Source organism: Schistocerca americana, chromosome 1 (assembly GCF_021461395.2).
Source record: "Schistocerca americana isolate TAMUIC-IGC-003095 chromosome 1, iqSchAmer2.1, whole genome shotgun sequence".
Classification (NCBI taxonomy): domain Eukaryota; kingdom Metazoa; phylum Arthropoda; class Insecta; order Orthoptera; family Acrididae; genus Schistocerca; species Schistocerca americana.
In genome coordinates this window covers 378,197,925-378,270,013 of record NC_060119.1, presented here as the reverse complement: position 1 = coordinate 378,270,013, position 72,089 = coordinate 378,197,925, and the positions used below count along the sequence as shown (strand labels likewise).

The 72,089-nt window shown below is 43.1% G+C and overlaps 2 non-coding genes across 2 annotated transcripts; both read right to left on the bottom strand.

Annotated features, from left to right (window-relative positions):
- Window positions 1-30,735: 30,735 nt before the first annotated feature.
- Trnat-cgu lies at window positions 30,736-30,812 on the bottom strand. The gene has a single exon. It is a non-coding gene; the product is annotated as a tRNA-Thr (tRNA).
- Window positions 30,813-31,038: 226 nt separating this feature from the next.
- On the bottom strand, window positions 31,039-31,113 carry Trnat-cgu. Its single transcript has one exon. It is a non-coding gene; the product is annotated as a tRNA-Thr (tRNA).
- Between the last annotated feature and the right edge of the window lie 40,976 nt (window positions 31,114-72,089).

Sequence of the window (72,089 nt, the reverse complement as noted above, 5' to 3'; positions counted from 1 at the left end):
AGAACTACTTAAACCTAACTAACCTAAGGACATCACACAACACCCAGCCATCACGAGGCAGAGAAAATCCCTGACTCCGCCGGGAATCGAACCCGGGAACCCGGGCGTGGGAAGCGAGAACGCTACCGCACGACCACGAGATGCGGGCCTTTTCGGGTGTGATTTCTTTTTCTCTCTCTATGAGATGAGAGCAGTTCTGAAGCTTTTTGTTAGAATTCTTTGACTAGCGATACAAATAGACATCGCAGGATTTCACTAGCGTCGTGCGTTTGGGGAAAAGAGGTGAGGGGTTATGACTTTATTACTGCACGATGATAGTCCATCAAGAAAATTTAGTCGCAGAATTGTAGGTTTGTTTGTCTTCCCCACGAGTCAGTTAACAGAAGAAATTTGTTCTCCTGCACGTTGGGCTTCACCACATCAATCAAAAACTTCCTTCTATGCCTTTTATGAAAATATTATAAATGCAATATATTGAGCGTTATTTCCGTTTATTTGCAGTGTAAGCAATATAAAAATAGAAAATAAAAGAGTTTCCTCATAGGGACTCGACCCCACGATCCTCTGTGTACCGTTCTGTACTCATTCCGCTGCGCCCACCGCTGCCTGGAAATTCCAGCAACATTAATGGCTCTTGCCTCGCCCAACCCGCGCCTAAAAAGCTATTTTTGGCCATCCTGAGCTCCAACTTCTGTCACTTTCATTTCTCGCTAAGCCCTGCACTTACCATAAATTTGGGCGAAATCGGCGAAGACGAGTAGGCGCGATCGCATTTTAAGATGCCTTGGAAGAATATGCACGGGGCGTAGTCCACCCACAGAGGAGGTAACTTACAAAACACTCGTTCGACTGATACCTGAATACTGCTCGTCAAATGGGGATCCGTACCAGACAGGGCTGTTGGAGTAAATAGAGAAGATCCAAAGGATAGCACTGCATTTGTTACAGATTAATTAAGTAAAGGCGAAAGTGCTAATCCCGCTAGGTACGCAGAAGAACTTAAGTGAAATTTGGAAGATAAGAAAAGCGGTAGTGCCGGAAGTGAATCTGTGGATGCGGGTCGTGAATACTGCTAAGATAGCTTAGTCGGTAGGCAAAGGTCCCATCTCCGAAGCTGGGACTGGCATACAGTCTTCATCTACCAAGAAGTCTCAAACCAGAAGACACTCCGCTGCAGAGTCAAAATGCATTCTGGGAAATAACAGTTCTCTTTCTTCGAGACTGTATAAATATTGACCATCTGCAAACGTTACTTCAGAGGTATCCCGTTACATGTACCACGTCAGAGACACTGTGTAAGAAGACTGGGATCAATCTGACGACGGGCCTATTTCCGCGAAATGTGTTTAGTTAGTACGTAAAGAAGCAAGCACTCACAAGCTAGTAAAGTTCTGTTGTTGCCTCAGCAATAGTCACAGAAAGTAATGATTATTCAATCTTGGAATGAATCAGCTAAAAAACAAATTTTTGTTATTGCTGTTGTGATTATTGCATCTTCAACCAGCTGAAAACTGTTCCTGATTCTACACCCTTAACTGTTTTTCGGAGCCCTTCGATAGATACATAACCACAAATCTCGTAGAGAGGTGGCAACCGGGTTAACTCACCGGGCTGTAGTTACCAAGGAGTAATGTTGAAATCTACGTTCAGATTTCGTAATACAGGTTTTTCGAGTTTTCTACAAATCATTTACAGTGAATGATTAGATCTTTCTTTTGCAAGGGTCATAGTTGATTTTCTGGCACGTCCTTGTCCAAAAGAGATAGAGCCCATTCACTAATGACCTCGACGCCGACAGAACCTAAAGTTTCCATTTAGAATAATGTCTCAAAAGCGATCAAGAAAGTCGAGGATCGACGTCACTTCGGGGTCATTAGGGATGAAGCTCAGTTTAGGATTAGGCAAATCGCCCGTCAGCTTTCCATAGAAACTATACTGGTAGCCTGCTTTAGCGATTTTGTGAAACGACGGAAAACCGAAATGTAGATGTTAGCCTGGGGCCATACACCGTAGCTTGCTCCTTTTCGAAGAGAGTCCAGTGCTTTACCGCTGTCCCATGTCGTTAGATAGTTATATAGCACAGGCGTACGGTGAATACGCTTCAACGGTTTCTTGTCTTCACATTTACACGGTTGGAGAAACATGCTTGTCCTTTTTTGTTGTGCACATCACGCACGAAGTGCTGAGGGAACGATGCTACTACATGCGCCTGTTCACAGGCCAGACACGTACACTTTCTTGATTGTAGTTCCTGTTTGAAATGGAAGTACCAGGTTGCAGTACACACAGGAGACAGTCTCTCAGAAATTTTAAGCGCTGATTACATGTAGAAGCCACGTAGCTTCCAGTTCCCCTTCGTATGTCTTCAGTAGGCTTGAACTAGCAGGCATACGGGACAGACGTAGACTTACAATACTTACACATAGGTAATTCCCATGGTCCGCACCGTATACTCCACATGCTTTTCCCAATTCAGTATGGTTTCGACGAACCGCTCTGAGGTATTTGATAGACGCTGTCAACGATTCGGAGGATATTTGCGGCTGAAGTTTCATCAATATAACCACCAGCTCCTCCATTTTTACATCTACATTTACATCTACATTTATACTCCGCAAGCCACCCAACGGTGTGTGGCGGAGGGCACTTTACGTGCCACTGTCATTACCTCCCTTTCCTGTTCCACTCGCGTATGGTTCGCGGGAAGAACGACTGCCGGAAAACCTCGGTGTGCGCTCGAATCTCTCTAATTTTACATTCGTGATCTCCTCGGGAGGTATAAGTAGGGGGAAGCAATATATTCGATACCTCATCCCGAAACGGACCCTCTCGAAACCTGGACAGCAAGCTACACCGCGATGCAGTGCGCCTCTCTTGCAGTCTACCACTTGAGTTTGCTAAACATCTCCGTAACGCTATCACGGTTACCAAATAACCCTGCGACGAAACGCGCCGCTCCTCTTTGGATCTTCTCTGTCTCCTCTCTCAACCCGACCTGGTACGGATCCCACACTGATGAGCTATACTCAAGTATAGGTCGAATCAGTGTTTTGTAAGCCACCTCCTTTGTTGGTGGACTACATTTTCTAAGGACTCTCCCAATGAATCTCAACCTGGCACCCGCCTTACCAACAGTTAATTTTATATGATCATTCCACATCAAATCGTTCCGTACGCATACACCCAGATATTTTACAGAAGTAACTGCTACCAGTGTTTGTTCCGCTATCTTATAATCATACAATAAAGGATCCTTCTTTCTATGTATTCGGCGTCGTTAAAATCACACGACAGGGAACAAGTTGGTGCTTAGGTTCGTAGCGGTTTTGTATCGCGTGTTCGTATTCCGGTTACTATGGGTTCATTTACAGATTGTCATTTTTATTTGTAGTTTTTTATTTGTCACGTTGTCATTTGGAGATTGTGAGTGGAGCTGTGGACGCTACAAAATGGAGTGCCAAGTGGAGAAATCGGAACATTTCTGATGTATTCAGTGCAGGGGAAACAGCAACGGAGTTAGTCAGACGCATTTACGCCGTCTGTGAGGATAATGCCATTGCAGAGAGAACAGCAAGAAAATGGTGTTCTCGTTTAAAGGAGAATCGTTTTGACGTTAGTGACCCTCCATGTTTACACAGATATTCGAGGTTTGATGGATATCGTTTAAATCCATTCCATAATCATGCACGTCAGTGTAGTCGAGAACAGGCAAGTGTGATGAACTGTGATCATTCCACCATCGTACGGCATTCGCATACAGTGGGGAAGATCCAAGAACGTGGTGCATTGTACTGTTTTTAAGCCAAAATCACAAAAATCAGCGGGTGGCCAAATGCAGGGTGACCAGATGCAATTGTTTAAAAAAGGGAGAAAAACGAGGACAGAGGAAGAAAAAAAGAGGACAAATCAAACGGGTCAACTGCAAATGAGGATACCACCCGTCTGCTTTGGACAAGTCACGTGACTGCCGGGAATTACCGGTAAAACTAGTAGTTAATTGTTACTGATGGTCAGGTGGTGGTTAACTGAGCAATATAAACAAAATTAAAAACACTGATTGTGGTGACAGCGTGGCGTCGATTGTTTTGTTATGTCAACAACACGGAATTGTTTACAAAGCGAAAAACGTAAGCCGGCCGGAGTGGCCGACAGGTTCTAGGCGCTACAGTCTGGAACCGCGCGACCGCTATGGTCGCAGGTTCGAATCCTGCCTCGGGCATGGATGTGTCTGATGTCCTTAGGTTAGTTAGGTTTCAGTAGTTCTAAGTTCTAAGGGACTGATGACCTCAGCAGTTAAGTTCCATAGTGCTCAGAGCCATTTGAACCATTTGAAAAACGTAAGGCCATTAACCTCCCTTCATTCGACGCACCGCTACCAATATCTACAACTGCAGCAGCAGCTGACGACATGTAAATTGCACTTTAACCTTCCGAATACAAATAAATTGTATAACTATGAAACAATAAAATAAAACCATGACAATCTGTCGAGTTATTTCGTACCTTTATTGGCCACTGAGACGTACGTTCCAGCTCCACACATCTTACATTACGCTTCAAATTCATTTCTCCCTTTCTTGATAGCCGGATATTTGCAGGAAAGGACATCAGAAAGTGTACACTTTCGTTTAGGCATAGCCAAATATTTGACGTAACTCACTCGGTTAAAAATTACACTCACAAATCACACAAGACAATACAAAGCGAAGATACGAAACGAAAATTTTAAATAATCGATATTTGCATTGGCTTATAGATCGATCAATGATAACACTGACGATCCTGGTGCCACCTACTAACACCGCCTTCGTGCGTGTTTATCACGAAGGCTGTGCCAATAGTTAAAGTATTTAAGAAAAGTGCAATAGAACGGGACGAATTGTAAATTTAACTGTATTTCGCTCAACTTTGCGAAAAAGCCGGACACTGTAAAAATCCGCCAGGACCCCGGACAAAGAGCTAAAAAGGAGGACATGTCCGGATTAATCCGGACGCCTGGTCACCCTAGCGAAATGTGCACCTCTGCTTGATCGCCAGCAACTGGCGCGTGAGCAACACCGACCATTCCTACGAGTATACTGTATGGTCATTGGTGACGAGAAATGGCGTCTTTATGCTAACATAGGGATAGGAAAGGTATGGCTGAGTTCAAACAAAGCAAGAACTCCCCACACAAAGACCTGCGCGCATCCTCGAAGGAAACTGTTATGCGTCTGGTGGAATAGCGACGCTTTGGTGTACTACGAATTGCTTCCCCGAGGCGTAACCATCATCGCTGACATTCATTGTCAACAAGTGAGACGTCTTGCAGACGCAGTCCCAGGACAACGAGCAGGAAGACTGCGTAAAGTTATGCCACTCCATGATAACCCCCGCCTGCATTCTTCGAGACTGGCAAAAAATAATACACAGGAGTTGGGTGGGGAAGTCATTCCGCACCCACCTTATTCACCTGATCTTTCGCCCTCAGATTTTCAGCTGTTCCACTATCTATCCAACAACTATCGAGGAACTTCCTTTCCGGATGAGAATGTGCTCCGAACATGGCTCGACGAATTCTTCGCCTCAAAACCACGTGATTTCCATAGTCGCGGAATCAAAAAGTTACCCCAACGTTGGCAGCCTGTTGTAAAGGAGAATATATTGTTGATGATTACACTCTCTGTTTTGTGTATCTGTTGAGTTCATTAAACTTGAGGAAAAAAACATGCTGACTTATTCAACGACCTAATAACATGGATCTCGCTGCCCCAATTAACAACATTACTGCAGCCGTTACGTATTATCGTGCGTGATATTTATTCACTTTTTCAACTGCTGTGTGACTTACGTAGTCTCAAATATGATGTCTTCGCGTGTGGTGTTCTGCATCTTTTCATGCAGTCGTTATTGCATATTCGCAAGCTGTTGGCCTCCCTCTAGACACAGAAACCGTAATACATCACTCACAATACTTGCTTTACATCAGACAATAAACATAATACAAAAATACTGCTGCTGTATTACGTTTATCTGAAGTAAAAAAAAAAAAAAAAAGAAAAGAAACTTTTAAAGATTTTCCACAAGTGTTCCAGTTTGTACTGAGAGGAGGAGGTATGATACTTTTTGCGAATATACCCTCAATATAAACAAAACAATATGTTCTTGTTGTTGTGGTCTTCAGTCCTGAGACTGGTTTGATGCAGCTCTCCATGCTACTCTATCCTGTGCAAGCTTCTTCATCTCCCAGTACGTACTGCAGCCTACATCCTTCTGAATCTGCTTAGTGTATTCATCTCTTGGTCTCCCTCTACGATTTTTACCCTCCACGCTGCCCTCCAATACTAAATTGGTGAGCCCTTGATGTCTTAGAACATGTCCTACCAACCGATGCCTTCTTATAGTCAAATTGTGCCACAAACTCCTCTTCTCCCCAATCCTATTCAATACCTCCTCATTAGTTATGTGCTCTACCCATCTAATCTTCAGCATTCTTCTGTAGTGCCACATTTCGATAGCTTCTATTCTCTTCTTGTCCAAACTACACTCCTGGAAATGGAAAAAAGAACACATTGACACCGGTGTGTCAGACCCACCATACTTGCTCCGGACACTGCGAGAGGGCTGTACAAGCAATGATCACACGCACGGCACAGCGGACACACCAGGAACCGCGGTGTTGGCCGTCGAATTGCGCTAGCTGCGCAGCATTTGTGCACCGCCGCCGTCAGTGTCAGCCAGTTTGCCGTGGCATACGGAGCTCCATCGCAGTCTTTAACATTGGTAGCATGCCGCAACAGCGTGGACGTGAGCCGTATGTGCAGTTGACGGACTTTGAGCGAGGGCGTATAGTGGGCATGCGGGAGGCCGGGTGGACGTACCGCCGAATTGCTCAACACGTGGGGCGTGAGGTCTCCACAGTACATCGATGTTGTAGCCAGTGTTCGGCGGAAGGTGCACGTGCCCGTCGACCTGGGACCGGACCGCAGCGACACACGGATGCACGCCAAGACCGTAGGATCCTACGCAGTGCCGTAGGGGACCGCACCGCCACTTCCCAGCAAATTAGGGACACTGTTGCTCCTGGGGTATCGGCGAGGACCATTCGCAACCGTCTCCATGAAGCTGGGCTACGGTCCCGCACACCGTTAGGCCGTCTTCCGCTCACGCCCCAACATAGTGCAGCCCGCCTCCAGTGGTGTCGCGACAGGCGTGAATGGAGGGACGAATGGAGACGTGTCGTCTTCAGCGATGAGAGTCGCTTCTGCCTTGGTGCCAATGATGGTCGTATGCGTGTTTGGCGCCGTGCAGGTGAGCGCCACAATCAGGACTGCATACGACCGAGGCACACAGGGCCAACACCCGGCATCATGGTGTGGGGAGCGACCTTCTACACTGGCCGTACACCACTGGTGATCGTCGAGGGGACACTGAATAGTGCACGGTACATCCAAACCGTCATCGAACCCATCGTTCTACCATTCCTAGACCGGCAAGGGAACTTGCTGTTCCAACAGGACAATGCACGTCCGCATGTATCCCGTGCCGCCCAACGTGCTCTAGAAGGTGTAAGTCAACTACCCTGGCCAGCAAGATCTCCGGATCTGTCCCCCATTGAGCATGTTTGGGACTGGATGAAGCGTCGTCTCACGCGGTCTGCACGTCCAGCACGAACGCTGGTCCAACTGAGGCGCTAGGTGGAAATGGCATGGCAAGCCGTTCCACAGGATTACATCCAGCATCTCTACGATCGTCTCCATGGGAGAATAGCAGCCTGCATTGCTGCGAAAGGTGGATATACACTGTACTAGTGCCGACATTGTGCATGCTCTGTTGCCTGTGTCTATGTGCCTGTGGTTCTGTCAGTGTGATCATGTGATGTATCTGACCCCAGGAATGTGTCAATAAAGTTTCCCCTTCCTGGGACAATGAATTCACGGTGTTCTTATTTCAATTTCCAGGAGTGTATTTATCGTCCATGTTTCACTTCATACATGGCTACACACCATACAAATACTTTCAGAAACGACTTCCTGATACTTAAATCTACACTCGATGTTAAGAAATTTCTCTTCTTCAGAAACGCTTTCCTTGCCATTGCCACTCTACATTTTATATCCTCTCTACTTCGACCATTATCAGTTATTTTGCTCCCCAAATAGCAAAACTCCTTTACTACTTTAAGTGTCTCATTTCCTAATCTAATTCCCTCAGCATCAAGAAAGAAAACGCGTTCTACAGATCGGAGCGTGGAATGTCAGATCCCTTAATCGGGCAGGTAGGTTAGAAAATTTAAAAATGGAAAGGGATAGGTTAAAGTTAGATATAGTGGGAATTAGCGAAGTTCGGTGGCAGGACGAACAAGACTTTTGGTCAGGTGAATACAGGGTTATAAATACAAAATCAAATAGGGGTAATGCAGGAGTAGGTTTAATAATGAATTAAAAAATAGGAGTTCAGGTAAGCTACTACAAACAACATAGTGAACGCATTATTGTGGACAAGATAGACACGAAGCCCACGCCTACGACAGTAGTACAGTAGCACAAAACAATATATTGCGCATAAAAGGGCAGAAAGATCACTGGGACAGTCACATTCATTAAACATGTAGTATGAGTACGGAGCAATTTAAAGCGGAACGACCACATAAAACAAATCACAGGTAAGGCATGTGCCCGACTGAGATGCATTGGAAGAAACCTCAGGAAGTGTAGTCCACCCAGAGAGTACGCAGGTTACAGAACACTCTCTCGACCTATACTTAAATATTACTCGTCAGTCTGGGATCCATAATAGATATAATTGATAGGGAAAATAAAGAAGAGTCAGAGAGGAGCAGCGCGTTTCGTTATCGTTCATTTAGTAAGTGCGAATGCGTCACTGAGAATCTCAGCCAACCGCAGTGGCAAACATTGCAAGAGAGGCGTTCTGTGCCACGGGGTAGTTTACAATTCGACGAGCAGACGTCCCTAGAAGAATCAGCCAATATAGTGCTTCCTCCCACGTATATCTCGCGAAAAAATAATGCAGGTAAAATTAGAGAGATTGAAGCTCACAAGGGGGCTTACCAACAAACTTTTTTTCCCGCGAACCTCATGCAGATTGGAACAGAAATGTGGGAAGTAAAAGTTTTACACAAAGTACACTTTGACACACACCGTAAGGTGACTTGCAAAGTGGCTCAGTATGATATTGAGATCTGTGGGGGCCTACAGAACATCTCCAGGGTGGGGGGGCTTTAGTTATAATGTGGCTTTGCCCACTGGACATCAAGATAAGGGAACAAGCGGCTTGGTACTGGGCCAAAAAGGGGAATTTTGAGAAAATTGAAGACATTATGGGCGTGAGGGTGGATGACAAAAGGGAAATAAGGAGAAGAGGGGAGGAACTTTGGCAGGGGTCTTGAGATTGGTTGGTTGGTTGGTTGGTTTGGGGAAGGAGACCAGACATCGTGGTCATCGGTCTCATCGGAATAGGGAAGGATGGGGAAGGAAGTCGGCCGTGCCCTTTCAGAGGAACCATCCCGGCATTTGCCTGGAGTGGGGTCTTGAGAGCTAGAAGAAACTGGACGTAGAACTTTCCAATTCATACCAGATGTGAGGGAGCGCTTGGACATGAAATACTTTGAGCCAACACGAGGACTGATCCATTTTCTCACTGGCCATGGACCCTACCCTACATACTTATGTCGGTTTGGGAAGAGGGCTACGCCCGCGTGTGATTGTGGCGTGTCAGAGGGTACTCCCGTCCATGTGGTTTACGAGTGCCGCCTCTTTAATGATGTTGCGACTACACTTCGAGACAGACTTCCTAACCATGACACATATCAATTGCTTAGACGTGAAGACACTTTCCACCTGCTAAACACATTGGCTAACGAGGTATCACGGAAAGTTTTAACAGCATACCTGAGGGACATGAACTAAATAACAACTGAGACAACCAACACCGATTGCGTCCAGAGCCCTAGTCCCATACCGCCTGTGCGTGGACTGGCCGACTTTCCATCATAATTGGAATCCGCCACGTGCAGGACTAGGGGGAGTGGGGGTCAATGCTACCGGTAAGGACATCACCGGACATGACATAGGATAAGTTAGTTTGTAGGACTTAGTTTAGGAAAATTAAGTTAGGGAACTGCAGCGATTAAACATCTTGGCCTGCCCAGTGCCAGGGACATGCTCTTCGGGTTTAGCTCGATGAGCAAGGCTATTAAGGTAGGTTTATATCTTACTGGCACACATGTGACGCTGCAGGCGATAAGAACTAGTTATAAGAAATAGATATAACTCGTAGGTATTTGATATTAAATGCCCATTGTTTGTAATTCCAACTGTAGCTCACTTGAAAATTGTAATTAGCTGCAACATAATTATATCAGATGTATAATTATTATGACCCACTAATCAAATAAGGAAGTGGGTTAACATTGTATAATTATTATGGTTTGTAATAAAGAATTTTTTTAAAAAAAAAAAGTAAAGATACACTGACGGTAAAAAAAATCCAAGGAGGAGTTGTGCGATGTAAACGAAAGTTGGTAGACGTGTTTCTACACCTGTAAGATGGTGTCTGTTCAAATTTCGCGCCAGTTGGACGTAGTGAGTTGATGTTAGTCAAGATCGCCTTTAAAGCAACAAAGGCGCCATTATAAACACCTCACTGAGTTTGAACGAGGTCGTGTAAAAGGGCTACGAGAAACTGGATGTTCCTTCTGCAATACTGCAGAAAGACTTTGCAGGAATGTAGAGACTGTACATAATTGTTGGCAGAATGTACGGTCGCAAGAAGACCAGTCTCCGGACGGCCCCTTGGTACTACCGAGAGGGAAGACCATCGTGCTCGGCGTAGGCTCTGGCTCATCGTACTGCATCTCTAGCAGAAATTTGAGCAGCATTTGGCACCACAGTGACACAACGAACTGCTACAAATCGGTTACTTCAAGGACAGCTCCAAGCGAGATGCCCAGTAACATGGATTCCACTGACCCCAAACCACTACCACTTGCGTCTTCAGTGGCGTGAAGCGAAAGTTCAGTAAAGGACTGGCTGGAGGTCTGTTGTTTTTTCTGATGAAAGATGGGTGAGTCTCGGTGCCAGTAATTGCCATGTGTTGGTTACAAGAACGGCAGTTGAGGGCCTGCAACCAACCTCTCTGTGTGCTAGACACATTCGACCTACACCGAGAGTTAAGAGTCTGAGGCGCGATTTCGTATAACGGCACGACGTTCTCGTGGTTATCTTTCTACATCTACATCTATAGTCTGCAAACCACTGTGAGGTGCATGGCAGAGGGTACATCCCATTGTACCAGTTATGAGGGTTTCTTCCTGTTCCATTCACATAAGAGCGATTGTTGGAATGCCTCTGTGCACGCTGTAATTATTCTAATCTTATTCTCATGATTCCTAAGGGAGCAATATGTAGGGGTTTGTAGTATATTCCTAGAGCCGTCAGTTAAAGCTGGTTCTTGAAACTTTGTTAATAGACTTCCTCGGAATAGCTTACATCTGTATTCAAGAATCTACCAGTTAAGTTCCTTCAGTATCTCTATGGCACTCTCCCACAGGTCAAACAAACCTGTGACCATTTGTGGTACCATTCTCTGTATACATTCAACATATCCTGTTAGTCCTATCTGGTACGGATCCCACACACTTGAGCAATATTCTAGAACCGGTTGCACAGGTAATTTGTAAGCAATCTCCCTAGTAGACTGATAGCACTTCCGAATATTCCACCAACAAACCAGTCTACCACCTGCCTTACCCACAACTGAGCCTATGTAATCATTCCATTTCATACCCCAACAAAGTGTTGCATTCAGGTATTTGTATGGGTTGGTCAGTTCCAACTATGACTCATTGATATTACAGTTATAGGATACTATGTTTTATCATTTTGTAAAGTGCAGAATTTTACATTTCTGAGCATTTAAAGCAAGTTGCCAACCTCTGCACCACTTTGGAATCTGATAAAGAACTGAGTTGATATTTTTGCAGCTTCTTTCAGATTGCAGTTCATCACAGATAAGTGCATCATCTGCAAAAGCCTGATTTTACTATTAATATTGACTGTAAGGCCATTAATATACAACATGAACAGCAATGGTCATAACACACTTCCCTGGGGCACACCTGCAGTTACTTCTACATCTGACGATGACTCTCCATCCAAGATAACATGCTGCATCCTCCCTACCAAAAAGTCCTCAACAAGTTCACAAATTTCACTTGATACCCCATACGATCGTACTTTTGACATTAAGTGTAGGTGTGGTACTGAGTCAAATGTTTTTTGGAAATCAAGAAATACAGCATCTATCGGACTACCTTGATCCAAAGCTTTCAGTGTGTCTGTAAGAGAAATGCGAGTTGGGTTTTACATGATCAATGTTTTCAAAATCCATGCTGGCTGGTATTGAGGAGATCCCACGAACCCTGACTGCAAATTTGTACGTGAGTCTGGCGATTCGATCTGCTGTGCTGCCATTCATTAACAGCATTCCAGTTGATATTTTCCAACAGTATAACGATCGCCCACATACCGTTGTATACCAAAATGCTCTGCAGAGTGTCCAAATGTTGCCTTGGCCTGCTCGATCATGGGATTTGTCTCCAGTCGAGCACACATTAGATATCATCTCCAACGTCATCCACATACAGCATTAACCGTCCCTGTATTGACCGACCAAGTGCAACAGACATGGAATTCATCCCACAAACTGACATCCGGCACCTGTACAATACAATGCCTATACGTTTGCATGCTTGATTTCACCATTCTTGCGGGTACATCGGTTGTTAGTGTACCTGCATTTCACATTTGCAACGGCTTATCTTGAGCAGACATTAACCTATGATCTTGCAATGTTAATCACTTAAATATATTACCCAGTCGAACGTATTCCCGCAATTTCATTACAATACATTAATTATTTTTTGGTGTTGCGGTTTTTTCCTGTCATTGTATGTATGCGTATGTAGAATATGGAATGACGACTGCAGTAAAAAGATACAGAACATCCCACTTGAAGCCATCACATTCAAGACCACCCTGCTCCACAGCACTTGAAAATAGGAATAAAATAATGAAAACCACTTGTGGTACGTTACGAGAAAACGTAACTGATGCAGCAGTTTTGCATTGGAATCAATATTGGCTTATCTGGAGACTTTCTGTAACATTATTTATGACAGATACAATACAAATGTGTTACTGTGCTCGTCCTAGAACTTCTAATCACAATTTCATTTTCCTACTGAGTCCCACTTGAGTTTCTTGAACATATTATCCAACATTCAAACTGATTGATGAAACCCGTGACGCATCATGGAACTCCTGTTTGTCTCTTCCGTGCAACTGCCGTTAATCGAAAATAGTAAGGATCCCAGACTGACGAATAACTGTCTGTAGACGACATCGTTCTAGGAAAACTGGGCAGGAAAAACTTTATAGCACGTTTTTTGGCCCTCCCCAATTTGATTCAGTAGTTTTTCATATAGATAACAATATTTGTTCTTGAAACTTCCTGGCAGATTAAAACTGTGTGCCCGACCGAAACTCGAACTCGGGACCTTTGCCTTTCGCGGGCAAGTGCCCTACCATCTGAGCTACCGAAGCAGGACTCACGCCCGGTACTCACAGCTTTACTTCTGCCAGTATCTCGTCTCCTACCTTCCGAACTTTACAGAAGCTCTCCTGCCAAGTTTCATATCAGCGCACACTACGCTGCAGAGTGAAAATCTCATTCTGGAAACATCCCCCAGGCTGTGGCTAAGCCATGTCTCCGCAATATCCTTTCTTTCAGGAGTGCTAGTTCTGCAAAGTTCGCAGGAGAGCTTCTGTAAAGTTTGGAAGGTAGGAGACGAGATACTGGCAGAAGTAAAGCTGTGAGTACCGGGCGTGAGTCGTGCTTCGGTAGCTCAGATGGTAGAGGACTTGCCCGCGAAAGGCAAAGGTCCCGAGTTCGAGTCTCGGTCGGGCACACAGTTTTAATCTGCCAGGAAGTTTCATATCAGCGCACACTCCACTACAGAGTGAAAATCTCATTCTGGAATATTTGTTCTTGTTCTTACACAGGATGTGAAATTTTCAATGCTCAGCTTTAGATAAGCCAAGCTCTGCTCAGATCGCAGGTTTGTTTAGTGGGTATGGCGCAATCGGAAGTGGTATGCCATTGTCTTCGCCTGAACTGACTTAACTGGCCAGTTATTGCGAGACCTACATTTTAACGTTACAGTGTAACTTGGAATTTTTCGCAGTAACTAGTTAATGTCAGAAAGGGAATAATTAAACTGAATTTATTATTACAATAACTTATTCCACAAAGCACACCATTGGTGTATAACTTAGAATAGTCTGCAGTCTAGAACATATTGCATATCGTATTTTTCTAAATAATAATCAAATTTTCAAATCAGTTTGACTTTATGTGTACTGTCCGCCAATTGTGTGTATAATCCATAACTCTTACTTTCTGTTTCTCAGAAACTCTCCGAACTAGGTCCAAAAGTTCACTCTGGCTTTAGCAGGTAAGAAATCACAAAATAAAGACGAGCAACAACATTACTTTCACAGAGAATTATTTGTTAACTCGCCAATGAAACTAACAGTAACACCATTTCGTTGCAGATGGCAAGCTACACGATAATGAAAGAAAGCCCTACAGGTCATAACTTTTCAGAAAATAAGGTAATAATTACTACAGACATAAAACGTTTTATGCCTAATTTCGTAACAGTAATTATTACTTAAAACGTGTCTGCATTTTACATTGTATAATATGTTTGTTCCATAATATAAATTACTAGTTCTCAGTTAGACAGTTCTAAATCAATGTCACGACTTCACAAACTACGGCATGATAGAGATATAACCTGTAATACTGTAAGATTGTGTATCTTAATTATTGTGTATAATACTGTCCATTGCCTAAAGTTTTGTTCACAATGTTAAAAAACATGTTTGTTGCACAATATAAATGAGGAGCGCGCATTTTAACAGTTTCTTAGCCAGTGTCAAGACCTCAATAACCTTAGCATTATAACAATTTAATGTGTAATATTGTATAGTTTACTTTTTGTGCTTAATATTGTCCATTGCGTGCAGCGTAAATTCAACGTTAAGAAAAAAATTTGATGCACAACACTGAATGCAAGTGGATTCTTTCTTTGCTTATAATGTTCGGCTACATAACCACTAGTGTCGGTTTCAGACGCTAGTCAGTTGTTTCCCGAAGGTAGCACAACAAGCCGACAATTAGTTTGAAATGAACAAGAACCTGTTGAGCAAAAACAGTGAGCTTGTTATTCAACATTAAAAAGATAATGAGGTGTTCACATGACCAACCAGCAGCGATATTGGAAAGTCTAGGTATAGAAAATCGAATGTGAGAATCTGTGTTGACGTGCTGGACGGTCTTGTCTGTGCTGAGTGGCGACCGCGGGAGAACAAAGAGTGTGGCGTGCTGTACCGTTACTCGTCCCCACCGCATCCACAGCCAATGGACGCGGCCAACAGCGGCGCCAAGTTTTCCGCCAGTGGCTAATCCGCGAAACTTCGCGGCCTCAACGAGCGGAAAGCCAGGCTACGGAGTTTTTTGTTTTGCCTAGCCGAAGTGGAGCCCAGACACTGTGTCCGAAAGCTCGGTATTCTCCAGTGGAGACGCTGGGTTGACGATTTGCAGTAAGGAACTGTTTCAAGGCTGTAGGCGTCAAACGCACGATGTATTTCTCGCGGCTGACTCACATGTTTACAGCCACGATAAAACGACTGCGCTGGCGTCTGAGGAACAACTGATCATGCGATCTCAAAATTTTTGCCGGACTGCAGCGCGATTTTATCTGAAAGGCGATCATTTACGCTTGAGTAACTCATTACGAATTTGCGTGCCTGATGAGTTTCCACTCGGTAAACATGTGAGTGACGCAGTAATGATCGATTTCTACAGCCGGCAAGGATGGCCGAGCGGTTCTAGGTGCTAAAGTCTGGAACCGCACGACCGTTACGGTCGCAGGTTCGAATCCTGCCTCGGGCATGGATGTGTGTGCTGTCCTTAGGTTAGTTAAGTTTAAGTAGTTCTAAGTTCTAGCGGACTGTTGACCTCAGAAGTTAAGTCCCATAGTCTTCAAAGCCATTTGAACCATTTGATTTCTACAGAGAAAGAAAGAAAAGGAACCTGTTCAGCAGTTTTTATCTGTATTTTATCTAGTTTCAGTTCTCTTTCCATTCATGCAATCGCTCGGCTTCGTTGTTTTTTCTCGACGCCAGCCGCTGCAAATGACTGTAGGGTGTTCTGTCACTAGTACACATCGGAAGACGGCCAGAATACTCTGGGCCAAAATATCGTGGCAGTAAGTTACCGACATACAGCATTTCATATGAAATTTTACGGAACAGTCCACACTGTAGGAAGTTTTCAAAATCTACAAGTGTAAGGCATGTCTGAAAAACGTGTGATCAAAATTATACACTTGGTAGAAGATTTTATACTTATTACTTTGAGATAAGGTAGCAATGTTCGTAAATGGATGTTTAGTTTTGTTTGAATAAACTTGATGCCTTATTCATGAAAAATGAAAACTGTAGCAACTACGGCACAGCAGTACTGCGCTGGATAATGCAGAGAATATAACTGAGCTCTGGGTTCATGTTGAGCAATATTACAGGAAAGCGAGGAGAAATTTGGAATTGACAAAGTCCAGGGAGAAGAAAAAAACCTTTGGGGTTCAGCAAATCATCAACTTTATACCCTTCACATATGTTTCGCTCTGCGGCGGATAGTGGACGGTATTGAAGGCTAGTGATACACTGAAACCGTGTAACAGAACGGGTCTCGACTCTCACACCTCTACCTCTTGTGGGAAATGATTTCACCAGCCGCGCCATCCTGTCTATGGTTCCAATTAATGAAGCACACACCTCTGCCACCTCAGACGTAACTGCTGAGTCTGCATCTTATAACACAGGTTTCCACATCTAGGTATACTGAAGTCGTATGACCGCTTTCCGAATTCGCAACGAAATGTCTTAGGCCGTTCTAGTGAGAAATACGATCTCCATCCTTATCTACGTGATTACTCTGTAACTCACAATTAAGTGCCTGCAGAGGGTTCATGTGTGTGTGTGTGTGTGTGTGTGTGTGGACCTTATGGGCGCTCAACGGCGTGGTTATCAGCGCCCTTACACGCACTTAAACAAACGATTGTGGGTAGAAGCCCTAAAACTGTTGCATACTCATGCACTCAGTCCTATCTCACTCGAATGACTACACAGTCAATATTTCACATACGCTAAAACAACGGAAAAAGAGCAAGAAGTAAAACGACAAACTAACTAAAGAAAGGCACAGGGAAATGTCAGTGGCTGCAGAAGGATTCATTGAACCACCTTTAAGCTGTTTCTCTACCATTCCACTCTCACACGGCACGCGGGAAAAACGAAAACTTAAATCTTCCTGTGCGAGCTTTGATTTCTCTTATTTTATTGTGATGATTGTTCCTGTCTATGTAGATGGGCACCAACACAAGCTTTTTACACTCTGAGGAGAAATTTGGTGATTGAAATTTTATGAGAAGATCCAGCAGCAATGTGAAACGCCTTTATTTTAGTGATTGCCAACCCAATTCACGTGTCATATCTGTGGCGCTCTCTCTCATATTTCCCGACAGTACGAAGTGAGCTGCCGTTTTTCGATCTTTTTTTCGACGTCCTCCGTTGATCCCACCTGATGCGGATCCCACACCGCAAAGCAATACTCAAAGAGGACGTACAAGCGTAGTGTAGGCAGTCTCTTTAGTAAAAATGTTGCATTTTTTCAGTGTTCTGCCTCTTTTTTCCGCAGTTGCACATATACAAGTTGTATAGGTTAATTTCCGTTTTTGGCAACTTAATAAGACTAGCAACTTAATAAGATTTTATCACAGTTGCTAAAGACGGCAGTTAACCTGTACAACTTATAAATCATACTCTTCGGTTTGCTTTACCCACAACGTTATCTACGTGATCTTTCCAGCTTAAGTTATTCGTAGTTGTAATCCCAAAGTATTTAGTTGAATTTACAGCCTTCAAATTTGTGTGATTTGTCGTGTAACTGACATTTAGCGGATTCCTTTTGGCACTCCCGTTATTTAGAGCCAAAAAAATGTTCAAATGTTTGTGAATTCCTAAGGGACCAAACTGCTGAGGTCATCGGTCCCTAGACTTACACACTACTTAAACTAACTTATGCTAAGAACAACACACACACCCATGTCCGAGGGAGGACTCGAACCTCCGGCGAGAGGGGCCGTACAGTCCGTGATATGGCGCCCCAGACCGCGCGGTCACTCCGCGCGGCTATTTAGAGTCAATTGTCTCTTTTTGCACCATACACATATCTTGTCTATATCGTTTTGCCATTTGTTTTGATCATCTGATGACTTTAGAAGACGGTAAATGACAGCATCAATCTAAGAGTCTCCTAAATCGTTTATATCGACCAGGATCAGCAGAATGCCTATAACACCTCCTTGGGGAATGCTAGATATTACCGTTCTATGCCAGATATTATTGGTATATTCTGTGTCTTTCCATCAGTTACTACGAACTATGGCCTTTCTGACAGGAAATCACGAGCCCAATCGTGAAACTGAGACGATAGTCCACAGACACGTAATTTGATTAGAGGCTTCTAGTGAGGTACGATGACAAAAGTTTTCTGGAAATCAAGAAATATGAAATCGCTTTGACATCCCCTGTCACTAGCACTCATCACTTCGCTAGAATAAAGAGCTGGTTATGTTCCACAAGAACTATATTTTCGGAATCCTTGTTGGCTGTTTGCCAATAAAACGTATTGTTCGAAATAACTCATAATGTTCGAACACAATATATGTCTCAAAATCCTACTGTAAATCGACGTTGGCGATATGGGTCTGCAGTTCAGCGGGTTACTGCTATTCCCTTCCGTGGGTATTGGTATGTGTTGTGAAAATTTCCAGTGTTTCGGTACTGATCTCTCGACGAACGATCGGTTGTATATGATTGCTAAATAAGGAGCTATTGAATCAACATACTCTGAAAGTAACCCGACTGATGTTCAATGAGGACCGGAGGCCTTTCCTTTATTAAGCGATTTCAGATGCTTTGCTACATCGAGGATGTCTACTTCGAAGTTACTTCTAAATCACGATCAAGACATTTCCGCTTCCACTACACTACAATCATTGTTCAGTCAGGAACACTTGTTACGTTATTTTATTTCCGTTAATTAAACTATAGCAAAACTCTGACAGATAAGGATATCTCACATCTGCCTTTCCTTTCACAAAAATCAAATAAATTAGCCTCGCTAACTAAATTCAATCAACAATGAAGAAGAAAACAGAAGACATTCAAAACTACATGGCAGTGCCTTACTTTGGTATGAGATACTGTAGGGCAGATGTCTGTATTTCACAGCGTGCGTATGGTCGATGCAATGCTAACGACTGACAGCCGTATTAAATTATGTATTCAAAAATTCCGAATACGACTGTACACCGGCTACACGATTTACTAGTAACACGAAAATCTGTGCCGCATCGGGACTCGACCCCGGGTTTCCCACTTTATGCAAGTGGTTGCCTTAAGCGGTTTAGCTATCCGTGCCCGACTGACGGCCATATCCAAACTTTGGTTTGACCTTGTGCCTACGTCCCGTAGTGCTCGCATAGGAATCGTATGCTCGCCGCACAGGGACTCTTTTCGCTCGTCAGATTGCCTCACTTTGTTACGAAATACTGTAGGGCAGTGTCGCTATTTTACATCTACATCTACTTCATCTACATCTACTTATATACTCCGCTAGCCACCAAGCTGTTTGTGGCGGAGGGCACTATTCGCGTCAAAGTCATATTCCCCCACCCCCACTCTGTTCCACTCGCGGATCGCGCGAGGGAAAAACGACTGTCTGAACGCCTCAGTACGAGTTTTAATTTCCCTTATCTTTGAATGGTGATCACTGAGCGATTTTAAAGTTGATGGTAACAATATATGCTCTACATCCTCGGTGAGGATCGGATTTCAGAATTTAGTCAGCAGCCCCTTCTGTTTAGCGCGTCGTCTATCTGCAAGTGTGTCCCACTTCAAACTTTCTATGAGATTTGTAACGATCTCGCGCTGGCTAAATGTACCAGTCACGAATCTTGCCTGGCAAAAAAAGGAGAGAACCCAGAAGATATGGCCGGATGTTAATGTAATGCGTCAGGAAGTTGGATATTCTGTTCCGTAATAACCAGAGACGACGTACGATTTTACAATGTAATAGAACTTACATTGAAGTAAATTTCATTTAATTATTACTGAAAAATTAAGGTTCAAATTCAAGATATACGAGGGCAGTTCAATAAGTAATGCAACACATTTTTTTTTCTGAAACAGGGGTTGTTTTATTCAGCATTGAAATACACCAGGTTATTCCCCAATCTTTTAGCTACACAACACTATTTTTCAACGTAATCTCCATTCAATGCTACGGCCTTACGCCACCTTGAAATGAGGGCCTGTATGCCTGCACGGTACCATTCCACTGGTCGATGTCGGAGCCAACGTCGTACTGCATCAATAACTTCTTCATCATCCGCGTAGTGCCTCCCACGGATTGCGTCCTTCATTGGGCCAAACATATGGAAATCCGACGGTGCGAGGTCGGGGCTGTAGGGTGCATGAGGAAGAACAGTCCACTGAAGTTTTGTGAGCTCCTCTCGGGTGCGAAGACTTGTGTGAGGTCTTGCGTTGTCATGAAGAAGGAGAAGTTCGTTCAGATTTTTGTGCCTACGAACACGCTGAAGTCGTTTCTTCAATTTCTGAAGAGTAGCACAATACACTTCAGAGTTGATCGTTTGACCATGGGGAAGGACATCGAACAGAATAACCCCTTCAGCGTCCCAGAAGACTGTAACCATGACTTTACCGGCTGAGGGTATGGCTTTAAACTTTTTCCTGGTAGGGGAGTGGGTGTGGCGCCACTCCATTGATTGCCGTTGTGTTTCAGGTTCGAAGTGATGAACCCATGTTTCATCGCCTGTAACAATCTTTGACAAGAAATTGTTACCCTCAGCCACATGACGAGCAAGCAATTCCGCACAAATGGTTCTCCTTTGCTCTTTATGGTGTTCGGTTAGACAACGAGGGACCCAGCGGGAACAAACCTTTGAATATCCCAACTGGTGAACAATTGTGACAGCACTACCAACAGAGATGTCAAGTTGAGCACTGAGTTGTTTGAAGGTGATCCGTCGATCATCTCGAACGAGTGTGTTCGCACGCTCCGCCATTGCAGGAGTCACAGCTGTGCACGGCCGGCCCGCACGCGGGAGATCAGACAGTCTTGCTTGACCTTGCGGCGATGATGACACACGCTTTGCCCAACGACTCACTGTGCTTTTGTCCACTGCCAGATCACCGTAGACATTCTGCAAGCGCCTATGAATATCTGAGATGCCCTGGTTTTCCGCCAAAAGAAACTCGATCACTGCCCATTGTTTGCAACGCACATCCATTACAGACGCCATTTTAACAGCTCCGTACAGCGCTGCCACCTGTCGGAAGTCAATGAAACTATACGAGACGAAGCGGGAATATTTGAAAATATTCCACAAGAAATTCCCGGTTTTTTCAACCAAAATTGGCCGAGAAATAAAATGTGTTGCATTACTTATTGAACTGCCCTCGTAGAAAATTTTTACAGTTTTATTTCTTGTTGTTTATCCGAGTGTTACTTTGTGCTGCCTTAACTGGTACATATTCCAGCAGTTTAATTATTCTTCATTCAGGCGAGTAATTTCCTAGGTATTAAAGATATTTCAGTGAGCCTCATTTGTAAAGTTCATGAGTCCTGTGCATGTAAGTAAACGTCAGCGTTAGGTTACGTAATTCCCGTTATCGCAGAGAGTTGTTACTTGTTATTCATTTCAGTAATGAGCATTTACTTATTATTCAAAATTATTACTATTGATTTCTTAATAATTTTAAAACAATGGCTAATATTTTCAAGCTGTTATTTTGTGCTTTTTATGGTGGTTACGTCCATGAGAACATTCTGTATCCAGACATCTATTTAGACAAATACGTGAAACTTCCTGGCAGACCAAAACAGTGGTGTATAGTTCGATGCAATGTTCCCTTGTGCGGAAATCATGCGATTTGTATGGGAGCACTATCAGACGTAGACACTAGGGCATATGGAAGTTTGGAGGTGGCAGTCAGTAGTGCACAGATAGCCAAAGCAGTTAAGGCGAATACGGGAAATACGGAGTTGATTCTCCGATCGGGTGCAAATTTTCAGATGTTAATAGTAAATCGTGTAGCCGCTGTACAATCGTATTCGCAATTTGCGAATGCATTTCTTAATACATTTCTGATGGTTTACTCAGCAGAACTCTTTTCGACATACATTTCCGTACATCTGGGTTCACAGTCACATACGTGGTAGCACTAAGAAGAGGCAGTGCTATTGCACTTGTCTGAGTAATGGCGATACGGCGGTAGGCGACTGTGTGGTGACTAACGATGGCGTCACTTTGCACCAAGGTCAAGGTTAAGGAACGCTATTTCAAGAATGCAACTTGCGTGAGCAGAGGTTACTATGAAGCGCTTCTGCTCAAGAATCAAGATCTTCTGCTTTGTTTCCATACATTTGTCGTTATAACAGGCAATCCGTGTACGAAACACGGACTCGTAAATATCGAATGAGAAACGAAAAGCTGCACAACAGTAACGATAAATAATCACAAGATCAAATAAAAATTAATGAAGTGTGTGTAGTCTACAGTATAAACCTTTCGCCACAGATGATTCCCGTCCGAAAACTACGTCAGTAGTTTAATAGCAGTACGCAAATGGTTGAGGTCGTAGAGGGTCATACAACATAGAAACAGCATAATGTAACAACCCTCACCCGAAAGAAACCCAAGACAGAATCGAACAGTACTGAATGCTAGCTTGAAGACGAAGAGTAAAGTGAGCATTACTCCTGTCAAGAGCAAGTACCGTGAGAGAATGGAAAAAGTTTGTTTTTCAGTTAGACGCACAGCACATACAGTCGACATTTGCACAATTGCGCAGATTTTTTCAGTCAAATAAAGATGCGAAGATAAATGAGGATAATAAAGCAAACAAAATGCAATTACTCTGTACTGAGCAACCGTAGATTATGTGTTCCTTATACCAAAATACGCAGAAAATGTTCCTGAACAACCTCCAGAATAGTGCCGCAGGAGTACGGCTTCGCCGTGTAGACCACAGCAAAATGGAAAACCTAATAAGAAGACCGATAATATCTCAATATATGAGAACTTATTTCTACAGGCACAGTAAAAGAATTTCGTTAGAGAGAGATCAGCGAGGAGAATTCGGAAGGACATGAACAGCAAGAAACACCAACCAACTGACTTCGGAGGGTTAAGCACCGGAAGAAAATTACGTAACGAACGAAAGGAAATTATATAACACACATAGACTTTTGAAACAGGTAGGAATATTCCAGCACTTGGCTGGCTCTGAGCACTATGGGACTTAACTGCTGAGGTCATCAGTCCCCTAGAACCTAGAACTACTTAAACCTAACTAACCTAAGGACATCACACACATCCACACCCGAGGCAGGATTCGAACCTGCGACCGTAGCTGTCGCGCGGCTCCAGAGTGTAGCGCCTAGAACCGCTCGGCCACTCGGCCGGCTTATCACAATCCTGTAAGTCCTACTCTGCTTTAATCCGTAGTAACAGAGTTCAGTTGTCTGTCAAGATTCCATGCGATGTTCTTTCTTTGAGAAGAAAATGACGTCTCGAATGTCATAATACTTTTTATTTTTATTTTATTTTTCATATACAGAAGCTACAAATCTTCGGAAACGTAATCTAGAGGATCCACATTTTCTTTACCTAAACTTCGTTAGTGCTTGATGTCTGACGTACGCAGAAGAAAAAAACTTACCACTTTTCCCTAAACCTTTCAGCCCCTGAAACTTCATGGCAGATTAAAACTGTGTGCCGGGCCTAGACTCGAACTAGTGACCCTTGCAATTCGATGGCAGGTGCTCTACCGGCTGAGCTACTTACGCATGACTCACGAGCCCATCCTCACAACTCTACTTCCGCCAGTATTCCACATCCTGCCTTACAAACTTCACAGAAATTCGCCTGCGAAATTTGCAGGACTAGCACTCCTGGAAGAAAAGATATTGTGGAGTTTTGAAGGAAGTAGATGGGGGTACTGGCGGAAGTACAGTTGTGAGGATGGGATCGTGAGTCGTGCTTGGGTAGCTCAGCTGGTAGAGCACTTGGCCGCCAAAGGCAAAGGTCCAGAATTCAAGTCTCCATTACCGTTGTTTATTGTGTTGATCTTATACATAAGATAAGAGAGATTAGGGGTGTACAGAGATACTCAGGCGGACATTTTCCCCTCGTTCCGTACTCGAATGGAATAGACCAATAAAACGCCACAATTGTTACCAAGTGCCCTCCTTCATGCGCTGTACAGTGTGATTCCATGATGATGTTACGAACTTTCAGAGACGATGGAAAATGGTAAACCTTTCAGTGTGAGGTAATGAACTCTGGCCCGAGAACGATCAAGTCGAAAGTTATAAGCGAATATCGTTCTGATGCCTCTGACCGTGGAATACATGTACCGGCACTGTTGTTAAGATTGTAGGGTAGGCAACTTTCAGACATGGCAGTATGGGCCAAAAAAAAGAAAAAACGACTCGAGTAAACACGGGCTCTAAAAGACATACCTTAAGAGAGCTATAACCTTCGATGGTGTGAAATACAGTACATCTCTTCTACTGAACAAGTGTCCATAGCTACGTATTTTACATCCCATGTTTACTAGAGGTTTCATTTCCTTTTTCTGGTCCATACTATCACGTCTGCGAGTTGCCGCCCTGCAAGCTTAGCAACAACATTATTGGTACATGTATTCCACAGTAAGAGGTGCCAGAACCATTTTCACTTAAAAATTTTGACTCGCTCGTTTCCGTACCAGGATTCATTGCTTCAAATTGAAACGTTTACCCCTCTCCATCATTCCTGAAAGTTCGCGGAATCACCCTTCAGATGTATTACGTATAATATTTCAATCTTCATCCTTCATCAAATAGACGCAATGCCTCGTGTCTCCTATTGGTAGGGCGGAGAGCACTTGGAAGCCTGTGCTACAAGCAAATGACACAGAGTGCGTCAGAGAGGCGAGGTTCGTTGTCCTGGCGGCTAATCACCACTGCAGGGAGGCCAACACCGCAGTGGCGAAAGCTTTCTGGGAGCCAGCCAGGCCCGGCTGTGTTTACGGGAATAAGGCAGGCAGAAGCAGAGCAAACTGCTTCGTGGAGTAACTACTAACAAGTCGCATAGCTCAGTTGTTTGATACCCGTACGATGTTTGAGTCTCTGGATATACACTGCTAGTCATCGAAATTGCAACACCGCGAAGACATGATGCAGTAAACGTCAAATGGACGTGAATTCAAGAGTCGAAATGGGAAAGATCTAAGTATCAAATCTAACATTTATCAGAAGAACAAAGAAAAGCACAATGTACTGTATATGGTGATTATAATCAGTTATACAAAAGTAACCTTTGATTGTGAAAAGGGTAAATAACAAAATCAAATGGTTCTAAGCACTATGGGACTTAACATCTGAGGTCATCAGTCACCTAGACTTAGAACTACTTAAACCTAACTAACCTAAGGACAACACACATCCACGACCGAGGCAGGATTCGAACCTGCGACCGTAGCACCAGCGCGGTTCCGGACTGAAGCGCCTAGAACCGCTCGGTCACACCGGCCTGCGGGTAAATAACATAAGGAAGTGTTTGATATAGCACTGAATCCATAATAGCTTCAAGTTTTATTCTCCCCTACACTGTTGGTTCCGCAAGGCGGCATGCGCAAAGGAGTTATTCCAATAGCCATCATGGAGTCGTACAAAGATGCAAAGCATGTGAAGTGTTGTTTATGGTTTCTTGAATGCAAATCCGCAAATATGGAAGGTGGCTCCGTCACTGAACACAATTTCATTAATAAAATCATCTTCAGTCTGCGTTTTGTTGAACATTACTGCACAAAACTCAGCCCGTGTTTCTTTGTCAATTTCTCTCAAAACAACAGTTCCAGTCTGTAGGGTTTGAATGACAGGCGTTTCTGTAATACCTTCCACACTGCGACATAGGCATATTCAGTTGTGAGCTGACATGTGTCGTTGATTTCGCCGAACTACGAATGTAAGACTGCTGAGTCATGGTCTTCTGGCCGATCCTGATCGGGCGCCCTTTGTGATGCTCAGACACTTTCGTTGAAACGTTTGTACCAATTAATATTAATCTGTCTTTGAAGTGGTGGCTTGCGCTATTTAGCCATGGATTGAATCTGAACTGTAGTAGCAGATTTGGATTAATAAAACTATAAACTACACTGCGCACACTCTGCACCGTTAAAATGTGTGAAATCCAAAGGGACCAAAATGCCGAGTCCATCGGTCCTTGCACTTACGCACTACTTAAACTAACTTATGCTAAGAACAACACATACACTCATGCCCGAGGGAGGACTCGAACCTCCGGAGGGAGGGGCCGCGCAATCCGTGACATGGCGCCTTAAACCGCGCGGCTCTGAACCGCTGTACGACTACATGACAACTGTTGAACAACTCACTCGCGAATGCCACCTACCGGGAACGCCGGGAAATAACAGTGTAGGCCGGAGTAAATCTTGAAGATATAGTACATTCAGTGCTGGATCAAACTCTACTGTAAATTATTTATCGTTTTCACGATTAAAAGTTACTTTTGTGTAACTAATTTATAAACAACCTATATCCCTTTCCATCCAAAGAATTAAAAGGCATTCTGAGGCACAGAATTATGCTTCCCACCTCATCACTGCAAGAAATAATGAGAAAAGTGAGGAAATAAACAATTTATTAAGAATGTACCAAGTGCCGTACCAGGAAACTCATGGATTTGAGTTTCAATAAGAAAGCTTTTGTTTCAAGTGTCATTAAGACTGAGGCACTACGTTTTACTTGTGATAATAGAAGTACAGAAATACAACAGTATTATTTTAACTCGTAGAACAGTAGTCAGCTAAAACCATTTCACATTTCAATATTGATTTTTGTTCGTTACACAGCTCCATACATGGGATCATCCGTTGCAACTTTTACTATACAACTCCCTGTGTTGTTGAGTAAGAAACGGCAACATCGTCAACAGGTCTTTCTGTATTGCAGCTGATAAACATGGCTGGTCCTTCAGTTGAAATACGAAATTGGAAATTTGTGGTAAGGCCTTATGGGACCAAACTGCAAGGTCATCGGTCCCTAAGCTTACACACTATTTAAACTAACTTATGCTAAGAACAACACACACACACCCGTGCCCGAGGGAGGACTCGAACCTCCTAAAGGGGGTCCGTGTGGACAGTGACAAGACGCCTGACACCGCGCGGGGTAGCAGATGAAGTACAGCATGGTATACACCAGTCATGGTCTTTCCTCTTTTGAATACAATGACATTTTTCAATTCTTCTGTTTCAGGGTAAGAATTTTTGTATAGGTACTAGCTCACGAACCTGGCATTGCCTTAGTATTCAGTTTACCAGTTTTCTATTCGAAGCCGGCTCTGTGGCCGAGTGGTTCTAGGCGCTTCAGTCTGGACCCCAGCTGCTGCTACGGTCGGAGGCTCCTGCCTCGGGTATGGATGTGTGTGACGTCCTTAGGTTAGTTAGGTTTAATTAGTTCTAAGTCTAGGGGCCTGAAGACCTCTGATGTTAAGTCCCATAGTGTTTAGAGCCATTTGAACCATTTTATTCCTATTAGAAACGAAAACAAAACATGAATTGAGTTCGTACTCGAGTATCGAAAAAATTCATTTCCATGTATTCGTGAAAACACCTTTAAAATTAAGAAACAATCGTACAAAGAAATAAGCATAATGCACAAATGTATAAGTAGGGAATGCAAGTTAAGAAACATGATCCCAGACGGTTTCCGCAAGCTGGGTACAATTGCATCGTGCGTCTACAACTAACATTTCTTTCTTTTTTTTTTTAGGAGGTGCTGTTAGAATGCGATTTTGTAAATATCTCTATGGCAACGCTTCTTTATTGCTCTAGAGACGGCTACTGTTTTCGCTTGTAGCTGTTTGCGATTCGCAGTTGAAAGCTGTCAAAAGCGCTGCCATGTGTCAGGGATTTCCTTAATTTGACTCGACTGTACTAGTGTCTAAGTAGTAAAGAACAAATGCGTTAAAACTTCATGCATGATGCGGCAATTTTCCAGGCATTTCATTGTTTATGGTGTCATATATCTCGAACTGTGTGTCGTACAATGATGTGTTTATGTAGGTACATAAAGCGGTATTAGTGGATACTGTCTGCGGACAGTGTTGGTAGCAATGTAGTAATACATTTAAACTTCAAGCGGCAGTTTTTTAGGCATCTCAGCGTTTATGAAGTCATATCTCCTGATCTATGTGTTGTACGATGATGTATTTATGTAGGCGCATTTAGCAGCGTATGTGGATACTGTCTTCGAAATTTATTGCGAATACAGCTAGTTAGAGCAGAAGTAACACATTTAAAAGCCATGCTTGATTCGATAGTCGTTCACGCGTCTCATTGTTCAAGGCATCTTAAATCCTGAACTATGTTAGATAGCTCGTTCTTACCCTCATAGCGATTGTTGCCTGATATTAAGGGGCGGGTGCACCAAGTTTGGTTGAAATCGCTTCACTGATTTAGGAGGAGATGTTGAACGTATACACATACATCCATCCATTCATATAATAAGTGTGGATTTGAGATGGATGAGTATGAGATACATTGATCATTCTGAATTTGGTGATCATGAGCACCTGCATTGACAACAGTGTTTCAGGAGCAACTATAAAATCAAAGAAGTCGGTTGTCTGCATTGTAATTACATGGAATTGGTTCATAGCTTTAGATTACTCAACGACCTCGTGTAGATCTTGTGCAACAAATGCCTTGCTTTTTCTCGTTTCTCCGTAATTGGAAAATCTCTGTCGCACTTCAAGAAGCCGTGCCCAGTCGCCAAAAACTTGTGTGTTATGGCTAAAATGGTTCAAATGGCTCTGAGCACAATGGGACTTAACATCTGTGGTCATCAGTCCCCTAGAACTTAGAACTACTTAAACCTAACTAACCTAAGGACATCACACACATCCATGCCCGAGGCAGGATTCGAACCTGTGACTGTAGCAGCCGCGCGGTTCCGGACTGCGCGCCTAGAACCGCTAGACCACCGCGGCCAGCACTTGTGTGTTATCTCTTCAAAATTTCTCAGATTACATGGACGATATCTTGATAGGTAGCACTTGGAACTTAATTCGGAAACTCAACTTGGCACAAAACACATACGCTCTCTAGTAATGAATGAAACATTTTCTCTATCATTCGACACTTGGAACAATAGTAGGTAGATGTAACAAAGTACTGTGACCACGTTTTGTGAAAGAATGGCACTTGGAATGTTTTCTGTTTCCCCTCTACACTGATATGCAAATGATTACCGTTACAGCGCATCTACATACGAGTATGTAGAAGTCGCACCATGTGCATTCAGAAATCGCATTTGAATGTTGGTTCCTTGTGAGTATCTTGCGTTATGCCTCTTACAAGACGCAGAAACATCTGGCAGCACAGCGGCAGGTTCGCGATCTAAAGAGGCTCCCGTTTTTGCGTGGCATAGCTGCTCGCCTTGTTCGGATTCCCATGACAGTTATGCACGTATCGAATGGATTTCAAGAGAGCCACTCAGCGCCTTGCAGGGTCTCAACGGCCACGCAACTAGCGCCCGAGAGTACAAGAATATTGTCCGGCGTAGCGTGCAGGATGGTACAGCCACGTCATGCGTAGGACGGTTATAACTAAAATTTCGCTATTTGGAAGGTCCCCATCGCAATGAGTGATGGTAGGACAATGAAACTTTGTCGAGACGTTTGTAATGACCTGTGGAACAGAAATAACGAATAAACCACTGGAAGAAACACATTTTAATTTCCACATGAGAAGCTAACATTTATTAACTGCGTACTATGTTCACGTTCCAGGCTACAAAAGTTGCTCATTGTGACGACCATCTGCATTCACTACTGCCTGGAACGCGTCTCAAGGTACCATTTCACAACTGTTCGCATCACTTGTCTAAGGGTGGACCATGGAATGTTTAGCTGTGGCGACACAGCTCGTGCACTACTTGAAGATCGCACATTCCGTCCACCATTCTCAGCCATGGCAACAGGATCTTAATCAACAATTTGTGGCGCATTTGGGCGTCGGCCTCTCCCAGGAGCATTTCCCAAATCACTAGTTAATTCGAACTACTAAATCATGTTCTTCAACCCAGATCTAGAAAGAGGACCTCTCCGTATTCCTTTAATGGGTCCATGTCAGCGAAGAGCAGCAGCACTACTGCTGTTGTTTCGATAAAACAGATTTACGCATAAAGCCCTGCTCGCGTTGTCCAGACCCATGCCGACTGTCTGCAACTTAATGTATACTCGTGCTTGTGTTTCAACCCTATCTCATCGTACCAACAACTGCGTCTAAAGGCAATCATCACACTGACAGTACTAACAACGCAAATCACTCAGCGCACAATCTCAACATCATTCCTCCGAAGTTGGCAACCATACGGTATCTAGAATGAAATTTTCACTCTACAGCGGAGTGTGTGCTGACATGAAACTTCCTGGTAGATTAAAACTGCGTCCCGGACCGAGACTCGAACTCGGGACCTTTGCCTTACGCGGGCAAGTGCTCTACCAACTGAGCTACCCAAGCATGACTCACGCCCCGTCCTCACAGCTTTAATTACACCAGTACCTCGTTTCCTACATTCCAAACTTCACACAAGCTCTCCTGCGAACCTTGCAGAACTAGCACTCCTGGAAGAAAGGATATTGCGGAGACATGGGTTAGCCACAGCCTGGGGGATGTTTCCAGAATGAGATTTTCACTCTGCAGCGGAGTGTGCGCTGATATGAAACTTCCTAGCAGATTAAAACTGTGTGCCGGGCCGAGACTCGAACTCGGGACCTTTGCCTTACGCGGGCAAGTGCTCTACCAACTGAGCTACCCAAACACGACTCAAGCCCCGTCCTCACAGCTTTAATTCCACCAGTACCTCGTTTCCTACCTTCCAAACTTCACACAAGCTCTCCTGCGAACCTTGCAGAACTAGCACTCCTGGAAGAAAGGATACTGCGGAGACATGGGTGAGCCATAGCCTGGGGGATGTTTCTAGAATGAAATTTTCACTCTACAGCGGAGTGTGCGCTGATATGAAACTTCCTGGCAGATTAAAACTGCGTGCCGGACCGAGACTCGAACTCGGGACCTTTGCCTCACGCGGGCAAGTGCTCTACCAACTGAGCTACCCAAGCACGACTCACGCCCCGTCCTCACAGCGTTAATTCCACCAGTACCTCGTTTCCTACCTTCCAAACTACACAGAAGCTCTCCTGCGAATCTTGCAGAACTAGCACGGCTGGAAGAAAGAAAAGCTTCTGTGAAGTTTGGAAGGTAGGAGACGAGGTACTGGCGGAATTAAAGCTGTGAGGACAGGGCGTGAGTCGTGCTTGGGTAGCTTAGTTGGTAGAGCACTTGCCCGCGAAAGGCAAAGGTCCCGAGTTCGAGTCTCGGCCCGCCACCCAGTTTTAATCTGCCAGGAAGTTTCAACCATAATTAATGGTTCAAATGGCTCTGAGCACTATGGGACTTAACATCTGTGGTCATCAGTCCCCTAGAACTTAGAACTACTTAAACCTAACTAACCTAAGGACACCACACACATCCATGCCCGAGGCAGGATTCGAACCTGCGACCGTAGCAGTCGCGCGGTTCCGGACTGAGCGCCTAGAACCGCTAGACCACCGCGGTCGGCTTTCAACCATACGGCAGTTTTCCGTTTACAATGACACAAGTAGCGAAAGCTTAATTATAGCTACCCGGTACCTCGAGTCAGGAAATGAACTTGTCTGAAGCAAGACAGGCTGTGCAGCGGCTTCTGGAGCACCACGGACTATCAGCGCGGCTACCATTGTTGAGGACGCGGAGGGCGGATTGCCGACGGTGGTGCGCCCAACGGCAACACTAGAAACAAAAGTAGCGTCATGATGTCTTTTAAAACGAATACCGGTTCTGAGTGCAGCATCACGATGGACGTCTCTGTGTGTGAGTGCTCCAAGGGGAACTAACGTAGCCAGATTGCATTTTTCGTCACCTTACGGATCCCATCACCTGGCTTCATGGTATGTGGCGCCAGTACGTAAACATCTCAGTGAACTCAGGTTCGCATAGCTGGCAATGTGGACAGCAGCCGTTACGTTTCTGACGTATTAGGGGCGGTGACTGTGCTCTATGTTCGATGGCCCTGTATCGTTGTCTTTCAATAAGATAAAGCAAGACCGAATTTTGCTCGCATTGTCCTGACCAGCCGTGAAACAGAGGTGTTCAACTGTTGCTCTGACCATGAGGTTATCCAGATCTCTCACCTATTGAAAACATCTGGTCAGGGGCCGCCGGGGGACCGGTACACCACCGCTCGCCATCCGCCATGGCTGATGAGACCTGAATGGAGTTGGTGCAACATGGAATGAATTACCCTTATCAAAGCTCTTTTTGGCTCGATGCCACCTGTGTTAGAGCTCTTGTACACTACTGGCTATTAAAATTGCTACACCAGGAAGATGACGTGCTACAGACGCGAAATTTAACCCACAGGACGAAGATGCTGTGATATGCAAATGATTAGTTTTTCAGAGCGACACCTACAACGTGCTGACATGAGGAACGCTTCCAACCGATTTCTCATACACAAACAGCAGTTGACCGACGTTGCCTGGTGAAACGTTGTTGTGATGCCTCGTGTAAGGAGGAGAAATGTGTACCATCACGTTTCCGACTTTGATAAAGGTCGGATTGTAGCCTATCGCGATTGCGGTTTATCGTATCGCGACATTGCTGCTCGCGTTGGTCGAGATCCAATGACTGTTAGCAGAATGTGGAATCGGTGGGTTCAGGAGGGTAATACGGAACGCCGTGCTGGATCCCAACGGCAGTCGAGATGACAGGCATCTTATCCGCACGGCTGTAACGGATCGTGCAGCCACGTCTCGATCCCTGAGTCAACAGATGGGGACGTTTGCAAGACAACAACCATATGCACGAACAGTTCGACGACGTTTGCAGCAGCATGGATTATCAGCTCGGAGACCATGGCTGTGGTTACCCGTGGCGCTGCATCACAGACAGGAGTGTCTGCGATGGTGTACTCAACGACGAACCTCGGTGCACGAACCGCAAAACGTCATTTTTTCCGATGATTGCAGGTTCTGCTTACAGCATCATGATGGTCGCATCCGTGTTTGGCGACATCGCGGTGAACGCACATTGGAAGCGTGTATTCGTCATCGCCATACTGCCGTATCACCCGGCATGATGGTATGGGATGCCATGGGTACACGTCTCGGTCACCTCTTGTTCGCATTGACGACACTTTGAACAGTGGAGGTTACATTTCAGATGTTACGACCCGTGGCACTACCCTTCATTCGATCCCTGCGTAACCCTACATTTCAGCAGGATAATGCACGACCGCATGTTGCCTTTCTGGATACAGAAAATGTTCGACTGCTGCCCTGGCCAGCACATTCTCCAGATCTCTCACCAATTGAAAACGTGTGGTCAATGGTGGCCGAGCAACTGGCTCGTCACAATACGCCAGTCACTACTCTTGATGAACTGTGGTATCGTGTTGAAGCTGCATGGGCAGCTGTACCTGTACACGCCATCCGAGTTCTGTTTGACTCAATGCCTAGGCGTATCATGGCCGTTATTACGGCCAGAGGTGGTTGTTCCGGGTACTGATTTCTCAGGATCTATTCACCCAAATTGCGTGAAAATGTAATCACAAGTCAGTTCTAGTATAATATATTTGTCCAATGAATACCCGTTTATCACCTGCATTTCTTCTTGGTGCAGCAATTTTAATGGCCAGTAGTGTAGTTGCCACCTGTGGTGCGAAAGTTAATCACGTGTTTTTCCTGCTATGCTGTATAAGCACAATAAGTAAAACTTTGTTACTTGCAATTTTTCCTGACGTTGCAATTTCAATGGCCTGCACTGTACAAAGAGACGCAAGTTCGAAGCTCTAGGACAGAAGATGTAAATTCGATTTGTCTTTATCAGCTGTCCTTCCATTTAGAATCGTTAGGGAAGCGAGCCCGTCCCAAGCTCGGGACCTCGCCTTGCGACAGATAAGGAAGGAGGAGGGGAAGGGGTAACACTCTCGTTAAAGTAACCCGGGTCCACATGGCTATTGGTAGCATCCTATAAGGGCCCACTGCCGAGGTTACAGGGGAAGGTGCTCAATGATTTTGAGAGTGTAAGAGGAAACAAATGTCTCAACAGAGGAAAAAACGGAGGTACTGTCATGGTATCCTGTTACTGGTAGCATTTGTACACGGGAGCGGCTAAAAAACGCGTCTGGTTACCGTCTCAGAAGCGGCCTACATCTATGACAGCATAGCTCTAAATTGCCTTTAGGAGTGACGACCTCATCGTAATAACAACCTGCAAATGGAAGAGTAATTCAAAACCAACCTCGGAAAAAGTTACGGCGCACCGTGCTGGCGACGCGCAGTTCTTGGGGTGAGCAGTAGGCGATTAGTCACCGATGTACTGAAGGTGGGCATCGTTATGTGACTGAACCGTGGCGACTCACATTGAGTCTTTTTTTTTACAGGAGTCATCGCTCTCTTTGGTTTCCGGCTGTTCGAGTCGGCTGGGTGGCGCGCGGCGACTGCAGGAGTGGGGGCCAGTGTGGGCGGCTACTGAGAAAGTGAACGAGAAGTGAGACACGGAGTACTTCTCCGTACGGCCGGGCTGGTGCATTTGGCATTTGCTTGGCTGTAGTGTGATGTACCCTGGGTGGTGGTAGTCCTGTCGTAGCCGTTTTGTGGAGGATACTTTGGTTCCGCCTTCGCATTGGTCAATGATTACATCTTGGATAGCTGGAAAGTCAAGTGTTTCGTAACGGGAGGTTGACTGATTATATGTGGGTAACCTGTCACTCCATGCTTTACGATTGCTTCTGCTTTTACTTGTGGCGCTGTTCGTTGTGTGATCTAGAAAGTGCGTTTTAAGCTGTTAGATGTTGTTCGAGCCTCGATGTATTGTTATGTTGTCTCCTTAAAAAAGGGAAAAAAAGCAGCTGATTTCCTTGTGTGTGTTATTTAAGCTGTCTGTTGAGCTGGTGTAAATTTGATCTTGATAAGTTAGGAGCTCTTTCTATGACACTGAGAGTAAATTGTGTTACAATTTTCCCGTTTTTCTAGTATTAAAACTTTGGTGTGTTTAGTCGTTGCTTGCTGGGTCAGGTCTGATCGCGGCGTCTGACGCTTTGGGCATGTGTTTGTTTGTACCCGTGCGTTGCGTGAAGGGAAGTATGTTGAAAACTGTAAGCAATTTTGGTATTAAGAGTAGCACGCTCTATGAGCTCCTCTGAAGGCTATCGTTAGTTCGTACTACTAACATTATTAGACCTGACACATCTTTCTGTTAGCAAGCCCTCACAGGGCACATAATAATCTACTATAGGAAATCGCTCTCACTGGTTTCTTGGGTGGACAATGTAACAAATTTTTAAAATGCACTCCTGTTATGTATGTTATCTTCTGATAAGTGCCATTAATAGCGCATTCCAGACGTAGCTTGTACTTAGGCCAACTTTTTCTCTTAATTCGGCCATAGGGGTCGTTAATGAGCTACTTAACAACAACGATTATTAAAGTTGGGAAGTAAATTTTAAAGCTGCTTTATTACCATTATTTGTAGCTTTCTTGAAAACTGCCCATTCTACTCTCTATTTCGTATCGAGTTTCGCACTGAATAATTATATGTTAACTAACAGTCTTTTGTCTGTATTACAGGTGCGCCTGGGCACACTTTTGTAATTTAGAGGCTTGATAAAGGTTATACTATTGCAATGTTTCGACCTATCTTGAGCTTTGGATATTATTTTGCAATCAGTGCTACTGGCCACTTCTAGAAAGCATCCTGACGTTTGGGCACAGGCAGCAAATGTATTAGAAGGGTCAGCCATCATTTCAGGCAGCTTGGGCTGCGTGTATTCTGAAAATTAATATTTTTTGGCTGCCTTGTTGTCATGACCAAAGAATAAGTTGAGTTTTTCCAATTTTAAAACTCTTGTAATTTTGCTACTGTTCCCGTGGTGCTTTCGTTTTTTTTTTTTTTTTTAATCTTAAAGGCTGCTTTTCTTCATGAATTAGTATTTTTATTGTGTAATACAGTTAATTTATTGTAATGCGACTTTACTTTGGGGGCAGTTATTGTTTCATGCAATTTCAAACTATTAAAATTTGAGTTCACTCACTGGTTTCTTGAACAGCAAAGTGAAAAGAAAGTTTTTGACTTAGTTAATGTCCGAATTGGTCACTACTAATCCTTTTAAATTCTCAGTGAGAATAAAATGTGTTGTTCCTTTTAGTGATGAGTGATGTTTTAAATTATCCGAGGTTCGGTCCTTCCACTCAACAGCATTTGCTAGAACCGACGTAGACGCAATTATCGGGCTCAATGATGACTCTGTCTGGGAAGGCAGCATAGCTGACAGATTTCACGGAGAAGGAGATGTGAAAATGTTGGTTCCTCATGAAATCAGGTGGAAGAGGAAAATGAGATAAGCATACACACTTTATTGGAGTGGCGAACAGAAGGCCAAAAATGAAGTGGTTGTAATAGTGAAACAAACCCTAGAAGAATACGTAGAAGCTGTAGGATACACAAGTGAAAGGGTGATGAAGATTCTACATCTACATTTATACTCCGCAAGCCACCCAACGGTGTGTGGTGGAGGGCACTTTACGTGCCACTGTCATTACCTCCCTTTCCTGTTCCACTCGCGGGAAGAACGACTGCCGGAAAGCCTCCGTGCGCGCTCGAATCTCTCTAATTTTACATTCGTGATCTTCTCGGGAGGTATAAGTAGGGGGAAGCAATATATTTGATACCTCATCCAGAAACGCACCCTCTCGAAACCTGGACAGCAAGCTACACCGCGATGCAGTGCGCCTCTCTTGCGGTCTACCACTTGAGTTTGCTAAACATCTCCATAACGCTATCACGCCTACCAAACGACCCCGTGACGAAACTCTCCGCTCTTCTTTGGATCCTCTCTACCTCCTCTGTCAACCCGACCTGGTACGGATCCCACACTGATGAGCAATTCTCAAGTATAGGCCGAAAATGAAGATAAATAATGTAGTCACGGACTTCTTCCAAGTATATGCACAACAGACAGGAAATACAGAGGAGAACCTCTAGGAATACCTAGAGAAATTAGAGAATGAAATTACTGATGTAGCAGCGATAGCGATGGCTGACTGAAATGCACAGGTGGGAGATGAAAGACTACGAAAGGAAGGGATAATTGCTCTGTACAGATGTGGGGGAAAGAACGAGGAAGGACAGTACCGCAATTTATGCCACCACAGTCTTTTGTTTGTTTAGGCTTGAACAGTTCAGTGTTGGTTAGACAGTCGGTAACGCGGCAGCTTCCGTTCCTGCAGCAGCACAGGCGAGTACAGCGTTCGTTTGTGAATTATTTTTTATGAGCTCAAAACAGGAGCGACTTATATTCAGTTACATGAGTGTTTACGAATTTTAAAATTTCTTGCCTGCTTGTGTGCTTACTAGGCACCGTTTAGCGTTTTAATATGAGTGTAGTGTAGAGTTCGGCTGTCTTTAGTATGGACAGGGACTGTGATTGCTTTGTTCGGATGCAGGAGGTGCTGGCTCCCCTAACGCAGCTTGAGGCAGTTTCCAGTGGACATCGCTGTGCGGGGCCAAACCTGGGGATCTGAGGGACGTCCAACACTTCCCACCTGTCCCCGATCGGTTCCCTACTGCTGATGTCTCGGTCACGTCCCGCATTGATGTTTGCCCTTCACCCGTTGTCAAGTGGGAGGTCGTATCAAGGTGCAGCAGGCAGCAAAAGACTTTCCAGAGGGGGGGGGGGGGGGGGGCGATTGAAAGGACTTCCCGGTTGGTCTGACTAACAGTCTTAAGGCGCTCTTTGTGGCTGAAAAAGATGTCTAGCCAGATGCAGTCGCTTATTCTGTTTCAGGAAGCTTCTCAGCCTGCAAGATTCGGGCAGTCACAAAGGACAAAGCGTGAGTTACTGGTAGTTGGGAGCTCCAATGTTAGGCACGTAATGGTGCCCCTTAGGGACATGGCTGCCAAGGAGGGGAAGAAATCGAGTGTGTACTCTGTGCGCATACCAGGGGAATCGTCCAAGATGTGGAACTGGTTCTTCCAGACGCCATGGAGAGCACTGGGTGCAGCCAATTGCAGGCTATGGCGCATGTCGTTACTAATGATTGCCGCTTTGGATCGTAAGAGATTGTGTTTGGTTTCGGGCGGATAGCTGAACTGGTAAAGACTGCCTGTTTTGCTTTGAAATCTTACTGAGTAGACTTAGGGACTCCGAGAAAAACTGTAAAAACATACTGCTGCCTCAGTCGTATGTCCCGCTTATGGGTCATTTTGTTGTTGTTGTTGTCTTAAGTCAAAAGACTGTTTTGCTGCAGCCCTCCACGCTAGTCTATCCCGCGCAAGTCTCTTCGCAGCTATTGCAGCCTACATTTATTTGAACCTGCTTACTGTATTCATCCCTCTGCAATTTTTATCCCCGAGAGTTATCTCCGTTACCAAATTCCTTGATGGCTGAGGACGTGTTCTACCAACTGATAACTTTTTTAGTTAAGGTGCGCCACAAATTACTTTTCTCGCCATTTCGATACAGCACCTCTTCATTAACTGCTCGATGTACCCTTTAATCTTTATCACTCCCGTGTGACACCACATTTCAGAAGCCTATTTTGTTTTCTCATCTATGATGTTTATCGTTCACGTTTCGCTTCCATATAAAAATACTCCACAAAAAACGACCTAAAACTTAAATTTACTTTAACTGTTAACATATTTTTCTCTTTCAGAAAATCTTTTCCTGCTGATGCCAGTGGGCATATTCTATCCTCTCTACTTCTGCCATCTTCAATTGTCTTGCTGTCCAAAGAACAAGACTCCTCCCTCAACGTCACCGCATTTAATTAAGTTGCAGTCCAATACCTTTGTTTATTTTGTTGATCACCTTGTAAGAATAATATAAGAGAGATTAGGGGGTGTGCCGAGATACACAGGCAGCCATTTTCCCTCGTTCCACACGGTGTTTCCGTAAGAGCATGTAAAAATTTAACAGGACGTAGTGGACGCTCCACTGAACAATTTGAGCTAGAGAACCTGCGGTCGGAGACCCTAGCTTAAGGAGATAATAGGAATACAACCACATTACTGAGTACTTTTTTACTTAAATTAGTTACAGTTAATTGCAAATGCTATCACTGACACAACGAAAGTACCGTTTGTACTGCATCTTGCAAAACGTGCTGAGTCTGCCGGAGCGGCCGCGCATTTCTAGGCGCATCACTCTGGAACCGCGCGACCGCTACGGCCCAGGTTCGAATCCTGCTTCGGGCAAGGATGTGTGTGATGTCCTTAGGTTAGTTAGGTTTAAGTAGTTCTAAGTCTAGGGGACTGATGACCTCCGCTGTTAAGTCCCATAGTGCTCAGAGCCATTTGAACCATTTTTGAACAAAACGTGCTGAAACTGACGGCCATCAACCTCAATGCAAGCATGACAACGGTGAACAAGATTGAGACGCACCAGGAAAAATAACCTTGGTGTGTTTCGAATCACATCACAGGCAGCTACAATTCAGGCAACTAATTCCATCTCGGTATCCACTGGGGTCTCATACACAAGTGACTTTAGATATCCCCGTACCCACATCCTCTCACGAACAGCCAAGGGTACGTTTCCCAGCAACTCAGGTAGAACTGTTTGCACGAACCTCAAGGCACTCAGGTGGCCAGGTAGAAAATAAGGCCCAGTGAGATTGTCGTCTACAATGTTGGCACGGATGCACAAAACAAAACGTACTTGATGGTGTGACTTCTGCAGCGTGAGAGTTTTCCTCATCTCACACATTGCTATTCCTGCTGTTCGATGATGATGATGGTGACGATGTCTGGTTTGTGGGGTGCTCAACTGCGCGGTCGTCTGCGCCTGTAAGAAGTCCCAATTTTTACACTGTCCAATCTAGCCAGTGACACGAATCATGTTGTTGATGATAAAATGATGAGGATAATACAAACACGCTGTCCCCGGGCAGAGAAAATCCCCACCCCCGCAGGGAAACGAACGCAGGACCTAGTGGCAGCAACGCTAGCCACTAGACCACCAGCTGCGGACTGCTGTTCGAACATAACATCACGAACAAATGAGGTCTCGTCAGTAAACAGCACGATTTGGAGGATATCTGGTGGGTCGATTCATTGTTGGAGCAACCACTAACACAATGCGATCCTACGTGCAAAGTCAGTCACAAGCATTGCATGGACTCGTTGTAGCTGATATGGGTGTAATTGTTGTCCGTTGAACACTCGCCACACGCTAATATCTCCAGCGCACATTTCACGTGCAATATGATGAGTACTTGTAGTGGGATGCGCTGCAATACATTCCAGCACCCCCTCTTCAAAATCGGGTGTGCGAGTGGTCCTCATGCTGCCACGTCCCTAGTTTCTTCTTTCCAGTGAACCAGTCTCTCGCATTCGTTGACCGAGAGAAATAAACACTCGTCGTGACGGATGAAGCCTGTTACGAAATCGTTGCCTGTACAGCCTTTCAGCAGCGAGAGCATTGCAACGTATTTCCCCTCACACAAGGTGCATGCCAGTGAGTTCTGCTAAACTGTACCGGTACTGCTCCAACGTATTGTACTGCACGTATCTGAGCTGCACTGAGCAATGAATGGGTCTGTCCTTGAGTCATAGCACGGTCTGTCATGGGACAATGTAAACACGATACAACAGATCCACCTCATGGACAAGTAAAGTACACAAAATCTTCATCATGACTTCCTAGTAATCAAGCTCGTGCTCTTTGTTTCCTTGCACGAAATAAAGAATGTACATGGAAATAAAGACCAGAGTCCACGTAAACTTCTATGCATATCAGTTGTAAATAAGCTGGAAAACAGTAATGCTACACAAAGCGGTAGATAAGTTTACTTCCATATCTCCTTAAGCTAGCTTCTCCGACCCCAGGTTCCCTACCTCAAATTGTTCAGTGGAGCATCTTGTATGTCCTGTTAAATTTTTGCACGTTCTTACGGAAACACCGTGTATATTCGAGCGGAATATCGTAATAAACGGCCAACATTGTTACGAAGCTCTCTCCTTCATTCACTACACAGGGTGATTCCATGATAATGTTATGAACTTTCAGGGGTGATGGTGAGGGGTAAACGTTTCAATCTGAGGTAACAAACCATGGTCCGGAAACGACTGAGTCGAAAATTATAGGTAGAAATCGTTCTGGTACCTCTGAATGTGGAATACATGTACCGATTCTGTTGTTGCTAAGATTGTAGGGTAAGGAACTTTCAGGTGTGATAGTATAGACCAAAACAAGAAAAAATGTCCAATAAATTTGAGTTCATACCTGAAAAGCTACGTGCACTTGTTCAGTTGAAGACACGTATTTCACTGTATCGAAAACTAACAATTGCCCATAGCTCTTAATGTCTGCATTTTAGTTTGCTAAGCGACCTTTCCCTCGATCAATTTCACTTCCTTAGGATTTTACCACTGAATGTTAGTATTTCGTCTATCTCTCACGTTCTAAATTTCTGTGGGCGTTCGTTCTTAAGCTAATCCAGATGGATATCGCCAGATTTTTTTACCGTTGTGCCTGAATCCCACGATTGCCTGTTTATTTGTGGATTTATGGCACTCAAGAGAGGTTAGCAGCGCCCTTAGTCATGTCTTTAGGTAGTTTAATCAAATAATGTGGGGTCTTTTCACCTATTTACTTGCATAGTTTTAGATTTATTCGCCTTTAGAGTCAGCTAACAGTCTCGGTTTTGATCTTTAGTAGGTCTTCCTGTATCTCGCAATAACTTTCTTTCGAAGAAGCTTTCTAACTGTGTGACCTCCCTTATACACATGCGTCAACCACGAACATTTCAGAGAACCTGACGACCGCAATTAGACAACTCCTTTGATACGTAAACGCTGAATGTAATGGCTGTATTAAACTGTCAAATTTCTTTGTCAAATATCTTTGATCAAAGGCCTTTGGTCAATCATACACAGCGTAGTAGGGATGCTTTTATCAAGGAATTATTTGTTCAAAATTACAGAGTGGGCGTAGATTTGACGAAAGTTCGCAATACTGTATACTTGTTTGACTCGCTTCAGTTGATTCTAAACTGTAAAATAACTTCAAAGTTTGTTTTGGTATTGTCTACCACCACATTGATAATTTCCAAGTATGAACTATTCAACATGCACTACATTATTCCCCACTCTTTTGCCTAAAAAAACCTGTTTTACAACATAATCTCCGTTCAATGTGACGGCGTTACGCCACCTTACTGGGAGGGCCTGTATGGCCGCATAATACCTCTCTACTGGTCGACGTCGGAGGCAACGCCTTGCTGCATCAATAACCTCCCCACCAACCACATTCTGCTTTCCACCGAGTGCAGCCTTTATTGGGCCAAACACTTCGAAATCGGAAGGTGCGAGATCCGGGCTGTAGGTCTGATGAGAAACAGCCCACACCTTTGAGTATCCCAATGATGAACGAGTGTGTCAGCACTACCAATAGAGGCGCCCGGTTGTGAAGCGAGGCCTTTGATTGCGATTCGCCGATCACCTAGAATGAGAGTGTCCACTCATACCAACATTGCAGGAGTCACAGCTGCGTGCGGCCGGCCGGCACGCTGGACGTCGGACAGGTTTGCGAGATTTTGTTGCGATGGTGACAGACATCTCGCCCAATGACTCTCACCGCGCTTTTGTTTACTGCAATGTCTCAGTAGACATTCCGCAAGCGCCTATAAATATCTGCGATGGTCTGGTTTTTCGCAAAAAGAAACTCAATGACAGCTGTCTGCTTGGAACGCAAGACCGTTACATGCGCCCATTTTGAAGTCTACGTAACACGTCGCCACCTATCGGAACTTCATGCAACCATAGCGCTTGAAACGGGACTGATGCACGATGTCCCACAACTAGTAGCGCATATTTTTCAAGCGAAATTGGACGAGAAAAAATGCGTTGCATTACTTATTGAACGGCCCTCGTAAAAACCTCAATATGCCATTAGACTGTCCTAAACAGCTGCAGCCGTCAATTGTATTCGAAGTGACTGCACTGTGTATGATGTAAGCAAGAAATTAAATGGATTACGGTGTCTATGGTGATGTGGTAATAAAAGTTCTGTCAATAAAGTGTACATAAACGAAATAAACGTACCGACGTTCATTTGTTTCTCTAACTAACCTAACCTAGCCTTCATAAATGCCTCATTAAGTGTGTGTGTGTGTGTGTGTGTGTGTGAATTCTTATGGGACTTAACTCCTAAGGTCATCAGTCCCTAAGCTTACACACTATTTAACCTAAATTATCCTAAGGACGAACACACACACCCATGCCCGAGGGAGGACTCAAACCTCCCCCGGGACCAGCCGCGCAGTCCATGACTGCAGCGCCTCTGACCGCTCGGCTAATCCCGCGCGACCCTCCATAGTGATTTATATATTGCTTCACGTGTTTCTCGAACAACACGTGAAACGATAGTCTGTGGGTTGCGACTATTACATTGCATCTCGAATGGGTTTCGCCTTTTGCCAAAAATCTTAACTTAACCATAGGACGATCTTTATCAGAAATCTCGTTTCTTAAATGAGAATCCTGTTTGCAAATATGAGGGCCTACTTTCACAAGGACAAATTAAAATGTTTGTTCATGCATTCTCAAATAACTTTCTAGTTCTTTTATATCCTCGCACACTAGCTCACGAAGTAAATTTTGCGAACACTTCGAGCTGATCTTTTCGCTATCCGTGCTTTAACACACAATCGTTTCGGTTTCTCTTTCGTTTAAACAATGCGCTCTCAGTCAATACTATATTAAATGCTGCCGTACAGACGATTAACAGTTCAGCACCCATTCTCCAACAACGTATGACGAAAAATTTTGCGTTAATGTAAGAGCTCCAGTGAAGTGCTTTGATCAAAGAAGTTTGACAAAATCTCTGACAAAGATCTTTGATGAAAGAACGCTGACAGTGTAATAAGGGCCTAAGAGTCTCCAACGTTTGCGCGTACTGCTCGCTCGACGCATACAACGCGACTCATTGTCGTATGCATGAAGAAGACAAAAGGAACAGTGCATTTAGTGATGTCGCACGCAGCAGGCGAAGTGCTTGCATCCCGTCTGCATGTGTTGATATACTGGAGGACCTCATTATCAAAGATGGACAACTCCATTTTTAACAAATTTAGATGTTTACTGATTACAGTAGTACTTTTCAAGTTCAATCTAATACAGCATCCTTCAGCTTTTTTTTTAAAAAAAAAATGACTGAAACGTCTTTAAAATGAATGTGAATCGTGATCTGTGGATCAAAATTTGGACAACTCCATAACGTTCGTTCTTCGTATTCGGCCAACTCAGGCAGCAGCCAATAAGATGACAAGAATGACTCTCTGGCGTTCCCATTCTGCAACGCGTATCCAGTATGGTGGAAATTCATCTGTTGTAAGACGTATTTTGTCATATCTTTCATTATTAATTTAACATAGCACAGTGCAATCACGGAAGAGAATCTGACGGCGTTGAGAGTCCATACACCCAAAAAACAACAATAACAAGAGATCTGCAAGACCAAGAACTATGGAGCAAAATGGCATAACACTCAGATGTTGCACTGGTATGAAAACGCACTTGAGAAGATATCAGTATAATGTCAGGATTAGATTAAAGGTGTTGTCCATGGTGGAAGTTGTGAATGCTAACATTTGCAACATTCCGATCACGAAGAAATTTTGACTGATAATATTAAGTCGTTCATCATCAGCATAACAAGAACTGATTTTTGCAGACTTGATGTTTGAATAAAAGTTACATGAAAGTAAATTAAGAATATAATATCTCACTGTGTTTTTACTTTACATGATTCATGGTTTCGTTGTAAAGGTTACTTATTTATACAGACTCAGTTTTAGTACTGTCAAAAACGCCTAAAAAACTATTTTTCTTAATATAATGTCAAGCACACTGAGTCCAAAATTGCATAGATCCGTTAATAATGACTGCCTTCAGTTTCAAACTTGGACAAATCCTCACTGAATAATTTCTGAGCTTTTTCACTAATTTCAGCTTTGTTATTCGGTCCGTATCAAAAATTTAAACTGTAATTTACTTTTAAGCGACCGTAAGAATCGCCTGAAAAGTATTCACTATTCACGTAGATGTCTGTAAATTAGTTTTTGGTCTCTCTTGTAAAAAAGTGAAAAGTGGAGTTGTCTATCTTTGATAATGAGCTCCTCTTAGGAATATGAGCAAATGAAAATGATACTCCTCTTGAGATTTGTCACATCACACGGTACATGACACATTCGTGTCTTAAAATAGGAAACCACGTGATTAAATTATCTAAGCGGACGAGATCTGCAGCTGGTTAGATATCCCTCTGCAGCAGTCGGCCCTCAACATGCCCCCAGTGCCACCACTGTAACAATATTCCTACCGGGCCACCGCTGCTTTTTAGGCGTAAGATATTCTGAGTATACTCGCAATTAAAGTTGTAATGAAGCAGAAAATGAGGTACGCACGCCATACAATAATGTCATTGGATGGTTGATAAACCAAGGAAGTACTTGATGTAAAAGAAATCACTGAGTAGCTGAACTACTCGAAAGTTAATAGATAACATAAGGGAACACTGAGGAGCAGCATGGATGGGTATGAATGGACGCGGCAACGCTTAAAAAAGTCTGGAGGACGCCATTATCCAGTAGTGGGTATCATATGGCCGCCGCCGCTGATGATGATGACATGTGGAATGAGTTTATATAAGACGAACCCGAACTCCACAGACAAAATTATCGGCAGTATTTTCAGAGTAATTTGGTACGAGGTACCCGTGATCTCTGGTGATTCATTACAAGACACTCAGATGGCAGCAAATGCCGGTGCCCAGGTAGATGCCGTGTTCCTTGACTTCCGGAAGGCATTCGATACAGTTCTACACTGCCGCCTAATGAACAAGATACGAGCGTATGAAATGACAGACCGATTTTGTAATTGGACTGAAGAGTTTCTAGCAAACAGAACACAGAATGTCATTCTGAATGGAGAGAAGCCTTCAGACGTAAAAGTACCTTCGAGAGTGCCCCAGGAAAGTATTATAGGACCATTACTTTTCACAATATATATATACAGGGTGTTACAAAAAGGTACGGCCAAACTTTCAGGAAACATTCCTCACACACAAATAAAGAAAAGATGTTATGTGGACATGTGTCCGGAAACGCTTAATTTCCATGTTAGAGCTCATTTTATTTTCGTTCTTCCACCTACGCTCAATGGAGCACGTTATCATGATTTCATACGGGATACTCTACCTTTACTGCTAGAACATGTGCCTTTACAAGTATGACACAACATGTGGTTCATGCTCGATGGAGATCCTGCACATTTAAGTCGAACTGTTCGTGCGCTTCTCAACAACAGATTCGGTGACCGATGGATTGGTAGAGGCAGACCAATTCCATGGCCTCCACGCTCTCCTGACCTCAACCCTCTTGACTTTCATTTATGGGGGCATTTGAAAGCTCTTGTCTATGCAACCCCGGTACCAAATGTAGAGACTCTTCGTGCTTGTATTGTGGACGGCTGTGATACAATACGCCATTCTCCAGGGCTGCATCAGCGCATCAGGGATTCCATGCGACGGAGGGTAGATGCATGTATCCTCGCTAACGGAGGACATTTTGAACATTTCCTGTAACAAAGTGTTTGAAGTCACGCTGGTACGTTCTGTTGCTGTGTGTTTCCATTCCATGATTAATGTGATTTGAGAGAAGTAATAAAATGAGCTCTAACATGGAAAGTAAGCGTTTCCGGACACATGTCCACGTAACGTATTTTCTTTCTTTGTGTGTGAGGAATGTTTCCTGAAAGTTTGGCCGCACCTTTTTGTAACACCCTTTATAAATGACATAGTAGATAACACCTGAATTGCCATGAGGCTTTTCGCGTGTGATACTGTTGCATATAGAGAAGTAGTGTCACCAGAAGTTGTAGCGAAATGCAAGAAGACCTAGCAGAAGATCGGCGCTTGGTGCAGGAAGTGGGAATTGATCTCCAACATAAACAAGTGTAACGTATTGCGAATACAAAGGCAAAAGAACCATTATTGTATGATTACGAAATTGCGGAAAATAACTGGAAGCAATTGCCTTCATAAAATATTTAGGAATATGCGTATGGTGCTTCTTGAAATAGAAAGACCACATAAAATTAGTCGCGAGCGTGGCAAACGCCAGACTGAGATTCATTGGAAGAATCATCAGGAAATGTAGTCCATCAGCAAAAGAAGTAGCTTACAAAACACTCGTTCGACCAATACCTGGATATTGCTCGGCACTCTGGAATACGTACCAGATAAGATTGATAGATGAAATAGAGAAGAGACAAAGAAGAGCAGCATGTTCCGTTACAGGTTCGTTTACTAATAGTGAAAGCGTCGCCGAGACGCTCAGCAAACTCCAGTGGCAGACACTGCAAGGAAGGCGTTTTGCATCACGGCATGGAGTGCCGTTACGAGAGCGTAACTTCCTAGAAAAGTCGGTCAGTACGTCTTAACTAATCTCGCAAAAAGACCATGGAGACAAAATTAGAGAGATTCGAGTGCAGGCTGTGGCTTCTCAGCTATCGTTCTTCCCGTGAACCATTTGCGACTGTAGCAGGAAAATGGGAAAGTGACACGAAATATCCTCCGACACTCACCATAAGGTGGGTTGCGGAGTTTAGATGTAAATGTAGATGTATTATTTATTTTATTTATTTAACCTGATCAGATTAGGGCTATCAGGCCCTCTCTTACATCGGACCAGTGTTCCACACATGCAGCATTTCACACATCAGAGATAAGAAACTTAGATTACTCTAGTGACAATATGAATAAAGAGTAATGACTAAGACCTAATAAAGTAAATGCTGGCAGTATTTTTACAACAGGTGCTATACATACAAATTATGATAAAAGCAATAATAATAACAGTAAAAAATCAAATAATAATTATAAACATGAGAAAAATTGGCAATAGTAATGAATATTTGTGCAGATGTACATTAATATTTTGGTGTGTAAAGTACATGTTTACTAGTATAGCGAGTTTTTGGGAAGAGAAATTTAAGGAGGGGGGAAGAGGGAAGTAATGAGGTGAAGTGCATTCATGTACAGAGGAAGGGAATATTGCTGCTTAAGTAGATACGTCTTTAACTGTTTTTTGAAGCCGGACATGTATTTAAGTTCTCTAACATAACGAGGAAGGTTATTTCAGAGTCGGGTTTCCGCTACTGTAAAGGACTGAGCGTTGCAGTGGAACAGAGAGGATTTTATTATGATGGGAACGTGTGTTTCTGTCATGTTGTTCCGACATAAGCGTTAAGGACGAGGAGAGATATGAGGGATAGTGTACATTTATAAGGCAGTAGATGAGACAGAGTATATGGAAATCTTTGCGTTTGTCTGCACGCAGCCAGGACAATTTTGCATATGCTGGTGAAATGTGATCAAAAAGTCGAACGTCATAGATATATCGGACGCAGGCATTCATGACCAGTTCCAGACGTCTCGAATTTTCCTGAGAGAAGCCTTGTAGGATTATATCGCTGTAGTCAATGATTGGTAGTATAAGCGTTTGTACTAATTTCTTTTTCAGATGAAAGGGAAGAGTTTTTTATATTTTTGTAGGACCTGATGTTTTTTTGCATACTGCAGTTACGTGCTCTGTTCAATTTAAATTTTCATATATTATTACTCCCAAACTCTTTGCTGAGGGAGAGAAGTTAATGTTTGTTCCATTTAGGATAAGAGATGGTACGGATTCCTGATGTTATGGGCTAAGGAGCTTAGAGTGACCAACAAGTACCGCTTGGGTTTTAGATGGGTTTAGTTTGTAGATGTAAGTAACGTAATCAGAATTTATTCGATTTATTGCCTCAGTTATTTTTGTTTATGTGAAAATACCTTTCTAACAGTGAAAAGCCTGCAATCTTCAGTCGTTGTAACACGGTAGGATCTGGTTTCTTATAGGAACTACGTGTAGTAAATCAATAATCAGCCCTGCTCACTAAGAAAATCTTGCCGAAGTTTTCAGTATAGTTGTTGGCTCTCTAGGTTCAAATGGCTCTGAGTACTATGGGACTCAACTGCTGAGGTCATTAGTCCCCTTGAACTTAGAACTAGTTAAACCTAACTAACCTAAGGACATCACAAACATCCATGCCCGAGGCAGGATTCGAACCTGCGACCGTAGCGGTCTTGCGGTTCCAGACTGCAGCGCCTTTAACCGCACGGCCACTTCGGCCGGCGGCTCTCTAGGGGATAATATCGCTTAGTTTATTGCCAGTATTAGCGTTATGTCACGATTTGTTTAGTGAATGCAGCTGGTTGGGCCCAATAAAATCACAGTTTAAAACATACATTACCTCATTCCATTTAGAGTTCACATCCGCACTCCAGCACTGCTCCATCGTAAAAGACCTCAAACAACATGTGCCTGAGCCCCTCACCACTTGCTGTGCTTCCGCCACCAACACAACATACAAAATAGAGTCCCCCAAAATTACAATAATATCCACAAGTTTCACTCAATCTGGTATTCATTTAATGCTAGATTTCCCTGTTCATAATGAAATATAATCATTCTGTCGTACCATGAACAATTCTTCGAGACACGTGACACATGGATACAATAACACCCATATTTCCAAGTGGCGCATGACTACCATCCCAAAGCATCTAGATTTCCGGTAAAAACAGCCGATATGCGGAAATAATATCTTTGAGTTATTTCCATAGAGTTTGTAGGACGTCGTCTGCCACTAACCACGACGTCACTGTAACGTTGTAACAGTCATGCGTCTGCATACAGCTCAGCAGACGAATGTCGTGGCGCTCATTCATCATATTCAGTGTAACTGTCACGCAAGGTGAATATCAGCTATCTCTTCATCAGCTAACGTATCCGTATGGCTGTGTCCCGGAAAAATAAATCAAAACCTAAACCAGATAGAAGTGAATGCAAAAGTTAGGGTGAAAAGTAAAGTGAGCACTATTGTCAACGGTAAGCACAGTGAGCGAATGAAACATGTTTGTTTCCAAACAAAATACACAGCACGCATCGCAGACATTTGCTCCGATGTGCAGATGTTTTCAAGCAATACAGGTACAACAACAAGTGAGAGGAAGAAATCAAGCGAAAAATAACTTTACATACATTATGTTGGAAATTTTCATGTTGTGTTCTTCTACGTGGAATTCAACAGAGCCAAATTTTAGCAAGCCGTAAGTGTTTCGCCTTTATTTTTTGTTAGGCATTATCAGAAACTATAATGTCCCTTTTGAAATATTCAAGCCGATATATTTGAAGTAAATAATAAAAAGACTTTGAATAATATTATATGGGCATAAACGACAAATTAATTATGAATATGTGTTAAATTAGCTTCAAAGAAAGACTATATCGATTGCAATGTGATAAGAAGACATTATTTATATTAGATGAGATCGTAGTGCATAACGTTCTCGAAACTAACATTATTATCTTTGTCGTTATAGATAAGAGAAAAAAGATATTTAAAATCACTTCCAGTCAGATCATCTCTTACGCTTGCTATAGTAAAGCGGTAGCTTTTGTTCTATTTGTTCTCGTACGTAGCGAATAATTCAAGTGTGTATTCTGTGCTTAGTGGAAATATATTTACAAAAAGTGAGTGCACTGTGTTACTTAAAGAGCCCATGCAAACAATTCTTCCTGAATTAATAACTGCAAGAAGTTATTTAGCATCTTTTCAGTCTCTGCGAAGCGAGCAGCGGTGATCTTTGACTGGCAACAATTGGCCGCCATTACGCGGCGCATTTAATTTTTTTTTTTATGTAACATATCACCACAGCCGGAACAGAAAGAATCATTTCAAGTTATTCAATTAACTAAAGTGCAAAGGTTCACTAATTTTATTTCGTCAAAAAATGCATACTTTCAAAGATACGATTTATTCCAGGTCAGTGAACTTAGCCTGCACTACATTTCGCCGAAAGCATTTGAAATAATTTGTAGGGAGCCTGGCGCTCATTTGAAACATAATTTATCCTTGCGCACCTACAAATCAATATATATATATAATCCCTTTCTTGTGTTTCACTTAATAATAATAATAATAATTAATAACCACAGAAAGGAAGGGATAATACAAAGCCTGCAATACATGCATAATTGTATGGGTAATGTGTATATTATTTGGTTACCTACTGGATACTGTACTTTCAGGTTAGAAACAGTTCTGACACTTTATGACTTTTCACCTACATCTACAACTCCATTTCTTCTACATCTATACTCTGCAAGTCATCTTACGGTGTGTGGCGGATGTGCCTCGCGTCCAATATCGCTTCCCCCTTCACTGCTCCAGTCGCGTATGCTTCGCGAGAAGAAAGATTGCTGGTAAGGCTCCGTTTAGGCTCGAATCTCTCTAATTTTATCTTCATGGTCTTTCCGCGAGATATACGTAGGAGGAAGCAAAATGTTTGTTGACTCTTCTAGGAATGTACGCTGTGGGAACGTTTAAGAGTAGACCATAATGTGATGTAGAGCGCCTGTCTTACAACGTCTGTCACTGTAGTTGGCTGAGCAGAACGTAACGTTTTCGAGCTTACTAGATGAACTTGTAACGTAACGTGTTGCTCTTCTTTGAAACTTCTCTATTTTCTTAATCTAGTTTGGATCCCATACTACAGAGCAGTATTCAACCACTGGACGGACGAGTGTTTTGTAAGCTACTGTCTTTGTTGATAGACTATATTACGTGAGGGCCTCTTCAATCAGTCTCAGTCTGCATCTGCCTACCTCGAGATTAAGTACATGATCGTCCCACTTCAAATCGCTCCGTTCGCAAATTCCTAGATATTTTATGGAAATAACAGCTTCCAACCACTGTTCTGCAATTTTGTAATCATACAGTGAAGACTCTTTCTTAATAATAGTCCAAATTCGTACTTACAAGGATCGTAAATACTGCTCTCCGCGTAAACTTGCTTAGTTGGTTTTAAAGTTGTTCATATACCTCTAGTCTTTCGTAATTTCAATAGCATAGCAGTGAGAATAAGAAAACGCGTCTTCTTCACAATCTGCTTTGAATGTTCAGCGGAACAAGCTGATCGATATTTTGAAGAGAAAAGAAGTAGATTGGAATGAGAGACGACTGATACAAAATCTGTATTTACACCAGAAATTAAGGATAAGGATTGGAAATGAAATGTCAGAAGGAAGCAGCATTGGACGAGGTGTTAGACAAGGTTGTTGCCTTTCCCCACTGTTGTTTAACGCATACCTTGAAAAGATTGTTGCGAAAGGCTTAGATGGGAAAAGAGGAATCGGTATTGGTGGAAAGAGAATAGAATGTATAAGATTTGCTGCTGACGTGGTATTAGTGGCAGAAAGAGAATAACATTCTGAAAGTTCTGAATGAAGCTTGTGTGGAATATGGGAGACAAATAAACACAACAAAAATAAAGAGTACGGTCATCAGTACAAGACGCAGACTGTCCAATATTAAAATAGGACAATCTACCATTAGCCAAGTAAGTGCATTTAAATATCTTGGAAGCACAATAACTGAAGACTTGAGATGTCACCGGGAGGTGAAAACTCGAACTGCCATAGCGAAGGAGGCATTCAACAGAAAGAGGAGACTCTTGTGTGGCAAATTAGATAAAGGCCTAAGGAAAAGGCTTGGCAAATGTTTTGTCTGGAGTGTGGCACTATATGGGGCAGAAACATGGACGCTGAAACGAGACGATGAAAAAAGGTTAGAAGCATTTGAGATGTGGATGTGGAGGAGAATGAAGAGATTAATGAAAGAGTACTAGAAAGGGTTGGTGAGAGAAGATGTCTGCTGAAAGTTGTAACAGAAAGGAAAAAGAACTGGTTGGGACATTCATTGAGAAGGGAGTGCTTGCTAGCAGATGCTTCGGAAGGACTGGTTTGTGGAAGAAGACTGACAGGAAGAAGGAGATGCAAGATCCTTTTGGCAGAACATTGATGGTGATGTGAAACTACTGACTGTTGTTGCCATTGCCAACTATCGAAAGCGTATCGTTATATATATATATATATATATATATATATATATATATATATATATATATGTGTGTGTGTGTGTGTGTGTGTGTGTGTGTGTGTGTTTTCTGAAAGCAGTCAGGGACAATCTCTATCATTAAGAGCACCCCCATACTATAAAACCACCTACCTCCTTTGTACTTCACTGCTGGCATTACACATAATGGAAGGTAGCGTTCTCGAGGCATTCGCCAAACCCACATCCTTCCATCAGATTGCCACAGGGTGTAGCGTGATTCGCCACTCCAAATCACTCTTTTTTTCTGTCATACACTATCCAGTGCCGTCGCCCTTTCTACCTCAAGCGTCACTTACCGTTGCCTACAGACATGAGCGCCTTATGGGGAGCTCCTCGACCATTGTTCACCATTCTTCTCACCTCCCTACGCACAGTCATTGGGCAAACTGGACTGCTGGTAGCACGTTCAACCTTACGGATTCCATGAGATTTCTTACAGCCACCTTCCGAAATGGTCCACACTCACTGTCCGTCAGTGCATGAGTTCTGCCTGGTCTTGTTTTAATTGTAGTTGTTCCTTCGCGTTTCCATATACAATCATATCGCCAACAGTCGACTGGGCAACTTTGAAAGAATTGAAATGTCCCAGATGAAATTTTTCCTCAGATGACATCGAATGGCTAGCCTGCGTTCGAAGTCACTCAGCTCTCCTAACAGGCCTGTTCTGCTGTTACTGCCTCCCTACTGAAAACACAGTACTCCACCCCACATTTTGTACAGTCGGATCCTCCTCTCGTGACATATAGTGGTCAGTTTCGCATTACATAGAGATGTTTGGATATTTTTGATCAGATAGAGTACACACTCTCTGACGGGCTACCGGATACTACGTACCCCTTACAACATTACAGAAAATATCTCTGAATAACCTCTGAAATTTTGACAGTGTAGTTAGGCCATCCAGTAATCTGTCTCGATGTGTTTCATTGCTGGTAATGAACTGGTACGTAGTCAGGATCTCAGAGTGAGAGGTGGAAGGAAGGATGATTAGGGGTTTATCGCCCCATCGACGGAAAGGTCGTCAGAATAAAAGCACAATTCTGCATTGAGACAGGAAGAGGAAGGAAACCTGCCGCGTCTTTTGCAAAGAAGCAATCCTGGAATTCCGGAGTGATTTAACCACTGTACCACCTCAGGGAGTCACACCTAGTGATACGTGGCTGGCGACCACGGGACCCCGAGCTGAGTCCTGGCATTTCTTCCACTTACTTATGCCAGGCTCCTCACTTTTATCTTTCCTATCTGGCCACCTTCGGCCAGCTCTTGTTCTTTTCCGACCCTGACGCTAGGTTTCGAGGGCTAGGGGTCTTTCATTTTCCAACCTATACTTCTCATGCAGCGTCTGACCCGGAGCGGGCAGCTGCAAAATGCGTCTGTATCCCATGTTAGGCGCGGCCTCCAGAACTGTGGAAGGCAACGGAATACCACCGCAGATTATCTTCCCTGCATAATGCAGTCTCCATTTTATTCACAAAAAATGGCTTCCTCTCATGTTAAATCAGTGTCCGGAGGTAAAATAGTCCCCCAGTCGGATCTCCGGGGGGGGGGGGGGGGGACACAACTTGAAAGGAGGCAAAAAATCAAAACGAGAATTGGTACCTGGAATGTCAGAACTCTGCTACAAGCAGGAAAACTAGAAAACCTTAAAAGAGAGATGGAAAAGAATCATATGGACCTCGTAGGAGTTGCTGAGGTAAGATGGAATGGACATGGAGAGTTGCAGTCAGATGAATATGTATTCTACTACTCAGGAGGAGAAGTAAAAGGAATTAATGGAGTAGGAATGATTATGACAAAGGAATTGGCTAAATGTGTGGAATATGTAGACTATGCAAATGACCAGGTTATTGGTGTAAGGCTGAAAGCAGCACAAAAAGATTTACTGATTGTCCAGGTGTATATGCCAACTTCAGAACATGATGACCAAATTGTAGAGGAGTAGGAATGGAGTAGGAATGATTATGACAAAGGAATTGGCTAAATGTGTGGAATATGTAGACTATGCAAATGACCGGGTTATTGGTGTAAGGCTGAAAGCAGCACAAAAAGATTTACTGATTGTCCAGGTGTATATGCCAACTTCAGAACATGATGACCAAATTGTAGAGGAGTAGGAATGGAGTAGGAATGATTATGACAAAGGAATTGGCTAAATGTGTGGAATATGTAGACTATGCAAATGACCGGGTTATTGGTGTAAGGCTGAAAGCAGCACAAAAAGATTTACTGATTGTCCAGGTGTATATGCCAACTTCAGAACATGATGACCAAATTGTAGAGGAAACGTACAATGTAATAGAGAAAATAATGGACGAAAATAAAAAATGCTGCAAAATAGTAATGGGAGACTGGAACGCCATTGTGGGAGAAGGGAAAGAGGGAAACATAGTAGGCAGTCATGGTCTTGGAAAGAGAAATGACAGAGGTGAATGGTTAATTGACTTCTGCAGGGAAAGGCAGCTGATAGCGGCAAACACATAGTTCAAGAACCATAAGAGGAGGCTCTACACTTGGAAATCACCAGGGAATAAATACAGAAACCAAATCGATTTTATACTGGTAGAAGAAAGATACAGGAATGGAATCAAGAAGGTGCACACATTACCAGGTGCAGATATTAATAGTGACCACAACTTACTTATGGCGGAAATAGAAATAAGAATGAAAAAACTGAAAAAGGCGACAATGGTGACGAAGTGGGATTTAGAGAAGATAAGGTCCAACAAAGAACAAATCACAGAAATGCTGTCTGGGGACTTTCTAAACGCATTACGAGACAAAGAAGCACCTGATAATGCCAACGAGTACTGGAATATGCTGAAAGAAGGAATCATTAAAGCAGGACAGCAAAATATAGGATATGTAAAAGGGAAAAGGTCAAAAAAACCATGGGTCACACAAGAAATGATTTCCAAGATGGAGGAGAGAAGAAAATTGAAAAACAAGAACACTAAAGATGCAAGAAAGATATACCGAAGGTTAAATAACGAACTGCGAAGAGAAACAGAGCAGGCTAGGAAAAAATGGCTAAAAAAGGAATGTGATGAAATTGAAGAACTGGACAGGAAGGGAAGATACGACTTACTATACAACAGAGTAAAGACTATGACATGGGAACAAAACAGAGCAGGAAGTGCTACTATGGAAATTTTGAGTAAAGACGAAGAGGTAGTGTACAAAGATCGTGACGATGTCCTCCAGAGATGGGAAGAATATATAAAAGAGCTATATGACACAAATAGCAAACCAGAAACTCTGGAACTTGAATCACACAACAGTGTAAGTGATGAAGAGAAAGGACCGACCATCATAATGGAAGAAGTAAAGTCTGCCATTGCTGCAATGAAAAATGGCAAAGCAGTAGGTACAGATACAATACCGGGAGAAATACTAAAATGCTTGAACCACAATGGAATAAGAGAAACATTGAGGTTGTGTAATAAAATATATGACAGTGGTGAATGGCCTGAGGACTTTTTGACAACAGTAATTATTCCATTACCGAAAAAACAAGGAACCAATAAATGCAGCGAGCACAGGACAATCAGCCTCATTTCACATGCAGCCAAAGTGATGTTAAGATTAATTCATAAAAGACTTGAAAAAGTAATACAGGAGAATCTCGGCGAGGAGCAGTTTGGCTTTAGACGGAATACGGGCACCAGAGATGCAATAGGGCTCCTACGAATCTTGGGAGAAAGGTTTATTGAAAAAGGAAGAGACCTATATATGTGCTTCATCGATTTAGAAAAGGCATTTGACAATGTGGTTTGGGACAAGCTGGCGACTATTATGAGGGGAAAGAGAGTGGACTGGAAAACCAGAAGACTTATCAACTCATTATACCTTAATCAAAAAGTTTCAGTTAAAGTGAGAGGAGAAAGTACAAACTGGATCAGACTAGGGAAAGGAGTAAGACAACGATGCTGTTTATCACCTACTCTTTTCAACCTGTACTTGGAAAATATGATTGACCAATGCTCATTGGATGACAAAGGAGTAGAATTTGGAGGAAGAAGAGTAGGGTGCTTGAAATTTGCTAATGACATGGTCCTTGTAGCCACAGGGGAAAAATAATTACAGGATTTGGTGGACACCATTGCAACTAACGGAAAAAAATAAAGAATGAAAATTAACGCAAATAAAACAAAAGTATTGGCAATAGGAGGAAATAAGGAAATAAAAATTGTGCTGAATGGAGAAACACTAGAACAGCTGCAAAATTTTAAGTATCTTGGAAGTAGGATTGACACCGACTGGAAGTGCACCACGGAAATTAAAACAAGGATAGCAATGGCAAAAGAGGTGTTTTATAAGAAAAGGAGAATCTTCTGCAGCGGTCTGGACAGAGAACTCAGAAAGAGACTCATAAAATGTCTTGTATGGAGTGTTCTTCTATATGGTGCTGAAACATGGACTATGAGGAAAAAAGACAGAGAAAGGCTGGAGGCTTTTGAGATCTGGACATGGCGGAAGATGGAAAGAATAAGTTGGATGGACAGAGTGAAAAATGAAGAGGTACTGAGAAGAGTGGGAGAGAAAAGACAGTTACTAGATGTAATAAAGAGAAGAAAAAGAAATTGGATTGGGCATATATTAAGAAAGAATGACGGACTGATAAAAACAGTTTTAGAAGGTTATGTAGAAGGGAAAAGGAAGCGAGGAAGCAAGAGATTCCAGATACTGGATGACATGATGGACGGTACAACATACAGCAGCCTTAAAGAAGGAAGCAATGGATCGCAGAAAATGGAGAGGCAAAGGACCTGCTAATATAGCAGATAACATGATGATGATGATGACCACCTCGGTCAGTATGTGAGGATTGAGCAGAGGAGCAAATTAAGCGATGGCGGCAGCGTGTGAGATACAATTCTTCCGGCAAAGAGTTAATTTCCGTGTCGTTGTGCTCGTAAGAAAACTGACAGTCACTTTCGTGGTCTTTTGAGCGTCGTCGCTGCAAACAGAGCAATATCTCAGTTGGAAGAAGTGACATTTTCAAACGGGGTATTCCCATATTTGTTTAATGAAGCTAGCGAATACCTAAATCTATGCGGGGGTAGGAACAATGCTAGCCCGCTTAAGTTGCCTGGTCCTGCGCCCTCACGCTTCCATTAGAAACGTACGGGCGACCTCGCATTCCGCAGGTACCGTTGCTGATTTCGCTACAGTTCGGCGCAGTCTTAATTGCTACTATACTTCTGGACGTTAGGGAAGCTGTTGTGAGTCTAACGGTACAATGGAAAGTCCGCCGGGGAGCAAATAGCGTTGATTTTGGTCCCTATTTCGAGAGGCAGTTTCACTCTGAAAAATGCTGCATCAGTCTCCTGCGGGCGTCAGTGTACGAGAAAACAACGCGATACGCCAGTTTATCAAAGCCGTCATCACTGTTAAGCACACAGCAGTGATTCTATGATATCGATGACAATTAAATCATTGAGATGACTTTGACATCATATATTGTGTATAGCATTCGTACCATCTATCCAACGTTTCGCCAAGATCATCAATTATTCGTACACGTACAAGAAAGTGTTTAGAATAATGGTTGGGGTTCATAGTCGCACATCATGTAGGCATCTTTTTAAAAGATTGGGAATTCTTACAACAGCCCCATAGTACATTTACTCACTAATAAAATTTGTTCTCAACAACATGGACCAATTTAAAAACAACAGTGACATTTATAATCATAGTACCAGAAAAAAGAAAGACTTACACTATCCTTTACTCAACCTATCTTTAGCACAGAAAGGGGTAAAATATGCTGCTATAAAAATTTTCGACAAATTACCAGATGAAATAAAATGTCTGAAAGACAGCAGTAATAACTTCAAAAATAAATTGAAATCATATCTCCTTGACAACTCCTTCTATACCATAAATGAATTCTTGAATAGGAATAAATAAATCTATAAATATTGTACATGCATTTTGTGCCATTTAAGGGAATGGGGTAAATAATAGAAAAATTAATCCTTAACTCTGTATTGTAATATATGTATATATTAAAAATCTTGTTTCATATGCGCAATTCTTGTACACTTGACACGTTCCACATCATAACGGCTACCGGACCGTGCGATTGATCAATGGAACACGCAACGAGCTAACTAACAAACATTAAACCACCAGCAGAAAAATGCTCTACCAGAGCACAAAAAATGCAGATATGTTCCCATTTATTTAAAACATATTGACTGAAAAGTGGGGTATCAGCTGCCTCATTCGGCCCTCCTCAACCTTTAAAAATAATCCCAAAAGTATTGGCATACGAACATATTCGCGCTTTTTTTAACAAGTAGCTCACCTCAAATTCCCTCAATCTCTCCTAACTGTAACTCACTCAGACCTACCATTTCACCGCAGTAAGTCGCTCATACCTACCAACTCCCACTTGTCCATTCTCACTCACTCACACAGCCCCACTCATTGTCGTTACCTCTTTGTGGCTCTCCAACAGTCACTGTCTCCTCTCTCACTGACACAGTCTCTTTCGTTCTGTCCAACTACTACAGTCACTTAATTAACTTTTCATAACTGGTATTCACAGTTGTGTAAAATCTTTTGAAAACCATCATGTTTACGCCAGTAACTGTTAATTTTTTCATTTCCACTATTGCAATTTCGGCCAAAGGCCATTATCAAGCGCAGATGTTTTGACTTTAAGCCATGTCAACTTTATACAGGCTGACACGTTTATATGTCGTTGTCATTTGCTGTTACGATTGTATATAACAGCAAATGACAACGACATATAAACGGGTCAGCGTGTATAAAGTTGACATGGCTTAAAGCGAAAACATCTGCACTTGATAATGGCCTAAGGCTGAAATTGCAATAGTGGAAATAAAACGTTTAACTGTCACTGGCGTGAACATGATGTCTTTCAAAAAATACTACCGTCACTGTCTCCTTCTTGCTCTCTCCTACTGCTAACATCTCACTTCCTCCTTCCTGCTGCTGCTGTCTCCTCTCACTGTCACTATCTTTCTCTTCCTCGTTGTCATTGTCGTATCCTCTGTCTCTCATTGTCAATGGCTCCGACCCACCACTGCTTTCTCTTTCTCTTTATTCCGGCTCCTCCCCCCTCCCCCCCCTTACTGGCACTATCTTCTTTACTTTTTTACTAACGCTGTTCTATCACTGACAACTTTGTTCCACTGCTATTGTGTCCCTCTCTTTCTCTAACACTGCCATTGTCTCCTTCGCTCTTTCTGTAACACAATCACTGTGTACAGTCTTCCAGTATTCATTACTTTCGCATCTCTTTGCCACTGCCACTATATCCTTCTCTCTCAGCATAAAAAAGCAAGAATATGAACGCATGCCAAAATTTTTGAGAAAATTTTTGAAGGTGCTGAGGAAGGTAGAATAAAGCACCTAGTACCCCACTTTTCAGTCAGAGTCTTTTAAATGAGCAGAACAATATTCACATTTTCTGTGATTCGATGGGGGCGTTTTTCTGTTGGTTCCCTTCATACGAAACGAAATTGTTGATCAGTAAAATTTAGATAGTTTACTTATGTGAAACTCATCATCATCATCATCATTTAAGACTGATTATGCCTTTCAGCGTTCAGTCTGGAGCGTAGTCTCCCTTATAAAATTCCTCCATGATCTCCTATTCAGTGCTAACATTGGTGCCTCTTCTGATGTTAAGCCTATTGCTTCAAAATCATTCTTAACCGAATCCAGGTACCTTCTCCTTGGTCTGCCCCGACACCTCCTACCCTCTACTGCTGAACCCATGAATCTCTTGGGTAACCTTACTTCTCCCATGCGTGTAACATGACCCCACCATCTAAGTCTGTTCGCCCTGACTGCTACATCTATGGAGTTCATTCCCAGTTTTTCTTTGATTTCCTCATTGTGGACACCCGCCTGCTATTGTTCCCATCTACTAGTACCTGCAATCATCCTAGCTACTTTCATATCCGTAACCTCAACCTTATTGATAAGGTAACCTGAATCCACCCAGCTTTCGCTCCCATACAACAAAGTTGGTCGAAAGATTGAACGGTGCACAGATAACTTAGTCTTGGTACTGACTTCCTTCTTGCAGAAGAGAGTAGATCGTAGCTGAGCGCTCACTGCATTAGCTTTGCTACACTTCGCTTTCAGTTCTTTCACTATGTTGCCATCCTGTGAGAACATACATCCTAAGTACTTGAGACCGTCTACCTGTTCTAACTTTATTCCTCCTATTTGGCACTCAATCCGTTTGTATCTCTTTCCCACTGATTGGAGATGCTAATCATCATACCATAGTCCTTACATTTCTGATCTAGCTCTGAAATATTACTTTGCAAACTTTCAATCGAATCTGCCATCACAACTAAGTCATCCGCATATGCAAGACTGCTTATTTTGTGTTCACATATCTTAATCTCCTATTGTTTTCAACATATGATCCATAAATAATATGAACAACAGTGGAGACAGGTTGCAGCCTTGTCTTACCCCTGTGAAACGGAAATAACAAAAACTAATTTTGCATCTCAGACCGAAGTTTACGGGCAAAAAAAAAAAAAAAAAAAAAAAAAAAAAAAAAAAAAAAAAAAAAAAAAAAAGTGTTCTTCAGTACTGCATTGTGGATTTCCCAGATAACGGAGACACTTTACAGCATATTTCTCCGTCTTATGTCACTTTGTAAACTACGTTTTCGACCCACTCCGGATTTCAAGGGCGCATTTTACGTGTGCAAGTAAGGTAAATTTGAATCTTTGTATCTCGGAAACGGATTAAGATATGAAGAAAATTTTCAAGGTAGTTCGAGATCGAGATCTTAGGAACATATCGTCAAAATTACAGCCATTTGCTGTGCGTAGTCGTCTCGGGATGGGTGGCTGCCTTTAGGTACCCAAAAAAACAAGTTTTTGGGGTGTTACTCGATAACGGGTAAAGATTTTTGGAAACGGGTAGATGGCTCTTCTAGATAAATGCCTACAGAATATACCGTTGAAATTTGAACATTTGCTGCTGTAATTTATTGTTTAGATTTTGCCTCGTATCGGATTTTACGTATAGAAGTAGGGTAACTTTGAACCTCTGTAACTTGGATAAATATAGCAAAAAAAATTTCAAAAAATTTGAGATCGGGACCATCAGAATATATTGTAAGAAATTCAACTATTTGCTGTGCATATCCGTCTTGGGATCCTCAGCTGTTTTGATCCGCTGTGTGACGGTGAAAAAACAATAAATAATCCCATGAGTTAGTCAGTTGGCTGCATGTTCCATTGATCAATCGCACGGTACGGTAGCCGTTATGATGTGGAACGTGTCAAGTGCACAAGAAATGCACATATGAAACAAGATATTTTAATATATATATATATATATATATATATATATATATATATATATATATATATATATATATATATTACAATACAGAGTTAAAAATTAATATTTCTATTATTTACCCCATTCCCTTAAATGGCACAAAATGCATAGACTATATTTACAGATTTATTTATTCATGTTCAAGAATTCATCTATGATATAGAAGAAGTTGTCATGATTTCAATTTACTTTTGAAGCTATTACTGCTGTCTTTCAGACATTTTATTTCATCTGGTAATTTGTCGAAAATTTTTATAGCAGTATATTTTACTCCTTTCTGTGCCTAAGATGGGTTGAGTAGAAGATAGTGTAAGTCTTTCTTTTGTCTGGTATTATAATTATGAATGTCACTGTTGTTTTAAACAGGTCTGTGTTGTTGAGAACAGATTTCATTGGTGAGTAAATGTACTGCGAGGCTGTTGTAAGAATTCCCAATCTTTTAAAAAGATGCCTACAAGATGTGCGACAATGAATCCCACACATTATCCTAACCACTTTCATTTGAGCAGTGAATACCTTTTGTCTAAATGTTGAGTTACCCCAAAATATTATTCCGTATGACATCAGAGAGCGAAAGTATGCAAAGTATATTAGCTTATTAATTTCTATATCCTCAAAATTGGCTATTATTCTGATGGCAAAAGTTGCTGAACCTAGTCGCTTTATAAGATCCAAAATACGAATTTTCCAATTAAGATTCTCATCTATGTGTACACCCATAAGCGTAGTATGCTCTACCCTATCTACTGACTTCTGTTGATGTGTTATATTTATTGAAGGAACTGTACTTCTTGCAGCAGAAAATTGGATGTACTGTGTTTTTTCAAAGTTTAGAGCAAGCCCATGAACTAATGGCGCCTCCATAAGTCCCATCGGGTCCACCATAGACCACATCCACTGCTAAAGAACCAATGAATGTTGTTCATGAATGGCGGCGCGACAGGTCGAATCATCAGGTTGAGGTACAAATTTGCAGTCAGGATGCTTGGGATAATCACGGGAGTGCCCCTGCTCTTACGAAATCGTATCCGAGGCCATAACTCCACGTGTAGGTCCAGTGTGTCTTTTGCGCAGACAGGTTGGTTGCAACACACGGCCGTCACTGGTACCAAGGCAGAACCAGCTTTCATCAGGAAACAGAATAGATCTCTACCCTGTCGTCTAATGAGCTCTCGGTTGACACCATTGAAGTCGCAAATACCGATGATTGGAGGTTAGTGGAATGCACGCTACAGGGCTTCTGGCTCGGAAATGTCCTTGAAGTAACCGATCTGTAACATTTCTTTGTGTCACTGTGGTGGCAACTGCTGCTCAGATTGCTGCTGCAGATGCAGTACGATGATACAGAGCCATACGGCGAACACAATGGTCTTCCCTCTCGCTAGTGTCACGTGGCCGTCCGGAGCCCTGTCTTCTCGCGACAGTACATTCCGTGACCACCGCTGTCAACAATCATGTACAGTCGCTACATTCCTGTCAAGTCTTTCTGCAGTACCGCTGAAGGAACATCCAGCTTATCGTAGTCCTATTAAACGACCTCGTTCAAACTCAGTGAGACGTTGATAATGGTGTCTTCTTCGCCTTAAAGGCATTCTTGGCTAACATCAACTGACTACTTTTTTTGTTGTCATCAGTCTACTGACTGGTTTGATGCGGCCCGCCACGAATTCCTTTCCCGTGCTAACCTCTTCATCTCAGAGTAGCACTTGCAACCTACGTCCTCAATTATTTGCTTGACGTATTCCAGTCTCTGTCTTCCTCTACAGCTTTTGCCCTCTACAGCTCCCTCTAGTACCATGGAAGCCATTCCCTCATGTCTTAGCAGATGTCCTATCATCCTGTCCCTTCTCTTTATCAGTGTTTTCCACATATTCCTTTCCTCTCCGATTCTGCGTAGAACCTCCTCATTCCTTACCTTATCAGCCCACCTAATTTTCAACATTCGTCTATAGCACCACATCTCAAATGCTTAGATTCTCTTCTGTTCCGGTTTTCCCAGAGTCCATGTTTCACTACCATACAATGCTGTACTCCAGACGTAGATCCTCAGAAATTTCTTCCTCAAATTAAGACCGGTATTTGATATTAGTAGACTTCTCTTGGCCAGAAATGCCCTTTTTTGCCATAGCGAGTCTGCTTTTGATGTCCTCCTTGCACCGTCCGTCATTGGTTATTTTACGGCCTAGGTAGCAGAATTCCTTAACTTCATTGACTTCGTGACCATCAATCCTGATGTTAAGTTCCTCGCTGTTCTCATTTCTACTACTTCTCATTACCCTCGTCTTTCTCCGATTTACTCTCAAACCATACTGTGTACTCATTAGACTGTTCATTCCGTTCAGCAGATCATTTAATTCTTCTTCACTTTCACTCAGGATAGCAATGTCATCAGCGAATCGTATCATTGATATCCTTTCACCTTGTATTTTAATTCCACTCTTGAACCTTTCTTTTATTTCCATCATTGCTTCCTCGATGTACAGATTGAAGAGTAGGGGTGAGAGGCTACAGCCTTGTCTTACACCCTTCTTAATACGAGCACTTCGTTCTTGATCGTCCACTCTTATTATTCCCTCTTGGTTGTTGTACATATTGTATATGACCCGTCTCTCCCTGTAGCGTAGCCCTACTTTTTTCAGAATCTCGAACAGCTTGCACCATTTTATATTGTCGAACGCTTTTTCCAGGTCGACAGATCCTATGAAAGTGTCTTGATTTTTCTTTAGACTTGCTTCCATTATTAGCCGTAACGTCAGAATCGCATCTCTCGTCCCTTTACTTTTCCTAAAGCCAAACTGATCGTCACCTAGCGCATTCTCAATTTTCTTTTCCATTCTTCTGTATATTATTCTTGTAAGCAGCTTCCATGCATGAGCTGTTAAGCTGATAGTGCGATAATTCTCGCACTTGTCAGCTCTTGCCGTCTTCGGAATTGTGTGGATGATGCTTTTCCGAAAGTCAGATGGTATGTCGCCAGACTCATATATTCTACACACCAACGTGAAAAGTCGTTTTGTTGCCACTTCCCCCAATGATTTTAGAAATTCTGATGGAATGTTATCTATCCCTTCTGCCTTATTTGACCGTAAGTCCTCCAAAGCTCTTTTAAATTCCGATTCTAATACTGGATCCCCTATCTCTTCTAAATCGACTCCTGTTTCTTCTTCTATCACATCACACAAATCTTCACCCTCATAGAGGCTTTCAATGTATTCTTTCCACCTATCTGCTCTCTCCTCTGCATTTAACAGTGGAATCCCCGTTGCACTCTTAATGTTAGCACCGTTGCTTTTAATGTCACCAAAGGTTGTTTTGACTTTCCTGTATGCTGAGTCTGTCCTTCCGACAATCATATCTTTTTCGATGTCTTCACATTTTTCCTGCAGCCATTTCGTCTTAGCTCCCCTGCACTTCCTATTTATTTCATTCCTCAGCGACTTGTATTTCTGTATTCCTGATTTTCCCAGAACATGTTTGCGCTTCCTCCTTTCATCAATCAACTGAAGTATTTCTTCTGTTACCCATGGTTTCTTCGCAGCTACCTTCTTTGTACCCATGTTTTCCTTCCCAACTTCTGTGATGGCCCTTTTTAGAGATGTCCATTCCTCTTCAACTGTACTGCCTAATGCGCTATTCCTTATTGCTGTATCTATAGCGTTAGAGAACTTCAAACGTATCTCGTCATTCCTTAGTACTTCCGTATCCCACTTCTTTGCGTATTGATTCTTCCTGACTAATGTCTTGAACGTCAGCCTACTCTTCATCACCACTATATTGTGATCTGAGTCTATATCTGCTCCTGGGTACGCCTTACAATCCAGTATCTGATTTCGGAACCTCTGTCTACCATGATGTAATCTAACTGAAATCTTCCCGTATCTTCCGGCCTTTTCCAAGTATACCTCCTCCTCTTGTGATTCTTGAACAGGGTATTCGCTATTACTAGCTGAAACTTGTTACAGAACTCAATTAGTCTTTCTCCTCTTTCATTCCTCGTCCCAAGCCCATATTCTCCTGTAACCCTTTCTTCTACTCCTTCCCCTACAACTGCATTCCAGTCGCCCATGACTATTAGATTTTCGTCCCCCTTTACATACTGCATTACCCTTTCAATATCCTCATACACTTTCTCTATCTGTTCATCTTCAGCTTGCGACGTCGGCATGTATACCTGAACTATCGTTGTCGGTGTTGGTCTGCTGTCGATTCTGATTAGAACAACCCGGTCACTGAACTGTTCACAGTAACACACTCTCTGCCCTACATTCCTATTCATAACGAATCCTACAGCTGTTATACCATGTTCTGCTGCTGTTGATATTACCCGATACTCATCTGACCAGAAATCCTTGTCTTCCTTCCACTTCACTTCACTGACCCCGACTATATCTATATTGAGCCTTTGCATTTCCCTTTTCAGATTTTCTAGTTTCCCTACCACGTTCAAGCTTCTGACATTCCACGCCCCTACTCGTGGAACGTTATCCTTTCGTTGATTATTCAATCTTTTTCCCATGGTAATCTCCCCCTTGGCAGTCCCCTCCCGGAGATCCGAATGGGGGACTATTCCGGAATCTTTTGCCAATGGAGAGATCATCATGACACTTCTTCAATTACAGGCCACATGTCCTGTGGATACACGTTACGTGTCTTTAATGCAGTGGTTTCCATTGCCTTCTGCATCCTCATGTCGTTGATCATTGCTGATTCTTCCGCCTTTAGGGGCAATTTCCCACCCCTAGGACAAGAGAGTGCCCTGAACCTCTATCCGCTCCTTCGCCCTCTTTTCACAAGGCCGTTGGCAGAATGAGGCTGACTTCTTATGCCGGAAGTCTTCGGCCGTCAATGCTGATTATTTATCAAGAAGAAGACGTTTTGATTATGAATCAAAGACGCTACCCCTAGACCACGGGTCTACTATCAATCGTCAAAGGTAACTAAGGCTCACGACTGCTATTACAGAGTGTATTTAGAGCAAACCTGATTTGCATCCTCATAGTGGCGCGAAATTTGAATAGACTTCGCTTTTTAGATGTAGAAACACGACTACGACCTTTCATTTCTGTCGTACAACTCCTTCTTGGTGTTGCGTTTTTTTACGTCAGTTTATTAGATACGCCGGCCGCTGTGGCCGAGCGGTTCTAGGCGCTTCAGTCTGGAACCGCGTGACCGCTACGGTCGCAGGTTCGAATCATGCCTCGGGCACGGATGTGTGTGATGTCCTCAGATTAGTTAGGTTTAAGTAGTTCTAAGTTCTAGGCCGGGACTGCTGACCTCAGAAGTTAAGTCCCATAGTGCTCAGAGCCATTTGAACCATTTTGTATTACACACGCATGCTTACCGACTAAGGTCAACACCAGTTCTAAAGTGTCAGTCATCTGTGTGTTCACATATAGCCTCCCCTGACCATCGCAGTCGACTTCACTATGAAAATAAATAAATCGCATGGCATTTTTAGACGGAGGCCCCATTTGAGGTAGTGCGGTCGCCTAGTCCTAGTACTTTCATTTGACGTCACTTAGACGAATTGCGGGTCGAAGAGGATGATGTGATGATGAAGACAAAAAACGCACAGTCCCCGAGCGGATGAATCTCCAACCCAGCCGGGAATTGAAACCGTTGCCCCCGCACAGCAGCCGGCCGCGCTGATCACAGAGCTACGGAGGCGAGCAATATGCTATTCTACGCCTAATCCAGTTGACGTCGCTCAACGTTCACTACATTGTTACATGTAGTTGACAAAGACAGTAATACACTACTGGCCATTAAAATTGCTACACCACGAAGATGACGTGCTACAGACGCGATATTTAACCGACAGGAAGGAGATGATGTGATATGCAAATGATTAGCTTTTCAGAGCATTCACACAAGGTTGGCGCCGGTGGCGACACCTAAAACGTGCTGACATGAGAAAAGATTCCAACCGATTTCTCATACACAAACAGTAGTTGACCGGCGTTACCTGGTGAAACGTTGTCGTGATGCCTCGTGTAAGGAGGAGAAATTCGTACCATCACGTTTCCAACTTTGATAAAGGTCGGATTGTAGCCTATCGCGATTGCGGTTTATCGTATCGCGACACTGCTGCTCGCGTTGGTCGAGATCCAATGAATATTAGCAGAATATGGAATCGGTGGGTTCAGGAGGGTAATTCGGAACGCCGTGCTGGATCCCAACGGCCTGGCCTCGTATCACTAGCTGTCGAGATGACAGGCATCTTATCCGCATGGCTGTAACGGATCGTGAAGCCACGTCTCGATCCCTGAATCAACAGATGGGGACGTTTGCAAGACAACAACCATCTGCACGAACAGTTCGACGACGTTTGCAGCAGCATGGACTATCAGCTCGGAGACCATGGCTGTGGTTACCCTTGACGCTGCATCACAAACAGGAGTGCTTTCGATGGTGTACTCAACGACGAACCTGGGTGCACGAATGCCAAAACGTCGTTTTTTCGGATGAATCCCGGTTCTGTTTACAGCATCATGATGGTCGCATCCGTGTTTGGCGACATCGCGGTGAACGCACGTTGGAAGCGTGTATTCGTCATCGCCATACTGGCGTATCACCCAGCGTGATGGTATGGGGTGCATTGGTTAAACGTCTCGGTCTCCTCCTGTTCTCATTGACGGCACTATGAACATTGGACGTTACATTTCAGATGTCTTACGACCCATAACTCTACCCTGCATCCGATCCCTGTGAAACCCTACATGCCAGCAGGATAATGCACGACCGCATGTTGCAGGTCCTGTACGGGCCTTTCTGGATACAGAAAATGTTTGACTGCTGCCCTGGCCAGCACATTCTCCAGATCTCTCACCAATTGAAAACTTCTGGTCAATGGTGGCCGAATAACTGGCTCGTCACAATACGCCTGTCACTACTCTTGATGAACTATGGTATCGTGTTGGGAAGCTCCATGGGCAGCTGTACCTGTACACGCCATCCAAGCTCTGTTTGACTCAATGCCCAGGCGTATCAAGGCCGTTATTACGGCCAGAGGTGGTTGTTCTGGGTACTGATTTCTCAGGATCTATGCACCCAAATTGCGTGAAAATGTAATCACATGTCAGTTCTGGTATAATATATTTGTCCAATGAATACCCGTTTATCATCTGTATTTCTGCTTGGTGTAGCAATTTTTATGGCCACTAGTGTATTTTTAATACCGATGTATGATATTACGGCTAACAAAACGCGTTTTAATTCTTACAAAACGCAACAAAAGCGTTATACACAGTACTGTAATGTGTTAAAATCTCTTGCGTCATCCTTTCTTATTTGCCAGTTGGTCAATTAAGTCTCACAATTCGAAGCTCTCACACAACTGACTCTCTGCGACCATCTGTCTTACAAGGGGACCGCGCCTATTCGTCATCTCCGATTTCTGCCAAATTTATGGTATATGAAGGGCTTGGCAAGAGACGAAAGTAGCAGGAATAGGAACTCCAGATTTAGAAAAAAAGAACAGCATTTTTCACGCTGATCGGGAGAAGCATTAGCCATTTATCGTCGCTACCAGATAGCAGTGGGCATAGTGGAAAGAGTAAAGAACGGTAAACCGGGGGTCGTGGGAGTGCCTGGGAGGATTTTTTTCGGTTTTAACGTTACTTACATTGCGAACCCACCGAAATAATGCTCAATATACTGTATTTATAAAAACAGGAAAGGCAAAGGAAAAGTTAGGATTGAAAATAAGATTCTACATGGAGCGTCCACTAGGACTCCGCGAATAACTTTCCAAGAAGGGATTGTAACTAAAGCGAACGGGACTTCGTATTCCGTTAGTTTCATTTCGACCTTCGAAATTCCCTCGGCAGCTGAACACGAACAATAGGTTCCTGGTGCAGCTGAAATCGGCCTATCGGGAGACAAAACTAAATCACATCGCAAGAAGACTGCATCAAAATACATTGCATTCTACGTCACCGACTACCCTCGCCATTATTTCGCGAGGTTTGCTGCCAGATTGTGCGAGAGAGATCACCTGTTATTAATGTAAACCAAGTTTCTTTTTCTATAGACACTCTAAATGTAGCGTCTATACTAACGTGCAAGATGCGGATTTAATTACTGCTTCCCCTGTCTTTACGATGAACATCAGCTCATCAGTTGTAAAATAATGAAAGTATCTTATTTTATAGAGGAGATTCAAGCGTACACTTTGCAATACTTTCTTGGAAACTTATTTGTAATCCCAATTTTCCTTTGCCTATCCTTTTCATGACTCTTATGAAAATATTAATAAATAAAATATACTAATCATTACTTGGTTTTAATTGTAAAGTAAGTAGCGTAAAAATTGAAAAAATGTTTCCACAAACGGACTCGATCCTAGCACCGTCGGTTTACCGGTCTGTACTTCCGCTGCCCGGCCGCTGTTGCAATTAACGACATATATGGCTCATGCCTCGCCCGACCCTTGACAAAAATGCTATTTTTTCTAAATGCTTGGCAATCTAGAGCTCCAACTTCTGTCGTTTTCATTTATGGACAAGTCCTTCATCCCATATATCGTTTCTATCGTTACAGCCCGGAAGCGCTGTAATACATCAATACATACGTCTGAGATTACCGAGTGCAGAATCGCCGTTTGGTAGTGAAGGGTGAGGGGAGGGGGGAGTGGGGGGGGGGGGCACTTGGTGCTCAGTTCTTATTTGGACTATGAACTCGCGGGATGAGAAATTTTTGGTTTGGCCAGGACCAATGGCCATTTTTGTAGCCATTCGAACATTGTTTTACTGTAGCTGTGTTACAGTGTATTAAACAAGCTTTGGACGAAAAATCGGAGCTGGCACCCAGGCAAATTGTACGAATCGATTAATTCCTTTCGCAAAATATTTTAATTGGGCTTCAATCAATGCGCAGCTAATGGCACCATATGTATATGCACCGTTGGGATTTTACGTGAAAGAGCTATCACTCTCATTCGGATCTGGTTCAGATCTGATCCACTGGTGTATCGGACCTCGTTCCAAGATAAGTTTCTACCGTCTAAAAAAGTCTTGCTTCGTTTGGATTTTACGTGAAAAAACACGTTTTGCGAGGTTTTTTTACGCGCGTTAATTCTATGTTTCAGACTTGGGCGAATCGGTTCAGATTTTGTAAGAAGGTAGACAAATTCATGGAATTAATGGTCACCCAGCTGTTTTGTAAAAGTGTTATCCGACATAACCGATGGTGCCCGAAAGACAATAAAAAAACCTATAGTGGATCAGTCGTCGCCTTGGTAACAAAAATGTACATCGGTTGCCAAGCTATGGCGGTCAAATTATGGAAGAGTAAAAGTTGGAAACCAGAACGAAGAAATGCTTCTATTGTAGGCGAATATATACT